The sequence below is a fragment of the Macrotis lagotis genome, chromosome 4, assembly GCF_037893015.1.
Source record: "Macrotis lagotis isolate mMagLag1 chromosome 4, bilby.v1.9.chrom.fasta, whole genome shotgun sequence".
Classification (NCBI taxonomy): Eukaryota; Metazoa; Chordata; class Mammalia; order Peramelemorphia; family Peramelidae; genus Macrotis; species Macrotis lagotis.
In genome coordinates, this window is record NC_133661.1 from 22,401,771 (window position 1) to 22,473,859 (window position 72,089).

At 39.1% G+C, this 72,089-nt stretch overlaps 1 protein-coding gene across 1 annotated transcript; it reads right to left on the reverse strand.

Moving 5' to 3' along the window:
• Window positions 1-7,091: 7,091 nt before the first annotated feature.
• Window positions 7,092-58,132, reverse strand: TMEM26 (transmembrane protein 26). Its single transcript, XM_074232333.1, has 6 exons — window positions 57,948-58,132; window positions 39,820-39,898; window positions 34,675-34,791; window positions 31,218-31,438; window positions 20,649-20,725; window positions 7,092-14,058 (listed from the first exon to the last, which is right to left on the reverse strand). Exons 1-6 carry the CDS (start codon window positions 58,130-58,132, stop codon window positions 13,634-13,636), a joined length of 1,104 nt encoding a protein of 367 aa, XP_074088434.1. The 3' UTR covers window positions 7,092-13,633.
• Between the last annotated feature and the right edge of the window lie 13,957 nt (window positions 58,133-72,089).

Genomic DNA, 72,089 nt, shown 5'->3' on the forward strand with positions numbered 1-72,089 from the left:
AATTGTTTGTCTTCTAACATTATTCAGATGATGTGATTTTTTCACTATATTACAGGCTATCTTCCTTTCTGTTCCTTCTCTTCCTTGTTGATATATTGGCTCCAGCCCAGTGCTTTTAAATGTTCTTTTTTCTTTTTGACATCATTGGAAATTAAAGGGGTTTTTTCCTCTTTCATTTCCCTCTTACTCACTTTCTGCGTCCTTATATTTTGATGGTTTACTCCCTAAGTGCTAAACCTCAAAGATGCCTCAAACTTCTCCCATGTTGGAAGATTGACTTTTCATTGACCCTAGTCCTTGCTCCAAATGCCTTCTGGTGGAAAGAATTGGTCCGAACTGAATGCAAAACCCCTTTTCTTCAGACCTGCTCCAGCCCCATTCACATAATGGAGCCTTTCTCCAGTTTTCGGGCTTGTTCCCTTCTCCAGCTGGACATTGCTGTCTCATGCCCCTGGATTAAGCAGAGTGAGCCTCTTTACCACAACTGACCCTTTATGGGGAGGTTCAATAGGGTTACGATCTGCTATTTGCTGCTACAGAATGGTAAGATAAGGACAAAGGAAGGGTATGGCAGAGACTTTGACAGCGCCAAGGAGATTATGAGTGAATTCCATGCTGGATGGCAATGATCTGTCAGAGAGTCAGGGAGTGGTTCTCTCAATTATAGAACAAGAATTTTGGGCTAAAAGGTCTCTTGATATTTCCATTTTAAATATATTATCCTATATTCCTCTTAAACTGGGTAGGAAATAATATTCTGTTTTCAAGTACCTTATTTCTTAAATTCAAGCCAATCCAAATTATGACTAAAATAAAAGCTTCAATATTGGAAGAATATTTCACAGCAGTTTTCTTATACCAAAAACAAATGGAAATTGCATGCAAGGAACTGCTTTAAATTTAAATATTTGGCATCATTTTGGTCAACAATTCTCTATGTGGTGTTTTCATCTACCATAAAACTAAAGGGGGGGGGGGAGGCAGCAACACTTTTTAATCCTCCTTTCTTCAGGAATTTCAGGTAGATTAAGGATCCCAGGGATAGATATTAGGACTAAGAGTGGAGGTCTGGCCAGTAGCCCTGGAAACTTCTCTCTTTGTTGAGAACAGGGCTTTTAAAGTATAGTTCATAAATGAAATCTAGACTCCATATTTTATAAATGGTCTTTTGCCTAGAGACCTCCATCATGTTGTATACAGTAGATGTTTAATAATTGTTAATGAATGAAGTCAATTTCTTCCATCTCAATGATTCTAAATTAGATGCATCTCTGTCTTCCCAACCATAGACATGGTTTTTTTTCTGAGTTTTTACCAAAAATACTCTAGATGAGTTTTACCAGTAATACTCTAGATGGCAAGGCCATTTTCAAACAGTAAATATAATAACTGACCTTTCTTTAGGGTGTTTTAGCTTATCCAGGGTGCTTTTGTAACAATGCAATCATATGGTTTTGGACACAGTGATATACAAGAGGTCATTTGGTCCACTCTCTAAGAACTCTCTTGGCTTCCTAATGATCAATGCATGTTTATTTTGTGTAGATATGGTTGTTTGCATGTTGTCTTCCCCCATTTGAATATGAGTTCCTTGAGACTTAAGAGTATGTGTTCATCCTCCTTTGTCTCTCCAGTCCTTAATATATAGTATAAATGTTTAACAAGGGTTTGCTAATTGACTGTAAGTCTATCTGACTGAGCTGAGTCTCTTAACACTTCCTATAGATAACCAGTCTTCACCATATAGAAAATTATCTGCCCTGGCCATCGGTTCCCAACCCATAATGCTCTATGAAATGGTTCCCTGCTCAATTCCTTTTTATCTATGATCTGTTCATATAGACAGTGACCATCCATTCCATGATGTAGTATGAAGCCTCCATTAATTCATCATGTAAAAATATCAAATAATAACGCTGATAATGTTAACAAAGGAGAATCATTACAGTGAAGTAAAGGCTGCACAGTTAGGTCATGACGTAGACAACTTTTAAGCAATTTCCTGTCAAGATGGCAGATTACGTCTAATGCTGGCATCCTCTACACATTTCAAGAAGTACTTGGATTCTCTCCTCTCTGGGGGTCTGGGTATTCTTTACTTGCTAAAGGGAAGAGAGATTATTCCTACAAGGTGCTCTATACTCATTCTTGGTTTTTGTTAGAAAAGACTGGCCCCATTTTGAAAAGGTATTCCACACTGGTGAATAGGATGCTGAGTGGGTGAGATAAGCCGTTGAGTGGACTTCAAAGGAGATATTAATGGATGGCTGCAGAACAATGGGCTAAAAGTGGCCCTGACCTCATCTCCTCTCCATATAAGCAGGGTAGAGGGGCAGAAGCACCGGCTTTCCCCACTGGGGAAGTGCTACATCCTTGGAAAGACAAGGTTCCGATAAGGTAAGGTCAGAGAATATGCAAGACAGGGCTATGGCCAAGGAAAGTTTGTGTAGAGTGGACCATCTTCATCATGGGGCACCGATGGTGCTGTGGTCAGATGGGGAGTAGGTATATGTCCATCTAGGAATGAGAGTCCAAGAGTAGAAGGAAGGAATTCATACCAAGAGCAAAAATATAGAGGAAAGAAACAGGAGGTTGGCAGCTAGGCTAGAGTCCTGCATCAGGAAAGGCCAGGGAGTGCTGAATAAGCAGGATCAAAGAGTAGATGGGCACCAGGTTCCAACTGAAATGTTGATGAGCAAACACTGCCAGAAATGGTGCCTTCAGTTCCTGGGCTTCCGTGTGGAGAGCAGAGCCATAAATAGCAGTTCCAGGATGTGGGGCAAGCAATTAAAGAAACATGACCCCCTGGGGCAAACTGTACAACAAATTCAGGTGCTGATGTGAGATAGCTCAGTACAAAAGGGACCAGAGGATACGGTAGGATGGGAAAGTGTCCTGGCAGAGAGGCAGAGACCCTGAGGTCCACTCAACAGCAGGGCTGCAAGGGCTGCTGCTGGATAGGGAGTGGTGGAATGTCCCAGTGGAAGAGGGTATAGCTGCTGCAGAGAGGAAACTTGCCATCTGGCAGCTTCCCATTTTAATTAATTCATCTTGCTAACTAGGTATGGAACTCAGCTATTTCTACCTGCTGGAAAAGTACAAATGTGGTCAACTATCTCTAAATATCAATGTCCTCTCTGGACTCAGTCCCAGTCACCCTGGCCTAGGTCCAGTATGGCTAATGGGGAGCTTCTGACGGAGGGGTGTAATACAAAGCAAACATAGGCTTAGGCTAATTGGGGGCTTTGGGGCACTATAACTTCTGGTGGTTGGGGTTTTGATGGTGATGGTGGTAGTGGTGGTAATGGGTTGACATTGGGAGAGACTTTTATTTCCCTATTTTGGTCAACCAGAGAAATTATAAGAATAGTTGGCATTCCTCCAAACATCACAAAATAACTATGCAATATGAAAGTGGGCACCCAGAGAGTTTAATTCTTAGTTCTCTTTTCTAAAATATTAGGTAGGGAAATAGAGATCAATTATCCTAATATCTATTTATAGATGAATAATTTGCCCCCTTTGCACATATTAATGAGCAAATATAGGAGTAGCAAGGAAAAGTGGTGAGTGTAGATTCTGAGCCTGCTGGTTTGTGAATATAAAGACCGTAACACATGGAAAGCGAGATCCTGGGCATGTGACCTTCTGGCATGGATAGATGTTGTTACTAAGGCAAGTTAAATATAGTGTAGAGAAAAAAAAAACTACTGCCTAGAAACTGAATGAGTAAAATAGACCAGGGACATGAATATGTATTTCCTTTTCATCCACAATCTCATTTTTCCAAATTTTCCACTGAAATTCCCTCACCTAGCCCTGGGCATATACTGATTCTTCCTTGAAATAAAAAGGGTACTGACCAGAAGCAGAATGGGTCAGAGGGAAAAGGACCCTTGTCCCAAAGTCTGGCACTTCTCTTGCCTACCTGGGTGATGCGAAATAAGTCACGCTGAGGTGAAAAGAAGAGTAGCCTCAGAATCAGAGGACCTTGAGTTCCAATCCTGAGTCCCTGATTCATTACCTGGGTGACCTTGGGCAAGCTTTGGATAAAGCATCATATAAAAACCCTGCTGAGGGGCAGCTATGTGGGGCAGGGGATACAGCACCAGCCCTGGAGTCAGGAGGACTTGAGTTCAAATCCTGCCTCAGACACTTAATACTGCCTTAGCTGTGTGACCTTGGGCAAGTCATTCAGCCCTATTGCCTTGCCCTCCTCCCCCCAAAAATAGCTTTATTGAAAGAATGGAGGGTGTAGACTTAGAGTTAATATAATTAGAGGTATCTGGAACTGATTGAATGACCAGACTCTAGAGAAGTTGTTAATACTTCATAGTGAAATGATAGGTCTCAAGGGATCTGTGAATGATTTTCTTGTGTTTGACATGTCTAAATCAATAACTTAGATAAAGGCAAAGATGGCATGCTCATCAGATCTGTAGATGACACAGAAATGGAAGGGATAGTAAATACACTAAACCACAGAATCGGGACCCAAAAAGCTAGGCCACCCCATTGAATTTAATAAGATGCCATTCAAAAGGACTCAATCTAACATTTTATACCTGGATTCAGAAATCAGCTTCCCAAGTACAGGGAGGAAGAGATGTGGTTAGAAAGCAGGCTATCTGGAAAAAAATCAAGAGGTATGAGTGGATTATCTGAGAAATGTGACCAACAAAATGATGTGGTGGCCAAAAAAAAAAAAAGCCAAAGTGATCTTGTCCAAGATTCTGGGAATAAGGAGCTATTAGTCCCATGCAGGCCATTTCTGGGCCTTTGTCTGGTTGTTCCCCATGCCTGGAATAGCTTCTCACCTTACTTCTGCCTCACAGAGTCCTGTCTTTCCTTCAAGTTGAAGGTTAAACTTCACCTTCTACATGAAGCATTTCCTGATGTCTTGTATTACAGCTGGCCCCCAAGGGTTTTTTGTTTTATTTGCATACACACATAATGAATTTGGATAAGTATATGTCTATACGTATATACTTACAAAACACAAATATATGCATCTATATGCATATAAGATGCATATGCATACACATATCAATGAATGTCAAATATGTTTATGTAAAAATACATGTATGTTTATGTAAAAATACATGCATATAGAATAAAGAGACAGAGATAGAAATCCAAGAATGAGAGACAGCCTAAGTATCTTGTTAAGGTCACTGGAACAAAGAATGCATATCATGGAGAAATGTCTAAAAAGACTAGAAAGGGAGGAAGGGGGTTGGGTTATAAACAGATTTAAACACCATTTTTGCTCCTGGAGGCCATAGCACAAGGAAAGGGGTTAGTTGGAAAATCACTTGGGAGGCCAAAGAAAGGATGGATTGGACTGGGGAGAGACTTAAGGCAGACCAGCCCCACCAGCAGCTGTAGCAGGAATCCAGGAATGAGGTCTGAGGGCCTGCACCCAAGTGGTGGTTATATCCAAGGAAAGAAAGGAGTTTATTTGAGAGATGTTACAAAAATACAGTCAACAGGCCATGGCAAAAGAAGCCATAGCAAAAGATGAGATACAGAGAGTGAGAGATAGTGAGGAATCAAGGCTCACCCTGGGCTAAGAGTTCGGGAAGATGATGTTGCCCCCTACAATAAAAGGGAAGGGAGGAGGGGAGAAGGTTTAGAGGAAAAAGATACTGAGTGTGGTCTGGGGCACATGGAGTTTAAGAATAGGCTTGACTTTGTCAGAAGCAGAGTAGAGAAAGCAGAATCTCATGACTACCATGACCCTGCTAAGAATTCTCTTCTCCAGGGTAACTATTCTATGTCCCTTCAATTGATCCTCATATGAAATTGAGGACCTTCATTCACCATTTAGTTGATCTCTTCTGAATATTCTCTAGAAGGTAGAAATGTTTTTCCTAAATCATGATGCCCATAATGAACTCAACACAGCTCTCCATGAGTGGTCCATCTTGGCCAGAGTAGAGCAAAGCTAATGCCCAAGTATGGATGCCATTCCTCTCTTGATCCAGAATGAGTGCCCATTGGCTGTCTTGACTTCTGGATGGTCCTGTTGACTTTCATTAGGCTTCCAGTCCGTGATCATCCTCACATCTTTGTTTTGTAACTGCTGACCATCTATGCTTCACCCATATTGTCCTTGCAGTGCTTTATTTTTTTCTAACACAAGACTAAGATTATATGTGCCCCTAGCAAATTTCATCTTATCATAAGGTTCTCAAGGTTCAAAGTTGTCGAGATATTTTCAGATCAGGACTTTAGTGTTCTCTCTTCCTCTCTCCCTCTCCTTCTGCTTCTCCCTCTCCCTCTCCCTCTCCTTCTCCTCCCTCTCCCTCTCCCCCACCCACAGTTTTCTATGATTTTCAAATTGAAGAAGCATGACTATTACCCAAATCATTGATAGTAATGTCACATATAATTCCCTGTATCCTTCATGGGGCAAATAAAAATGGAACCTGGCTATTTATAGTTAGGATTCATCTTAAGAACTAAAGTTGATTTAAAAGGGCTGGAGGACAAGAATTTTATCATTTTTCCTATGGAAAAAGAGGACAGAGAGGCATATATTTGTGTTTCTTCTAAATAATTTTAAGTAAATTCTACTTCTGTTGAAAACAGGCCTTAGATATCAACAGGGTCAAGGCCACAACAGAAAAAAATCCATCCGTTAATCAGGTGATTGTGTTACGGCTAACCAGAACTCAGACCTCACCCCCATCCCCACTGAAGCTCGATTATCCCATGGGTTAGAGGAACGAAGACAGACAGGAAATGTTTTATAAATAATTTATATAAAGTATTTAATGCATGTAGTAAACTACAAAAGTCAACTGGAGAAAGTTACATAAATAATTTGGGTGGACAATAATTTGAAGAGAAAAGAAAACTAAGTTTATGTGACTCTGACTTAGGAGTAGATTTGTTGGTTTTATCTTTTTTTTTTAAGATGTTCCAGAAAGAAAATATATCTCAGTACAAGAGAATCCCATGAAATTCCAGTCTTTATCAGTTCACTATTCAAATATTCACGGGAAATTTTCTTAGGATCCTTGTTGTAGAGAAGATATCTGTCCAAGATCCCAAATCATAACTCTCCCACCCCCCACCCCCCCAGTTGCCCAATTATAACCTTAGGTTGAATGACTCAGATAACAGAACTTGCAATGTTCCCAATGTGAAATAAAGCAGCCAGAAGTAAACAAGGGAGGTGACACAACATGGTCAAACAAGGACTGTCAGTCACAAAACCATTTTTAAACATTTTAACGGTAGGCACTATGCTAAGAATTGAACTATATTTGCAGTCCGAGAATCTGGCTTCAAATTCTGTCTTGCCATCGTCAACCTATGTAACTTTAGGTGATGTAGACCACCACCAGGGCCTCAGTTTAATCATCTGTAAAAAGAATGAGATTGAACTAGTTCCCTTCCAAACAACCCAGCTGTGGACCAGAATGGCACCTGAGATTCTAATTCTAACCCAAGATTCTTCATTTCTTGATGACTCAAAGCACTGAGTTCAAATTTTCAATTGTTTTCTGCATTCCAGGGACTGGAGGTTGTAGCCGTGAAAAGAGGAAACAATTTTTTTTAGCTAGGAGACAAAGAGAGAGACAGAGACAGACAGAAAGACGGGAGACAGACAGAGACAGAGAAACAGAAACAAAAACAGAGACAGAAAGAAACAGAGACAGAGAGAAAGAGACAAAGACAGGAAGAGGGAGTAAGACTGTTCTGCAATCAGGTTCTACCTCAAACTCTAGATGTGTGACCCCTCTCTGCGCCTCAGTTTTCTTACTATAAAGTCAGAGGATTGGACTGATGACTTCCAAGTCCTGTTCTTCTCTAAATCTATAACCCTATGATCCAGTGATTCAGTGATCTGTTTGATAATACTCCCAAATGGGAGCAAATAAGACATCTAGAAATGGAGAAGAAAAAAAAAAAGAAAGAGTTTTTAAAACCCTTTCCCAGAAATGGGCCCAAATATGAACTAGTGTTAGGACCCAACTGTAAGGGTGACATGGGAATTCTGAGTCCACCTGCCCACAAGAGTCTGCTCAATGGTTAGGAATGAATAGTAACAGAAGAAATATCTGAATCCCGAATTCTCCGTATATCAACCAAGTCTTGTGGGCGGCCAGCCCAGAGTCCTGAAAGGAGCTCTAGGAGTCTGATAACTTGAGTTCACATCCTGGTCCCAACAATTCCCAACTGTGCAACCCCAGACCAGTTGGTTTCCTTTCCCTCTGAGCCTCAGTTTCCTTCTAAGTCAAATAAGAATAATGCATGCACGACCTACCCTGGAGGGCCAGGGAAAGGATCAAATGAGCAAATATAAAACACTTTACAGCTCTAGAAGCTCTCTATAAATGCCAGCTGTTAATTTTTACAGAGCTGCCACCAGTCTGCAGTTAATCACAACCCCGAGCTGATGGGGAAAGCCCAAGAGCAGAGAAGACTTGATGCATAAAACTCCATTAAGGAGGATGATCCCAAAGTTATGGACCAATAAAAATCACTGCTCTGTTTATTCTGCATCCAGCAACAACTGAAATAAAAACAAACCCCAAAATTCTGATTGATGAGAACCTGCTATTTGGCCCCAATCTGGAATTTCACCCATGGGCTATATGCCCACTAATACAGATCAGCCAATGGCATGGCACAGTCTGGTCCTAGAGAGTTGCTCGGGGCACCGTGAAGTTAAATCATAGAGCAGCCTACTAGAAAAACCATCAGACTTTGAGCCCAGGACCTAAGTTGGAATACCACTTCCGCTATTTATTATCTATGTGATCATGGACAAGTCACTTGACTCCTGTGGACATCAGTTGCCTCATCTTTAAAATTAAGGGGCTGCACTAAGTAGCTTCTAAGGCTCTTCCAAGTTCTCTATCCCAGTCCTATGGATCAGTCAGTGAATGACCTTTTCATGATCCCATAGCTCAGAGACAAAACGTGAACCTGGTTTTTCCCAGAGCTTTTTTGTTCATCTTACTGTCTGCCAATATGGAAATACATTTACAAGAAGACAGAACAAAGCGAAATTATGAATTCAATATTGTCTTTGGGGGGCAAAATAAAAATAGGCATTATTATACTTTGAATTTGGCAAAGTAAAAAAATGCTTTTATTTAAAATTTATAAATATAAAATTTATTTTAAAAATGCTACAAATATTTTCACTCCTAAATCTTGCAACAGTTAACATGTAAGCTAAAAAATCACTGGCATTCCTGTTTCACAGGTAAGATAATAGAAACTTAAGGAAGAGAACAGCAAGCATCCAAATCAGGATTTGAACTCAGGTCTTCCTAATTCCAAATTCTCAACACTGTCCACTGAGCCATCCAGCCCTTCCAAGTGTATTTGTGCCCAATGGATACTGCTTATCCCTTTCCCATTATTCCTATTTCCATGTCCAAAGAAATACATATCCAATGCAAGTAGAAGTCTACTCATCCAAAAGTGATATTTCCTGTTTAGATTTTCCCAGCAGACACAATCATTGCAGAAATTTATCCAATCCTTTAAGCCACTGCTTTTGTTTTCTTTGTGTCTCGGCAAACAGTGAAGATAATCAATGCTTGTTGGTTGATTAATTAATTTACTTCAGTAAATTCTAAGACCCTGGAGGGTAGGAATTATTTGAGTTTCTTCCTTGATTCCCCAGTCTATAGCACAGGACAAACTAAGGGTTTCATAAATGCCTTTTGGTTCATTGATTCTACAGCACTTTATGTCAGTTATCTTCTTTGAGCTTCACAACAACCTTGTGAGCTAGGCACCATTATTAATCCCCTCCTTTTTGAATAGATGATGAAACTGAGGCTCAGGGAGGTTGCTAGTATTAATAGTTACAATTTATAGAGTGCTTTAAGATTTTACAAAAGGTTTTGCATCTATCACATAACAACCCTGTAAAATCAGATTGCCATTTTGTAGATAAGAAAGCTGAGGTGGAGAGTTTAAATAACACAAAAGGTAGTATGGGAAGCCGAGTCTTTCTAACTCCAAATCCAGGATCCCCTCTACTCTACCTTCCAGTTTCCTTGTGGATCTTGCACCAGATCTGAATCACTCTGCATTACCTGATTGATAATAGACACCACAACAATAACCACCACAAACGAAAGCGTATTTGGCAAAGACAAGAATTTGAGTGAACCCCTTGTAGAATTTCCAAAATGTTTTACCCACTTGATGTCATTTCCCCTCCTTCTCTGTCCTCCAGCCCTCCAGACAAATTGGCATCCTGGGCAACACCCTCTTCCCCCGGGCCTTAGAAACCCTCCAGAAGAGGACTGATGATCAGATGCCTTACTTAAGCTCTAAAAACCTATTCAGAAAGCCATGCCAAGTCTCCAATTGGGATCCATCTGAAAATATGCTTACACCAGTTATACCCTTCTTCATACTGAATCTATTTTTGGAGACTTGATGCTTGTTTTCCTGGAAGAAAATATTTAAATGTGAAAATAACGCCAGGAGCAAATCCACAATAACACCCAGCTTACAAGAGACGGAGGAAAATATGCAACGTGGAACCCTACTGCATAGAGACATTTTTAGAAAAGAGCTACTATTTGGCCTCAGTGATTAGTTAGTCATTGTAAATGCCTTGCTTTTTGAAGTTGACGGGCTCCTTACATTCACATAAATATTATATTCCCACTCTTAAAATCATTATGGAAAATTATAAATGCATCCATTGGTTTCAAGTGTAATTACATCCTCATGTTTAAATAAGAAAATAAAGAGAGAGGGAGAGAGCAAGAAGAGGAAGGGGAGAAAGAGAGGAGGGGAAGGAGGGAGGGAAGGAGGGAGGAAGGGGGAGAGAGAGAGAGAGAGAGAGAGAGAGAGAGGGAGAGGGAGGAGGGGGAGAGAGAGAGAAAAACATGTCTGAGAGCAAACAAGGGCTGAGGATGGAACTAAGTGAATTAGATAGTATTTCTTCTTTTTGAGAGCAGAGCATGTCTGCAAAACTGTTTTTCTAACATATCCACAAGATGTGATGTTGGTGGGAAAATTTCAAGAAAGTCCTCTGGCTCAGCTGTTCTTGGGTCACATACAATGCAAGGCCACCTCATGGTTTATCTTTAAAAACCAATTCAATCCCAGATTTTTAGCGAAAGGCTTTCAAAAGCACAACGTGGTTTAAAAATGTTATCACCACATTCATAGGAACAATGGTTTAGATTTGGAAGGGGCCTTAAGACTCATCTTGCCCAGACTTATCATTTTACCAAAGAGGAAACTAAGATCCATGAAAGTGAAACCACTTGATAAAAATCACCCAGGGAGTAAGTAGCAGAGCTAGGAAAGGTTTGGGGTGGGGGTTGTGTTTGGAATCGAATGACATGAGTTTGTTTCCCACCTCATAATTTGGGGTAATCCCTTCATCTCTCTTGGTCTCATTTCTGTTTCTGTCAAAGGAAGATGACCTCTGCCTCCACTTCTGCTCTCCATCTTTGGTTCTGTGAATCAGGGTCCATTGTCTACATTGGCAGAACATAACACAACCTAATAAAGGAACCTTCACCATCTATAAAAGCTGTAGCTTGAATCCTTCCAGGAACAGATAATTCACGATCCCTATAAGGTAAGCCATGCAGGTGGAGCACCTGTAATTGTTATAAAGCTAATGTTCAAATTGAACTAACATCTGTATTCATTGTGATTTCCTACCAATGGTAGAATTCAATATGTTAATATAGACACTAATTATTGGGAAAGACCAAATCAGCCAGGGCAAGAGGCAAGCAAGTTTATGAAAGAAATGAGGTAGATGTTTCTATGTCAGAGAAACCAAGGCCCATTTCTGGGGAGAAAAGAAATGAAATGAATATGAGGTCTTCCTTGCATATGATTCTGCCTGGTTTTTCCTAAATTCAGGCTGGTTCAGGGTTGCCCCAATCTACCATTACCACCAACCCAGGCACATGGTAGTTCAGAAGGAACATCAATGTTATTTTGATATTAGTTACATGCAAGACTAAAGGGGTTCAAAAAAGACAATGAAACCCAGTCAGCTAAGTGGAACAGTACATTTGGAGTTAGGAAGAACTGACTTCAGTCCTGCCTCAGATACCTTAGAAGCTGGATGATCCTGGGATAGAAAGGCAGACCTTTGCCTCAGTTTCTTTATAAAAGAGAGATTATTTCTAGCACCTACCTCATGGATCATTGAGGATCAACTAAGACAATATATAAAAATGATATATAAAAGCTAGCTATTGAATTCAACATTCTTTGTATCAGCACTTTTATGCTGACTTGTCTAGTGACTCAGCAAGGCTCTAGAAGCACAAAGGTCTAGTGTACTTGATCTTGAATCCAAAGACTTGGGTTTGAATCTAGACTCTGATGTTTATAGCTTGTGATCTTAGGATGTTAAGCTCTCTTGGCCTCCATTTACTCATTTTTGATGGTTGATTCCAAGGCCCCATGGAACTCTCCATTTATGATCTTAGGCTCTCTTGGGTCTCATTTCCTAATCTATAAAATTAAAGTTGGACTCAACTAATTGAGTTGTAAACCAACCATAATCTATAATTAGGAAACAGTGGCTGTATACTTCCAAGAATGTAGGAACAGAAACAGTCATTTTCGCCTGGTCAGAGCCAGTGCTTCTGATGCTAGAACTGGTATAACTACAGTCGAAGTAAGGTGACCCAAGGTTGTTTTACAATAATACTATCGATACTTTATAACCAAACTATGTCTTGAGAACTCCTGGGAACAGCACACTGACCAAACATCCATTCCTGATATTGTTGCTATAGATGTTGGCCCCTGTAATGTTGTTTCGACTAATTTGGCATTTTTGTAAAACTAAGAAATAACTTTGGGAAGAATAGGGCTGTACATATAAAAGAAAGGGCTCCCACTGAATTGTATCCAAGTGTCATAATATTTCTTGAGAGTCTCTATACCATTATGAAGGCATCTCTAGGCCCAAAAGCAAGATTATTCTTTTTTCTGGGATGACCTGTACATTTATCCTACAATGAGGTAATTTTTATGACATTTCTTTTCTTTGTTTCATCTGTTTTGCATTCATTGAATGTAACCTTTTATGTCACAAAGCCATAGGTAGAAATGGAAAAGGAGACTTTGTTGTTGGAGACATAGTTCAAGTCTGTATTAGAAGATGATTTTTTTCTTCTTTTTTTCCCTTTATTTTCTTCATCTTTCTATGCATTATTTTCCAAGGACATGTAACCAAAACTTTTGATGTATCATTCATATGAATTCAGAACACTTGGATCTCTGAACTGGTGTTTCCTGATTCCAGCAGATGAAATTTAAAATGACAGCAATCAGCCAAAGAGCCTTTAATCATCACAATCATTTTAAAAAAAATCTCTTGGTGATTCTTCAAAATCTTTCCTTCTTTTTTAAAAATGTTTAAACAAAGTTCTGTACTAAAATGGAAAAAAAGATCAAGTCAAAATGACTTATATTCAGATGCTTTATATAAAAAGACTCAAGTCATGAAAAGATGTAACTTTATAGAAGTTTACTTTCCGGTAAAATGTAAACTCTTTGTGGTCAGGGGATTTTTTTTTTTTTTTTTTGTTTCAGTCTGTTTCCCCTAGAGTGAGGCATAGTATAAACATTTAATAAAGGCTTGGCAGATTGTTGTGAAGACTTAATCTCTATATTCAGCCCACTCCACAGCCTCTGGGGGGTCCTCGAGGGTAAAAGGTCCTTCCTCTGGGTCCTGGCTGGCCCCCATACTGGGGGAAGGTTGGAGTTCCACAGGCTGACTTGGACAGCCGCCTTCTCCTTCCAAGCTTCGAGGCTGCTTCCTCAAGGAGTTCTGAACGTCCAACACCAGGACTACTAAGCGGTAAAGCTGCAACATCACCACAAGGAAGTTCTTGGCAGCAAAGAATACCAGCATCTGGTTGATCACTTGGAAATGGGTCATCAGAATGAGGCGGACAACCAGGAAGGGCCCATCCTGGATGAAGAGGCTGATTCCGATGTTCCAGAGGTCGGTGCTGTACTGGCAGAGGAAGAAACTGATGAAGCCCTTCGATGTCACCGATGAGGGGCAGACAAAATGTTGGACTGTAAACACAAAATTGATCCATTAGTACATTAGTACACTTTTGACAAGTATAGAATATAAGTATAGAATATACGACAGTTTCAGATTTGCCTTTGCCTTTGTAGCTTTGAAGACAAACACTCAACTGGGTGTGTTTCTTTCTCCTCTTGCTATTGTACCTTTAAAGACAAATGGAATTTTGTGAAAAGAGCATTTGGGGCTGGTGATTTGGGGTAACTTTTAACTGTCTTACATGAGGTGTTTTGAGTATGGAGAGAAGCACAATTATGATAATCAAGAAACTGAGGAACCTGTGGGAAAGATAGAAAGAACAAAGATTTTTAAAAAGTTGAATAATTCCATTTCTTCGTAAGTTATTCTATCTTATGTGCATTTCACTCATGTGAGCCTGACTCTGGGAAATAATGTTAACAACTGGGTCCTTTATATTTTGGGTAGTTAATTTTGTTTAATAGATAGCTAAAAACAATTATAATTAATAAATTAATAATAATTAATAATTTATTATGGACCAATCATTCCATACAACTAGCTAAATTACATTCAAAATGATACATTAACCTCTAAGTCAAATTACAACAAATAAAGTACACAGAAAAACATTTTTCTAATGTATTTCTGCTTCAGAGCATTACAGGAGTTTGCAAGGCATTGCTATTGGAGAGCTTATTTCATACAGAATACCTTGGACGGTGCAAAAGAAGCAGAGGGTATCATGCTGACTCTACTCTCAGAGATTTTTCAGTATAACTCTGCCCAGGAAATTTACATAAATATAGGAGTGCAAAGCAAAAATGAAACATCCTTTGCTTAAGAAGTGTACAATCTACAGGAAATGAGCCTAAGGCATGTGCCATAGGGAAGTTCTGGTGAAGACTTGGGAATCATCCATAGTTCATCAGCACTAGAAACGAGAAGTCAGTTAATGACAAAATGGGTGACAGGAGACAAAAGAGGAAAACCAAGGGTTTTGTAAAAAGGAAACTGGAGATGGAGTCTTAACAGAAAAGGTTAAAAGTGCTTGATGCAGGAGAATGCTTAATAGCCACCCATCCCCATCACTCCCCACCCCCAAATGCCATTGCAAAGCCTTACCAATTTGTATCTCGGGAACACTATTAGTTTAATGATGAAGATAAAAAGTTCTATTTCAATGAGTCACAAAATAATCAGAAAAGAACTAGATATTCTGGATGAGAATGAAACATCTCACTAGAGCTCTCTGAGTAGAGATTGACAGTGCCTTGCTTATGCTCTGGAAGGGAAGATTGTTCCAGAATAGGTCTAAATGGCCTCTGATCATTGTTCTAGAACTGGAAATGGTCTCTGAGGTCGTCTATCTCACCCAATTCATTTTAGAGATAAGGAAATTAAGGCCCAGAGAGGTTACATGACTCTCCATGATCTCCTAGGAGACATGTGCCAGACCTTTGATTTGCATGTGGCCCCTCTTTCCGCTAGACCATATCCTTTCCAACTCTTATAGTCTAGGATTTTGCAAGACCATAACTTTCTATTCATTTAAGAAGTCTAGCTCAGGGAATATGGTGATATGCAATAAATTTGCACCCATTTGATGAATCTTAATAATTATTACCCCCCAAAAAGTGCTTGGAAAGGAAGAGATAAGCCAATGATCATTAGCATGATGCCAATGACCTAATTTAGGGCACACAAAGAGACAGAAAGACTTGGAGTCTAGAGCTAATTCCAGACTGTTGATTAAGTAACGAGGTTCTGAGATGGCCTCAGGAGTTAACCAGGATCAAAACCTTGGCCAAGTCCAGAACCCTATTTTTATTATCCCCCTACCAGAGGTGGAGAGGATACTCAGCATCATTCAGTTAAAATAATGTAGGACCAGAAAGATATCTATTTATTATCAATGGAGAAAGGCTTTGGTATGGTAGAAATAACAATAACACTGACTTCTGGTGAGACTTAGTTTGAATTCTACCTCTGACAACATAGAAGTTTCTTCATTTTCTTGGGACTCAGTTTTGTCTATCTGTAAAACAGAAGGTAGGTAATATCTACAATGCCTACCTTCTGGGAAGGAAAAGGTGATGTGAGATAAAACTCTAGATGTGTTGGTATTTCAAAGTTCTGCATTTTCTAAGGTCTACACTCCAACAATGATCTAAAAGATGAGATATCCTGGTTTTGTTTTTGTTTTATTTTTGAAATAGTCTTTAATAAACCAACTGTGTGCTCATGATATTTTTCTAATGTAAAAAAAACTTCGCGATCAACACAATGGCTATTTTACTGTTTTTGTCTTCATTTCTTGTTGTGTTTCACTGTTTAAAGGGAAGATAGAAATAATTACCACACAAAAGGCAATTTAATCAACAGTTGAAACTTTTTATTTTAATTTCTCTACTGTAAACTGAATTCAGGGTCAAGGGTAATCCTTTCATAAGAGTTCTGGTTCTCATTTGGGCCTCCTGAACAAAGGGAGGGCCTCTTCCTAATAAAGTCTGCAGAGATTCTCTAGTGGCTTCGAGCAATGCCAAAAGAATGTGCCCTTTGCTGGGAGGACAATAGCAGCTGACTGTGAAGGCCCTTGCTACTTCTGGGGCCAAGATGGCAGAGTGAGGATAGACCCCTTTGAATACCTTCCAAGCAACTAGAAAATCACATCAGAATTGGTAGGAGCAGTTTTCTAGCCCAAAAGGAAAGATTTGTCTCACTTGGTGTGGTCCAAGACAATTTGGAACTCAAAACTTTAAATAAAAATATTAAAAAATTTTTAAAAAGAATTATTGTAATTATTATTACTATTATCAAAGTGTGCTCCAAGGTCTTAAGGAAATTGTAATGCACTTCTAATGACCTCTGACTTTCCTTTGAATTAAACGTTCATATTTTTAATACAAAAAAAAAGGCCCACTCTTCTTCATGACTCTGACAGCTGCAGGACATTATCGTCTCTGAAAGTTTACAGAATCTGCTTCTGAAATAAGAGTTTTTTTCAGTGAATCTACAAACCACAAGAAGTGACAAAGAGCAGGATAAGCTCTTGTGGGCAGTCCAGCTGGGGCTTGGCATTGGCTCTTCCTGAGAACCAGTTGGGCAATGGTCACTTGAAGATATCTGGAGATGATGGGGCCTGACTTCTAAAGCAGAAGAGTCCCAGTTTGGTGGGGGACACATCCACTGCCCATGCCTTGACACATGTGTGGAATGTGTACTTAATCCTTTGTTTTTTCTTGTTCCTAGAATGAACTTGCCATTAACTTAAAGCATGGGGGGGGGGTTGCTGTCATCAAAGGGAACGATGACCTGAAAACAATGTTAAGTCTATCAAAATAGCAGGCATGACCTCTTTGACCTTTGAGACTCCTACTTGAAAACCCTGGTCAGCTGGCCTGACCTATACAATCAGGAACCCAAGTGGTCTACTCTTCTTAACTTTTTTTTTTTTACCGTCTCTCTTATGTATTGTAACTTCTTTTAATAAATCTCTTATTTTCTTTCCAAAAATAATTAGCAGGCATGAGTTAAAATGAATGGACAGTCCATGAGATTCACTGGTATCACAACCTATAAGCATTCATTAAGTCCCTACTATGATTATTGTATAAGTGCTAGTGATGTAAAGACAGCCCTTGGAGAAGTTCACATTCTAATAGGAAGAGATAACATACAAATAATTATGTACATATAAGATCTACACATGTAAATGGAAAAGGGCCCAAAAGGCTTCCTACAGAAGGTTGGCTTTGAAATTGGTCTTCAGAGAAGTCAGGGAAGGCAGGAGACAGAAGTGAAGAAGAGGATTACCACCCAGAGGACAGCCAGAGAAAAAGCTATTGTTGCTATTGTTCGTTTGTTGTTTTTGTTGTCAATCCTTTGTTTTTTGAAGGTGACCCATGGCCAGAATTAGGGAGATATAGAGTTATGTGCAAAGAGTCCAGGACGCAGAGGCAGAGTATAGAAGTATAAAAGTATAAAAAGAAGCCAAAGGTAGGAAGGTCCCAGGGTGTGAAGAAATGTATAATTAATAGAATTTTATATTTGATGCTAGATGTAAAGGGAGACAACGGTGACATCGTTAGACCTGAGCTTTAGGAAGATCACTTTGGCAGAAAAATAGAGGATGAGTCATTATAGAAGAGGCTTGAGTCAGGAAGACCAAACGCTGAGCTCCATATTTAGTGCAGTATTGCAATAACACCTGCAGTAAGGAAAACCTGCTTCATGGTGGGAGCTGTGTGATTAGAGAAAGGCAGGTAAAGGTAGAAAGGATGAGACTTGGCAGACTTGAGAAGGACCTTCATGTTGTTGGAGGAGGTGGATGAGAGTGACACAGGATACGAGAGTACATAAAAAACAACAAGCCCTAGCTCTAAAACCGGAACAATACCGCCATTTCAGAGACGCGGAAACTGGGCAGAATGGGGTCTACCCCTGAGCATGGCGGAAAGTGTCTAGACTTCTATTCATGAGACTTTGGGCAAAGAGCCCCCCCCTTTATGTTTTAGGTTCTTCAACTAGAGGTAATTGAAGATGGATTGCAAGGTCTCTTCCAGCTTTAAATGTACGTCGCTATGTTCAGGCCAATTAACTTGCTCATAGTCCGGAAAGGAGTAAGCAACAGAGGTGACATTTGAACTAAGGTCCCAAGCTATATTGTGAGTTGTAGTGTTAGAAGGAGACATCTCCTTGTTGAGATGACTAACTTATCCATTTCATTGACTTTCCAACAAAAGCACTATCATCATCTCATTAATTCTGACAAGAGTGTGTATGCACAGAATTACATAGAAGTATTTTTTCTTTTCCAGGAGGCCTTTCTTGGAGCCTCAAGTTACTACTGCATCTCTTCTAAAGCTAGCTTTTATCTACTCTGTATATAACTTGAATGTTCTGATTTTTATATATTGTTATCCCCAAGAGAATATAAACTCTTAGAGGATGGGGGGGGTGTTTTTGTTTTTTTTCTATTTATTCTGGAAACTTACAATGTGTCTGTTATATTGTAGGCACTTAAATGCTTTCTTGATTGATTGATTTTTAGCAAATAGGAGTTGGTATGAGATGAATTTGGGGAATTATTCAGGGCTTTTCATCCAAGAATACAATCACAAGATTTTTCTTTTGAAAGTTGGAAGAAATTGTGAAGAACATCTAGACTAATCCATACATAAAAGGAATCCCCACTATAACATGCCTGATAACAGATTGGCATCTGAACTCTGATTGAAAAACCTTCAATGAATGCCAAGTCTCTCTTCCTCAAATGGAGTGTGTGTGTGTGTGTGTGTGTGTGTGTGTGTGTGTGTGTGTGTGTTTGTGTGTGTGTCTGTGTGAGTGTGTGTGTGTGTGTGTGTGTGTGTGAGAGAGAGAGAGAGAGAGAATGAGAGAGAGAGAGAGTTTGTCTTGGAGACATAAGATCAGCTGCTTTAAAATTAGAATGAAAGGAATTTTAGTAATGAAGAAAATGGAATGAATGAGGAAAAGGAAATGCAGCAAACAGAAGCTGGGGCCAGACATCAGTGAAGTGAAGATTCAGGCAGACCCAGAGAGATGACCACAGTAGAATAGAGGGGCCTTGATCATTATGGATCAGCCCTGGGTCATCAGCACAGAGGAACAGAAATGGCTTTGGGATCAGAGAAACCACATTCAAATTCTGGCTTTATCCCCTTCAGCAGCATTCCTTTTCAGTATCCTCATTTGTAAAATGTGGGGGTGGAACAAGATAATCAGATTTTTTATGGCTCATTATCTATTAAGGGAGGAAGCTTAGATCATTTTAGGCTCAGGGCTGGCAGCCTAGATCCATTCTAAAACAGATCCAACTGGGTGCTGAGGTTCATTAAAAAAGAAACACTAAAATTCTTAGTATGGATCCTAGATTATCTTCATCTCTCTGCAGTTGAAAAATGGCCTTAACTTGCCAAGAATTCCTAGATTGTGGACAAATCCAGGGTCCTCCCTGGTCACATGAAATCCTTATCTACTTTCCCTCTTGAAATCACTAAAAATCAAGACAGATATGAAAATTATTTATTTTCAATTTCTAAAGGTTTAATGGTTGAATTCTATAATGGCTGTTTTGCTAACTCTGGTAAACCTACCTAAGTAATAGTAATGAATGAATAGGGGATCCCATGCTATGCTCAGGGTTGTGGCAACCTTTTATTTCTTTGGGCCCCTGGCCATTTCCATTAAAGCAATACTAAGTGCCTACTATGTGCCAAGGATTATGCTAGTTACTAGGGAACCAAAGGCAAAAATAACCCCTGATGTGGGGCTTTTCATTGAAAGAGAGACAGAGAGACAGAAATGGGCATGGGAATGGGGGGAGAGACAGATAGATTCAGAGACAGAAGAGAAAGCAAAGGAGGAGAAAGGAAGAGGGAGAAGGAAAAGATGTTTACGATAAAGTATATGCAAACCTTATACAAACTAAAGAAAACAATTTCAAAGGGAGGGAATATTCATAATGAGGTTTGTGACAACAGAGCTGGGCTTTGACCAAAGCAAGAGTAAAGATGGGCATGCCAGGCAGGGCAGTCCATTCAGGCAAAGGCAGGTAGGAAAGAGATAATATCATTTATAGAGCAAAACAAACACTAACCTGCAAGGTCAAGTGGAAACTGTAGCATGCTCCAGGTCCAAATGGTAAGAATTGCGTAAACAAGTGCAGAATTATTTCTGGGAGAAACACAACATTCGATAATGTTCATAAAAGCATTGAAGAAGTGGACAGTCTTCCCCAAGCCTCCACTCAATAGGTTTTCTTGTGGGGTGGGGGATCAGGGGTGGAGATTTACTCATTTGAAGCTACAAGTCACATGGCAGTATGCTGAAGATATGGATAAATTGAAGAAATGATGGTGTCCTGCCTCATTGCTTCAAGGATTCAATTCATCACAATTTATCAAGTTTGGCCGGTGAATTTTTTCTCCTCCTGATTTCTGCTCCCTCCCCTATGAAATAAGGGAGCACATCTAGATGATAGGTGATCCAGATCTCCTGACATGTTTAATAAAGCAACCAATAAGTATATTTTATATGGATGACAACTGTGGATCAGAGTTGGCTTCAAGGTCAGAAGGACTCAAGTTTAAACCATGCCTTTGCCACATACTACAGGACCCTGGATAAGCCACCTCATCTCTAAGAACCCCACCCAGGAAGCTCTCTAAGATGAGAATTTGCAGAGGGAGATCTCACCCATGATATCAAAAATTTGGTTGGAAAAAAAAATGGAAGGCACTGGGGTTAAAAAAGACAAAAAAGCAAATAATTCTATTCATACAGGGAAAAAATGCATTCATTCACAATGCAATTTTGCAATGGGGGTGGGGGGGAGGTAAGAAAATCCTCACATAAAAAACAGCCAATTTAGCTGTGTGGCCTTGGGCAAGCCGCATAACCCCATTTGCCTTGCAAAAAAAAAAAACCTAAAAAAAAACAAAACAAAACAAACAGCCAATCGAATTTCATTAAGGTGGGTTTTCCTTCTTATCAATATAGATCACAAGTTCTTTATATTCCAGCAGATGGACTTTGAAGAGCCAGGGTGGGGTGGTTCAATAGCTCAATACCCTTTAGTCAGTCTTGGGATGAGCTCTCTCTGAAGTTGGTTGTTGTATATTCCTTTCAGTCCTGTCTCCCTCCCCATTTGGGATTTTCTTGGCAAAAATGCCAAAATCATTTGTCATTTCCTTTTCCAGTTCATTGTACAGATGAAGCAACTGAGGCCAAGAGAGTTAAGTGATGTGCCCAGGGTCTTACAGCTAATCAGTATCTGTGGCTGAATTTGAACCCAGATCTTCCTGCCTCCACGTCCTGCACTCTGCCTGCTGCATCACCTAGCTAGCCCAATGACACCAATTTTAATTACAAGTAAGAAAACTGAGGCTCTAGGATTTGCCTAGATTGAGGGATCCCCTCCCTCTTCTTTTCCCCCACCCCCAAATCTTCAGATTCTTTAAGCAAATATCCTCACTCAAGGGTAAAGCAAAGTACAAGCCTTCTCTTCTTGCCCTGGCATTGTAGTCAATGGCCGCAACTGTATTTCTTAGCATCAACATGCTGCATTAACAGGTTGGGATAGTTTTTAAAGAGCTGATTCTATCTGTACCTACAATTAAAGATGCATCCCTTTGTATGTACCAATGACACGGGAACACATCCAAAATATGAGAAGAGAGGGGGTTGGGAAATTATGAAACAATTTTTAAAAAGATATTTGACTTCCCAGGATGTTTGAGGTAGACAGATTGAAGTCATTAGGCCAGAGAGGGGCCAGATAAATCTAAACCAATGGAGATGAATAGGATAGAAATAAATCACCAAGATCAGATGGCATCTACCCAAAAGTTCTGATAAAAAGAAAGAAAGAAAGAAAAAGTTTTGATGGAACTTCAGATGGAAATTGTCCAATACAGATGGGGTGTTGATGTATCTCCATTAAATGTGTACTATTGCCTCCATATTGGAAAAGATGAAAGAATACTTGGATTGAATGACAGATCCAGGTACAAATGCCCAAATATGGGCATCTTCTTCCTCTCTCACCCAATTTTCATCCATTGGTCAAACAATGTCATAGTTTTTTTGTTTTTTTTTCAAGGCAAATGGAGTTAAGTTGCTTGCCCAAGGCCACACAGTGTCTGAGGCCGGATTTGAACTCAAGTACTCCTGACTTTAGGGCCGGTGCTCTATCCACTGCACCACCTAGCCGCCCCAATGTCATAATTTTTACAGAGAAAATAAAGTCCAATGAATGGGTTTACTTTATAAGTGCATAAATAAAAACAGTTCACTTTTCTTTAGCATATTAAAATTTGTTTTATAGATCTTATCTCATCTGAATCTCACAAAAAAGTTCTGAAAATTAGATTTTATCTGTTCCTCCACTTTACAAATAAGGAAGCTGAGTTTGGGGGCATTATGAGTCTCAACTATTTAACCAAGATCATATCATACTATAGTTATATTTATTTAGTAATATTAGTTCTATTCATTATTGTCTGACCTGGACAACTCAGGGTGCCATAGTGGAAGATGCGAAGGAAGATCTAAGATCAGCCAGCCATAGAAAAGGCAAGGTTTCGAAATCCAAAGAAAATCAAGGGCAGAGCTAGGAGGGGATAAAAGCAACTGAGGCTGTAAGAGAAGATGGCCAAAAAAAATGAGGGGGGGGAGTGGTTTGGGGTAAAGATAACAAAAATGTCACAGATATTTAATTCTCCGACCTATTTACTTGGACTATTTTCTCACTGGTTGGGAGTTGGATTCTAAAGAAAGCTGAGAGATACTCTTTGAAATTGTGTTACTTGAGGAAATTTTTGAGAGTCCCTTGGACAGCAAGGAGACCAAACTAGTGGATACTTAAAGAAGTTAATTCATACTATTTACTGGAAAATCAAAAACTGAAGTTGAAGCTTAGGTAATATGACTACATAATGAGAAGGGACTCATTAGAAAAGACCTTGATGGACTAGTTTACTACTCAGATCTATGGAAAGGGAAGCAGTTTATGACCAAGAAAGAGGTGGAGAACATCAGTATAAACAAACTAGATGATTTCAATTACATTAAATTAAAAAAACTTTTGCACAGACAAAACCACTGTAACCAAGATCAAAACAAATGTAGTAAACTGGGAAACCATCTTTACAACTAATGTTTCTGACAAAGGACTCATTTCTAAAATATACAGAGAACTGAGTCAAATTTTAAAAAAAAGTCATTCCCCAATTGACAAATGGTCAAAGGATATGCAAAGGCAATTTACAGATGAGGAGATCAAAGCAATCCATAGTCATATGAAAAATTGATCCAAATCATTACTTATTAGAGAATGCAAATTAAAGCTTCTTTGAGATACCATCTCACACCTCTCAGACTGGCCAATATGACCAGAAAGGATAATGATCATTTTTGGAAGGGTTGTGGGAAATCTGAGACACTATTACACTGTTGGTGGAGCTGTGAACTCATCCAACCTTTCTGGAGATCAATTTGGAATTACTCCCAAAGGGCAACAAAAATGTGCACGCCCTTTGATTCATCAATACCACTCACTACTGGGTCTATACGCTGAAGAGATGATGGAAAAGGGTAAAAACATCACTTGTACAAAAATATTCATAGCAGCCCTATTTGTGGTGGCAAAGAATTGGAAATCAAGTAAATGTCCTTCAATTGGGGAATGGTTTAGCAAACTGTGGTCTACATATGTCATGGAACACTATTGTTCTATTAGAAACCAGGAGGGATGGGAATTCAGGGAAGCCTGGAGGGATTTGCATGAACTGATGCTGAGAGAGATGAACAGAATCAGAAACATTATACACCTTGACAGCAACATGGGGGCGATGATCAACCTTGATGGACTCACTCATTCCATCAGTGCCACAATCAGGGAAAATTTGGAGCTGTCTGCAATGGAGAATACCATCTGTTTTCAGAGAAAGAACTGTGGAGTTTGAACAAAGACCAAGGACTATTACATTTAATTTAGAAAAAAAACTGATATCTTATTGTCTGATCTTTTTTTATCTCTTAAACTTTGTTTTTTTCCTTAAGGATATGATTTCTCTCTCATTACATTCAATTTGGATCAATGTATATCATGGAAATAATGTAAAGACTGGCAGACTGCCTTCTGTGGAGGGTGGGGGAGGGAATAAGATTAGGGGAAAAATTGTAAAACTCAAATTAAATAAAATCTTTAAAAAAGAGCTTGATGTTGGGAAAGATTGAAGGCAAAAGGAAAATGCGATGACAGCAAATGAGATGGATAGATGGTGACATGGAAAGAACATGAATGTGGACAGAGATAATGGAGAGATAATGGAGATAGTGGGGTCACAAAGAGTCAGTCCCAACTGAATGACTTAACTACCACAATTTTCTTCTAGATTTAACATGAGGAACATGAGGAAGTGTTGTTCTACTCAGGCTTGTAATTTCACAGGTATGGGGAGAGTCCTTGTGTGGAAAGTCCCTCTCCTGAGTCAGATTAGGAAATCCTTTGTAACTTCTACTTCTAGGGAGTAGCTGGGGCAGGGAGACGTTCAGTGTCATATCCAAAGAACAGGGAAATGGGCTACATATTGTACAAGAGGAAATGAGTAATTACTGGTATGGGAATCAGCAGAATTAACTGTCTGTGTGAGTCCAGACCTCTCCAAGTCTCCAAGAAGAGAAAGATGATCAACGATGTGAAGAGACTGAAGGACTTTTGTTAATCTCAGAAAAGTAAAATTATTGGAGGAAGATTTCTTCAAACTTGAAAGATAAAGTTTCAGCACAAGTAGGATGAAAGCACAACGGACAGAGCAAACACCCAGTTAACAAATGAAGATGAAACTCAACAGATAAATGAGACAATTATATAAATGCATAGAGGATAAAGGAGTTGGAGAGGTTTCCATAATATGTATACATATATATATATATATATATATATATATATAATATGTAATATATGTTAATGGAATAGAATTATTATAGCCTAGACTTTAGAAAACACACTGCCCAGTGAGTCAGAGGGGTTTGGACTCAATGACCTATAAAGATTCTAAGAAATAATTATATAGATTTAGAGGCAAAAATCATCTACTCTAACACACCCATTGTATTTATTAGAAAAATGAATTCCACAGAAGTGAAAAGAATTGCTCCAAATTTCATAGGCAGTAAGTGGAACAAGCAGTGATTAAATCCAGAATCAATGATTCAAAGTGGAGTGCTCTTTTTCCTTTACCACTTAGAATCTGGTGGAGGGTTACTTTAATTCTTATATCATGAAGTATGTTCAGGCGTCCCCTTGTGATTTCCTCTGCTTGGTCAATGGCATGAGTGACTCCTTTCTTGTCCCAGCTGTGCCCATCCCAATTCCCTACATGGATACCTATGCCCTAGCAGAGTTGGGTTTTCGTGGCCAGATTTTATCACTGGTATTTTCATCCAGCCATATGCCTCATTCTGGGGCACATGAGCTACAACTGAATGAACACTAGATCTGGATTTAGAAAAAACTGGCTTCACATTCTGCTTCCTCCTCCCATGACCCGAGTGACCTTGGTCTAAGTCAATTCATCGTGCTGACCCTCAGTTTCAAAGTAGCATAGAATTAGAAATGGAAGAAGCTTTAGAGGTCATTGAGTCCAACCCCCTCATTTTACAGCCAGAGAACACAAAGTCCAGGGAAGTGACTTATCTGGGGATAAGTATCAGATACCCAGTATCTGAGACACGAAGTCTTCCTGATTTCTGAGTCTAGTTCCCTATCCATCATGCTGCCTCTCAAATGTGAAAAAGAGGGTGTATCTCTTGATGATGTCTAAGAGCCAGTTCAGCCCTAAGTCATGTCCCCATGAGCTTTGGTCTTGTCTCATTAATTTGTTTATTTGTCCTCTTACTTCCATTTCACATCATAGACTATATCTTTCAATTCCCTATAACTATTATATCTATCTATTATAGGATCATAAAGATTATTTAATCTATGTCAATATACCAATTAATCTGTCATTTCATTAATATGGGGATTTCCTCCAATGATAGAGACTACAAGCCATTCATTCCTACCTAAAACTTGTGACACTTGTGTAGCCCCCTCCTTGTCAACCATAGGGGGTCATCCAATAAATCATGGATCTTCTTATTTTCTCCTGAACTTTAAGGATAATGATGGCTCAAACAAGATAATACTGATAAAGTGATTCACAAAGTTTTAAATGTGTATATGTGTATATATATATATATATATATATATACATTTAAACATATATAAATGGGTGTGTAAATGTGATATTTATATTAATTATTATTATTGCTGTTGTTATTATCACAAAGTTGAAACAGGACCGACCCATTTTCCTTTATTTCTTAACTAGACATTTCTTTGATTAATCCATTATTCAGCTATACTAGGAATTTCTTGTTTGTAAAATCTGCTAATAGTCTGCTTGTGCCTACCAGGAACTTCTCCACTGCCCTTTGGGTGGTCCTTGATTCCATCCCTTCAGAGATTAACATGTTCAAGACTTCACAATTAAACATAGGTATTTAACAGACGGGCCTTTGCCTCAAGGGAACACTTGAGATCATTAATGGAAGTCTTAACTCAATAAATGTACTACAGTCTATTCTCCACCTGAACAATTCTGAACTCAACCCATTGTCTATTCACAGAGTCTATCAAGATATAAATGGTGATGAATGACCTTTATGGATTATCCATTTAATTATACGAGATTATTTGGACAACAGGCCTCCTTCATCTACTTAGTTTTTCCTGGGTGAATGGCCCAACATTTTGAGTGACTATAACCCTCATTTGGTAGTGTTCCAGGATTTAACAGAATCAGCACAATATCACTTACAAACCAAAGCATCTAGATGCCTTTATCAACTATAGAAGGATTCTTATTTTGGGATTTTTTTTTTTTTTTGTTATGGACCCATGGTCCAGCCTGCTGAAGCCTTGTCAGAACAATTTTTTAATGTGAAATAAAATATATATAAGACTACAAAGAGAACCAATTAAATTATAGCACAGTTAACAAAGTAGCAAATAAAATTCATGGACTCTATTTTAAGATCCTCTGATTTGTAAAAAATGTCCTCTTCATATAGGATTGTTCACTGGAACGCCATGATAATGGGGACTGTCTTCACCAAAAATAGTCTACTCATTTGAGGCAATGTTGGATATTAATGACCAAAAGGTTGTCAAACTAGTTACATCAATTATGATATCTCAATAGAAATATTGCATGATTGTAATACATGAATGAATTTTGGAGGGGGAGGTAGGCTTTGCTGGAGAAGAAGTGTAAGAAAGAGTTTGCTCTACAGACTCAGTGTCCACCAAACATAAACGAGGTGGAATCTTGCTGCCAACTGTGTGATGACAAAGATGGTGCCAACAGTGAACTTGCAATTGTGAAACCTGTCTTGTTCATGTCTAATATACTCATGCAGGTTGTTCATTTATGCAAGCATTCCTCTCATTGAAAAATTCATACAAGTGGCGGATTAGGCTTCCAAGTCAGCGGTTATCAATGTTCTCTTGGGAGTATCAAGTTTTATTTTTGTTAATGAAAAGGGTGAGATTTTTCTGTCTTTACTCTCTCTTTCTGGTCCTCCCTCTCTCCTTTTCTCTTTACTTTCTCTTCCCCCCTCCCCTCCTCTTTCTTTCCCCCTCTCTCCTCCTCCCCCTCCCCCCTCCCCCTTCTCCTCCCCCACTCCCCCTTCTCTCCCTTCCTTTCTCTCTCCCCCACTCTTTCTCTTCCCTCTCTCTCTCCCCACTCTCTCCCCACCCCACCCCTCTCTTTTCTCTCTTCCCCCACTCCCTCTCTTCCCCTTCAAGATTGTCATCATTCAGCATGGACCTTATCTGTGCAAATTCCATCCAATCTATTTTATCTTTGACATCTTTGTTTTGACATTTCCACTTTCATGTAATCTCATTAGAATATTAGCTTCTTGGGGAAAGGGACCATGTTTTTTACTTCAGAGTTATTTATTTCTTGGTAATAGTAATGCTGATCATAGTGCCTGGGATGGGAGTAAGTTGTTCCTTTCTTTTTTTTAAGCTTGTTGCATGATTGACTGAAAACAGAACTGTACCCTCTGGCCCAACCTCTTTATCTCATAGAAGAGGAAACTGAGTCCCAAAGAGAATAAACCCTTTCTCCAAGGTCTCACAGCTAGTGAAAGTGAGAGTTAGGACTAAAAGTAAGGACTCACAACTACCATTCCAATGATCTTTTCCTTCACACAACTAAAGAATTCAGTGTTAATTAAGTGATTGAACACCATTTTCATGGTTTAGAGAACAGTATCCTGGACTTGGCGTGAGAAGATCTAGGTTCTTCTCCACTAGTTATTCGACCTTAAGCAAGCTGCTTGACCTCTCTGGATAGAATTAGAGAGCTGGATTGAATTATGGAAGTTAGAACAAAAAGGAACCTTGGAGACATTCTAGATCTCAAGTTCATGATTGTCACTGACCCCCTTGGACTACCATGGAGTCTTTGTATCAACCATGTTTCAATGCATAAAATGAAATGTAGAAAGTTACAAAGAAAACACTATATTAAAACAGTAATCAACATTTTTTTAAAAACCAAGTTTATGGACCCCAGGTGATAAACCCAGATTTAAAGCAATCTTCCCATTTTATAGATATGGAAAGTTTGTCTCACTTCAAATCCAATACTCTGCCCTCTAACCTAACTAAAAGATAGCTAATGCCTATGCCACTTACAACATTCTCCATTTCGGATCTATTGTACACCCATGACAGCTAAGAGAAAACTGGATGGGCCTACAGCAACAAAACTAAAATGAACACTTTCAGGCCAAAATATCATCCATGATTCAGGATTTTTATTTCTTTCTTTTTTGTAAAAAAATCAATTTAATGAGCTGTAGAAAAACTTCATGAAAATAAAAAAAAATGTTTCTCAAGCAGATGAGCCAAAGTGGCTTTTTATTATAATTGGGATAATATCGTTTTCCTGATAAATTAAAATATAAAGGCTATTTTACATTTTTTTTTCAAAAAGCAGAGCACACAATAAGAATGTACTTAGAAAACAGCCTCATTCCAATTTAATTTTATAGCATTGTGGAAAATAACCCAAGCCCAAAGTGTAGAAATTCAAGAACTGAGACTTAAATCCTAATGGTAGGAAAATGGTTCCAAAAACAGATACGACCATGGGTTCTAAGTTTATTTTCTAGTGACACAAAGAAAGAAATCTATTACTCTGACAACTTGGTATATTTTAATTTATAAGCATCTATACCAAAAAAGTCTTTGAGCACTTTGAAAGAAACTGACTAAAAACAAAATTTACTATTATGAAATGTTACTCTAAACAAATGATTAAAACCAAAGTTTATCTGTCCCCTTCTCCCGGGGTAGTGGGGAATATTTGGTGCTCAAATATGGAGAAATGTTTCCTCCCTCCATGGAACCTCAAGACTCTGACCTAAAATTGGAGAGATACCCAGCTTTAGGTAGGGCCATAATTTACATGCTGGCTAATTTAATCTCTCTCTCTCTCTCTCTCTCTCTCTCTCTCTCTCACACACACACACACACACACACACACACACACATACATACACACAAACATTCTTTTATTCTCTCTCTACATATATATGCATTTATAATCATATAATTATTTTATGTAATATAGAGAGAGACTGCAAGATGTGTTCATAGAAATGTTTGCATGTAAGTGAATTTGATATATCATTTAAAATTATCTAAGGACTATACCTATGATTTCATTAGAATAAGAAGTCTCAGGTGAGAAAACTCCCTCCCATCAATGCAGTTCAGCACCTTTCCTGCAACTTAGAGTCTTAATGAATTGCCTAGAACACTACATATCTTAATGAGTTGCTCAAGGTCACCCAGTCACAATAGGTGAGAAGACATGAGCCTGGATTTTTATGAGCCTGGGCTTATCATCAAAAGTAAATATAAATGCTGTATATTATTAAAAAAACATATTATGTAGATACAAATGCTACTTATTACAAGTTTTATTTTTAACATTTAGTTTTTATTTCATTTTTGATCAATTGTGACTCCTTTCAATCACATAACAGATAAGAATATGCTAAGTGTCTTTCATGTACTCAGCAACATTCTTGCTGCATAGGACATTAAAAAAAATTAATCCTTACTCATGAGCATAGAGTTTAGAGGGGAGAGACAAGATGCACACACACACACACACACACACACACACACACACACACACACACAGTTCAATATAAATGGATAAATAATGAATGGATTTAAATATATGCTTAATTTAAATAAACAAAAATATGTTATTTAAAGATAAAACAAATGCCAGATAATCTTGGTGAGAAAAGAGAAGGCCCTAGCAGCTGGGCAGAGAAGGGAACATTGATCATGAAAATGCAAAAAGTGGCTCTTGCAAATGCAAAAAGTGAGCTCTGATGGAAACCTGCATTCTAAGAGGTAGCTGTAAGGACAGCACTGGGATCAGCCTGGGCAAAAACAAGGAGATGGGAAATGGAGTGAGGACCAGAAATAACAATCATGGCATGGTTACATGTCTGTTTGATATAAATATGATTTTCCTCTTTTAACTACCCCCAAGTTTTCCCAAGAATCCTTCCTTCTTACCTCACATTCTGCTCTTCTAGGGTCTCGCTGGTAAACTCAAGAATGTCAGCTGCGGTCCCCACAAACATGAGAAGAAGCTGGGAGAGCTGGTCCCGTGTGATTCCACCACCAATGGGGAGTAGCCATCTTCCAATGATCAGCATCAACAGGAAGGTTTGATGGAGGCCCAGAGTCCAAACTTTCTCACACACAGTTGATAAATTATTGACAAAATCTTTGGCCTAGTCAACAGAAACACCACACAGACAGGAGGGTCACCAACAATGCACAGGAAGCAGCCATCATCCACCCAAGGGGGCTCTCTGCCAAGGCTCTCCATCAACATTTCACCCTAAAACTGAATTAAAATTATACTTCTAAGGGGTTCATTCTTTAATTTCCATCTACTCAGTGAAAAGTCATCACTTCCACATTTAAATCCATTCTATTTCTCACTTCAGAAGACACTCATGACTAGCACTAGTTTAAAAAAAAAAGTTGAGAACAAAGTCAAAGGTACCTCTTCTAACTCGTACTAACAAGTCACTGAAATCCCTCATTTGCTGGTTGGCTCCTTCCATCAGAGTGTTGTCTAACCAATTATATAATCATACATTTAAATTCTGCTTAAGACTCATCTATCTTTTGTGGTCAACAGATAAAGTAAACAAAATCTCCCAACAGCCCAAATTCCAAGTGAGAGATGCTGTGGAAAACTGAATGTAATTTTCTTTCTAGGTTTAATAAGCACCCAATCGGAACTTTAGCAAACTGGGGACATTTTTGGTGTGGTAAAATTCCCCAAGATCTGGTCTCCCTCGTTTCCCATTTCCACAGTGGCAGAGGACAGGCCAAGCACCCAGAGAGAGAAGGGCCGCGGGCTGTACAATAAAGACCATAGTGGAAGGGGGACCTCAGAAGTCCACTAGCCCAGGGGATCCTCACCTTATGTGTCCTAGACAAACCCTTGGAGTCCTCTGAGGAAGGTTTAAATGAAGAAAAACCAAATCAATAGCACACAGATGGTAAAGGGAAGATAGGTCTAAAGTCAAGAACTGAGTTTAAATCTGGCCTAAGCTAGTCTGTGTGATCCTGGACAAGTCATTTAACCTCTGATTGCCCAAGTTTCCCAGTCTGTACAATGGGTACAAAATTAGCATCTACTCCCACAGTTATGGTGAGGATCAAGTGAGATAATTTTAATGTGGTTGACACACTGTAAAGCTACATTAATATTAGATAGTCTGGTTATCATCATTAGCAGGGCCAAGCTTTGATCCTATACACCAAGCCCTCAAACCTGTGCTGTATCCACCTACACTGGTGACTCAGGTCCCACAGTTATTGGATGAAGCTCACAAACTTCTTCACCTTTTTGAGTCTTGGTTTTCTCATTTGTACAATAAGTATGACACTTGCTTTTGTGATTCATCATGACCCCATTTGGGGGTTTCATGGCAAAGATACTAGAGTTCTTTGCCATTTCTTCTTCAGCTCATTTTACAGACGAGGAAACTGAGATGAACAGGGTGAAGTGACTTGTCCAGGATCACACAATTAATGTCTGAGGTCAGTTTTGAACTGAAAAAAGATGAGATTTCTTGAGACTCTGCCCCTGGAAGAACACTACTCATAATGGCCCCACCTAGCTGTATTACCTACCCCAGGGGTTGGCACTGTCAGATCTATGCTTTAGAAAAGAATCTTCAGCATCTGAGTGAAGGGGGGATGGGAGTGAGGAGAGGCTTAAAGCAGTGAAGTCAACCAGAAGGGACTGCAATAATCCAGGTGTGTAGTGCAGGGTCAGTCCCAGGATGGTGGCTGTGTGAGTTCAGAAAATGGGACATAAAAAATGTTGCAGGCATTAACAAGAAGCCAATCTCAGATTCTACCTATGGGGTGAGTGCAAAAGAAGAGTCAAGGTTGAGAGTCCGGGTGCCCTTGGCAGAAGAAGGTATGTAAGCTGGTGGGAATGGCTTGAGAAGAAAGACCATTGGTTCTGTTCTGGAAAAGCCAGGTTTAAGATCCCTACTGGATAGATAGGTTCAAGATCTCTCCAGTGCAGTATGATGACCTGGGGAACAACTGCAGAAGTGGGTATTTGGAGATCATGGGGAGGGTGAAGAAGAACATTAGGGTTGTAAGGCATGAGGAAAGGTGGGATAATAAGATCATAATGAGATGCAGAAATTTTAGAATTAATGAGCATTTAAAGTGGAGTGGAATATTTATGGTGTCCTGGTCATTGTAAGGACAAGGGCTATGTCTCATCTAAATTCTCTCTTCCCATACCTAGCATCAAGCCCTGCACACTTACATAGACACACTTGTGCTTCATACATATTTACAGAGTGGGATTCAGAACAAGAGGAATGGATGCAAATTTTCACTGGCTGGTTACATGGAAGTATGAGAATAAAATTCTTAATTAACTGGTCAGTAAATTTCTGTTTTATAGGTTCTGCCATCATAGAATCCATTCTTCCAGTAAGCAGAATTTTCTCTGTTCAGCACAGTGGGTGAACTATAGTGATGAAGTTATGGGAGGACATGGGTAAGGGTCACCTAGGATGGGCAGGTAGGGATGGATCATGATCTCCATCATCGGAACAAGCATCCATCCATCTAGCTGATTTGTTGTGACATCTTCCCAGTTCTAATTTCACATCATCTCTAACATGATCCCTTGTCTCCTCTCCCACACTCTCATCACCTCTCACTTAGATAATTATAACGACCTCCATAACTAATCTTCTTGCCTCAATTTTCTTCCCACATCAGTCCATCTTACACATTTCTACCAAGTACTATTCTTTATATGCAACTCTGATGAGGTGATTCCCATACTCACCTAACTCCAGAGGCATCCTCATGCGTCTAGAATCAACTGTTCAGCTTTTAATGCCCTACCCCACCTCTCCTTCTGGTTCATTGTGATCTGGCAAACTGGCCTCCTCTATATTTCTCCACATGAGCCTCCATCTCCCATCTTCTTCTCTTCAGCCCCTGACATACCTAGAGTTATGTCTTACTTCTGCCTCAATAGAACCCTTCTCTTTCCTTTGAGAAGCAGTTGGACCCCATCTTTTACATGAAGCCTTTTCTCATCTACACAACTAGTCCTCACCCTCGCAAGGCTCCCTTGCATTAAATTGCTTTGGATATTAACTTTATAGTTCTTATTTATTCAACAATTAGTCCTCACCCTCTCAGATTTCTTGTATTAAGCTGCTTTGAATATTAATTTCATATTTATATTATTTATATTTTTCCATGTCCTTATCGGTTCACTGAAAGTAGGAATTACTTCAACATTCATACTGGTGTCTCCATCAGCCAGAAGAGTGTTAGACACAAAATAGGGGCTGAATAAACACTTTTGAATTTTTTAATTCTATCAGAAATTCATTTGCTTATTATATACAAATATAACTTACCACTTAGCCCTAGAGCTTTCAAAAAGAGAAAAGACCCTTACCATCTGAAGAAGAGCCTCGGTACCCTCTGTTTTGGGGCTCTTCATCAGTTGAGTTTGATTGATGTCCCCTTTGCTACTGGTATTCAGACCCATTTCTCCAGGCTGGTTACTACAAAACTTAAAAAGTAGATACACATATATATATAGAAAACACACACACACACACACACACACACACACATCTACACACAGCTATATATAAAACAAACACATATGTAACTATACATGCATATTTATATACAATATGCATAAATACATATATATTCATATATGAATTATCACAATATAAACATGTGTGCATGTATGCATATATAAAATAAACTTAAAAATTAAGCAAACAAATGTGACCCGACGCCCCCTTCACTAAATTACTGCAATGACCTCCCAACTCGGGTGCATAAGTCAGATTTTATGTAAGATGTTTGGATCTAATAGTTCTATGATATCCTGAGCTTCTCCATGAAAGTCCTGGATCGTAAGGCTACCTTCCCATTAACCAGCATATCTTGGGCAATATCATATTCAATCCAAAAAACAGTGTAAGATCTTGTTTTTAGGTATGATGCATTAGAGAGAGAAATCACAAGTTTAAGATGAGAAAAAGCCTATTTTAGTCATTGAAAGGGGGCAGGAAGAGTATTAGAAAGACTGGAAATTTTTACATGAACCAATCACATACAGGCTTTGTGCCATTGGGCAAGGCACACATTCTCAGTGCTCTGGTAAATCTTCCAAAAACCTAAATGGCAGAGCAAGTCTTGATCTGTGTTGTTTGAGGAAATTTTCTTATCAGAAAATTCTCCAAACTAATGAAATCACAGCTCAAGGAAAAACATAGACATACGTGAAGTCCCTGGTGAGAGGTTGGCCACTCTCCAAGGACCAGCTGAGCCACCCAGGGATCAACTCCCACTGGTGGATCTCCAGAGTCCTGAGGTTATAGACTTAGCATGGTAAGGGACCTTCCTGAAACCATCTATTCCAACTCATTTTGCAGGATGAGAAAACTGAGACCTGAACAGATAACTTGCTTGCTCAAGATCACCCAAGAAGCAGAGAGCTGAGCAAGTACTAGAGCTTAGGCCTCTGACACCTCCCCACAGGACCACACTTTAGCCATCGCAGCCCCTGACACCCACGGTCATGAAAAGGGAGTGATGGGAGTAGTCCTTCCAAATGGTGTTTAAGTCATCTATCAATGTTCATTTAACACTGGTACTCTCCATGTGCACTCTTTATTCAACAACTAATGAGTTAAAATGTTATTGAAGGGAATGAGCCATATCAATACAAACATTCTCTCTATAATTAAAACCAGAAAATATAAATGAATGAAGAGAAAAGTCTGGGGGAGGCAATGAGAGTGCAGCAAAATCAGGGATAACAAATGGTCTGGGTCTTAACCCACAAAATCCTGTTTTCCATTGTTCATTGGAAAGAACAAGGGAGTATTCTTAAGTCCAGATGGATCATTGTTCTACTAAAGTTGGAAACTGGTTAGAGCAACAGTTAGGAGCATCTGATCCCATTTGGGTTAGTAATGAATTCTCATGATGTCCTTTTCCTCATCTGCAAGATGGGGGGCGGGGTAAGCTGCACCTGCACAGTTCCCTTTTTGAATTAGCATTACAACAAGGAGACCAATTTTCAGTCCTGTGAAGCAGGAGGTCACCATGTTGTACAGATCACCTGTGACCATTATATGGAAGAGTATGGACAAGAGGAGCTTGAGATGAGAACATCTGGATAGGCTGCATCTGAACAATCATCACTCAGGAAAGGCTCTGGCTTTGTCTCGGGCACACCCTGGCTCTGTGAACTGGGCCAGTCAAGGAACCTCAGTTCTCCAGGCAAATCTCTAAGACTAGAAGTTGCTAAATTGGACTAGAAGTTGTCAGAAGTTGGAATTTCCTCATGGAATATGTTGGAGCCAGTTCATACCAGCTCACAAAAGTCCATTGTCAAACTTTAAGTATGTGTTTTATTTTTCAGAAATTGATAAATGTAAATAAATCATAGTTTAATTTGGTTGAGTTACTAGAATTTTTGCTTGGGTTATTTTGATGGTCTAGAATGAGAAAATGATGGAGATAATGTTAATGAAGCAGATTAGACTCAAAAGTATGTTGTGCAGTTTTTTTTTCTCCCCAGAGAACCAGTCATTAAACATTTACCAATGCACCAACTCTTTAATTTTCCTGTCTATATAGAAATATACATCTAGATAGAGATATATCTATATATCTATATATTTAATTACATTTCCCACCACCCTTGCAACCATTACTAGAAAAAACACTCCTTGAAGAGACAAACAAATTTTATATTTTCTTATTATCTGTAGAGCCAAGAATATCTTGGATGTTTAATAGTGCTTGTTGAATTGAATGGAACTAAATTCCAATCCAATTGAACTAAATCTAAGTCAACCATTGTGTCTGATCTCACTTGGAAAGCCCATTATAATGTCCCTGGGGCTGAAGACAGCATTACAGCAAATTGGACAGATTAAATGTGATGGTCTCATGTCCGGTGACATTTCTTATTAGGAAAATTCTTCTTCTTAAAAAATAAAAAGGGGGAATGTTTTAAGATTTGAATACTCAATCCAATGTGTTGTTCATTTTTCTCCTGCCTAGAAAACTTGTACCCCATCCGTCATTTGGTCGGAAGCCAAAATTTACTCTACCAGAAGTACAGTGAAATCATATTTGGGTTTCTATTTTCACAGGAATTTGTATTTGTGAGAGAACGTGTGTGTGTGTGTGTGTGTGTGTGTGTGTGTGTGTGTGTGTGTGTGTTTAATCTAGGCAGATGCTCAGGATGGAGGGGGCAGAAAGAAAAGAGAAGCGTGGGTCCAAGACGCAGAGCATCGGCCCAACGCTCCAGAGCAATGTTGCAGCCAATGCAAATTTAACAAGCTGGTGAAAAAAGAAAAGGAAAAAGAAAAAAAGAACAACAGCTTTTGTGGGTTTGAGGAACTTAAAAATTCCTCTGCAAAGTTAACCTATATGTGACATATACACATCCCTGCACGCTTTCACACATTTAGAAATCTTGGAATTATAGGCAGAATTAAATTGAAAAGAAAACAACCCTCATCCTGAAGTTGCTCAAAGTACAGATTTCTTAGTTATTTGGCTATTTTTCTATTCCTTTTCCCCACAAGGTTTTCTCTGAGGGCTGACAAAGAAAAGCAGTAAAGACTATTTATCCCCCCCCCCCCCCAATAGAACTTCAGGTTTTAATAGGTGAAATGTCCGGAATAATTAAGAATTATGGATGAGAGCTCCCCATCCCTCTGAAGGAGAGTGCAGCTGTTGGAATCAATTCTGAACCCCAAATGAAGCCCAGAAATGGAGGAATGTCGATAAACAGTGATTCTCTACCCTGACTGTTCTGATGAGCCTCTCTGCCCCAGGGTTGGTAAAGCCCCCTATACCAAGTCCTGTACTGACTTTGCTTGATTTCTGGACCCTGAAGTGAGTTGTGCTTAGAAATAGAGAACCTAGTGGGATTTAGAAATCTCTATCAATAACAAGGTCTAAGCACCTCATTTTCTCCCTTTCTTTCCATCCCAAATACAAGTAAACTGGGGAAGCACAAAGCTTTGTATTGATAGATCTTATAGCCGGATGTAGGCTATTAGCTTGTTACCCAGTCTGCTCTCCGCCAAAGTCGGTCTATTTTGAACAAAATTCATGCAAATCAGTTTCAAACTGAAGACAAATAAGGATTTAAAAGAACAATATTTTTGACCTCTAAAATGGATTTATCACCATTTTAAAATTTTATTTGATTTTATTTATTACGTTATGTTATATTATATTATGTTTTGTATTTTGTTGAATCCTAGCCATTTCTGGGAGAAAAACAACGATGTCCTCCCAACTGGCCTCCCACCACTGGAATACAATTAAACGAATTGGTGTACAATTAAGCAGAAATACCTGTCTGTGACTTCATCTTATAATGCATCCACACTCTGCTGGGATGGCATGGGATTAAGTCATGATTACTAAGACCTGAGTTCATATTCGATCCTAGATACTTGTTAGCTGTGTATCGCAGAGGGAGACCTTTCACTCTCTCAGATTCACTTTCATCGTCTGTATAGGTGGTACAACTATATCCCAAGCATGTTGTTAGAAGAAAAATGAAATAACATATGGAAAACTCTTTGCAAACTTACTATATAAATGCTAATTATGATTTTATCTCACTTTCCTAATTTTGTCACAATTCTTAGAGGTAGAAATTTAGAATTAGTTCTATTAAACAAATTATTATTTCATAAGCTATAGGAACAAGACTCAAATTTTGATTCAAAAGTGTTTTATGCCACCTAAGCCCAATTATAACCGTGTGTGTGTGTGTGTGTGTGTGTGTGTGTGTGTATTATGTGTGCGTTTATTTTTTTCCTTTAGTCTGGAATCTTCTGTTTTATTCTGCCTTCATGCAGCCATATCTGAGAAATTACATGCAGTTTGGGACCCAGCATTTTAGGAAAAATGGCTAGATTCAAAAATATGCAGAAGATAATAGGATCTTAGATGTTTCTAGACCACTCTCTGTATTTTAAACATGAGAAATAGCAGCTAAGAGGGGTTAAGAAAGCTACCCAAGGTCGCACAGGTAGTACATTTGAGAGGTGGGATTGAACCCAGGACATCTCTTGACTGACTCTTTTTTGTTTTTGTTTTTTGTAAGGCATTGGGGTTAAGTGACTTGCCCAAGGTCACCCAGCTCAGTAATTATTAAGTGTCTGAAGTCAAATTTGAACTCAGGTCCTCCTGACTCCAGGGTTGGTGCTCTATCCACCGTGCCATCTAGCTGCCCCTTGACTAACTCTTGAGACAATACTCTTTCTACTACAAAGGCAAAGAACTGGAGAAATTGTAAATGTGTTGCCAGAAGTGAAATGTGATAATCTTCTAGACTGAGATTCTTAATGGGATGACTTGCTTTCATTGACTGCCATTGAGTTATTAAATATTTGACTACCATTGAGTTATTACCAATCATTATGACCAGGGTCTCCAAGACAAGTTTATTTTTCCTGGTACTCTGATTGAGTTGGTCTGAGAGATTTGACTGATAAAGGCTGTATTTCTATTTACTCTCTTAATTAGCTAAAGAAATTACCTGGGTCTCATGATGCATTTCCAGGAGCCATAATGATGGTACAATGCTAATCAGATAGAAAAATATGGCGGGCGAAAACCTGTGGAGGCAAAGAGAAACACATCATTTTTTGCAAATCTGCCTATAGGAATGGTCCTTGTTCTGGGGGAAAGTGTGTTATGTGATATCTGCCATATGGATTGCAGAGAAACAATGCAACTGCAAAAGACACTCGCAGCTGCCACTCTCGCTGAATTTCTAATCAAACTAAGAAATGTTCACTTTGATATGGTGTCATGGGACACTGCCAACGAGCTATAGGAACAAGACTCAGATTTTGATTCAAAAGTGTTTTGTGCCACCTATGCCCAATTATAACCATCTTTGCTTGATTAAAAAAAAACAAAACCCAACAGCCTGCAACACAAAGCTTCATAATTGATGTTAGTTCCCTTATCTATGCTGTAAAGCTATAAGCCTAAATAGCACCATGTCAATAAGATTATTCCAATATATACACACACACAAGTAGAGATGTATAGAAAACACACAGAATCCATATATAAATATATAAATATATATATGGGTATGCATATGCATATAAGTAGATGTGTGTAGACTTATACATATGCATTTTTAGTATATCTTTGTATATTTGTGCATATATTATATGTATATATATATATATAAATATAAAGTAGAGAGGAAAAGTATATGACTGATTTATTTTCATGAGTCACTAATACTTTTGCATAAAATGTTTATATATATATATAATTGACCTGTACAAATACACACACATATGCACTTCACACCCATGATATTTTTGGTAGAGAGTTCCTTAACTACCTAAAGAAGATTTGCAAAAGTTCAAATAGTCAGAATGCGCCAGGAAGAGGACTTGACGCCAGGTCTTCGTGCCTTCTGGGCTGACCCTGAATCAAGTAGGCCATGTCTGTTTTCATGCATTTAGATATCTTTAGTGGGCACCATGTAAAATATGTATTAAATATGTATGTGTGTGTTTATACATTCAATTCAATATTTGTTTAAAACCGTTTCCATTCATAATTTTAGGCCTGAAACGTCCCCAGAAGCATGAGTTAAAAACCAAAGAAGGTGAAATGACAAAATGGTATATTAGGAAGTTTCATTATTTTTAACTTTTGCTTAAAAATTTAAAGAATATTTTTATTCCCAGATTCTAAAAAAATCTATAATGTATGTATTGGTTAGGTTTAACATTATAAATGAATGACAAAGGAAAAGAGGAGGGGGAACTAAATCTTTCAATTGCTATTAGTCATTTATATTTTATTTATGCAGGTTTGAAAAATGCAAACCAAACAGATGAATTCATATAGGTCTTTACAAACATAAACATCTGCCTATATAGATAGGCACACATAAATATAAGTCTATATCTACAGATGGGACAGCTAGGTGACACCGTGGATAGAGTGGTACACTTGGAGTCAGAAGATTCATCTTCCCGAGTTCAAAAATGGCCTCAGAACTTAGAAGTAACTCTGGACAAGTTCCTTAACCGTATCTGTTTCAGTTTCCTCATTTGTAAAATGAGCTGGAGAAAGAAATAGCAAGACCACCCCAGTATCTTTGCAAAAGTATCCTCAATAGGGTCACAAGGCGTTGGACGCAACTGAAAATGTCTAAATAACATGTATACAGAAATTTATATGGACATATGCTGTATTTGTAAGGAAATACATGTATACAAATCTGCATGTATATACAATCTTATACAGAAAACACATATATGTAATGTAATCTTTCTATATCTAGATATATCCATCCATCTATCAAATCTAATAGAAGAGAGCCACACACATATATACTTGCTTGTGATGCCATTCGGTATATATGGCCTGTCCGAGTTTCAAACTTCTTCCATTCACATAAATTTGCAATTGATCGATAACATGGGATCTTAGGAGTGTTACACTATGAGGTTGCCCAGGAGTACCCAGTCATGGGCATCATGGACAGGATTGAACTCACCTTTTCCTGTCCTCAAGGGTGGTCTGCTAACCACTGAATCATAATGCCTTTCAGGTATTTAGTGAATTAAGATACTTTGTATCTTATTCACAAAATTACTTTTTTAAAGTCAGACATATGGGGGGATGGCTAGGTGGCGCAGTGGATAGAGCACCGGCCCTGGAGTCAGGAGTACCTGGGCTCAAATCCAACTTCAGACACTTAATAATTACCTAGCTGTGTGGCCTTGGGCAAGCCATTTAACCCCATTTGCCATGCAGAAACCTAAAAAAAAAAAATCAGACATACAAAAATAACCTTTGAGCTGGTTTGGAAATAAAAATGGTTATGAACACAAACTATTGTCCTTTCATGGGGGAGGTGGGGGTGCGATTAACCATGGTAGCAAAATGGTGCCTGAAGCATCAGCTACTATGACTAAGGAGGCTTATTCTATCTCACTATTTTATTTGCAGTGGTGGGGCTAGAAATAACTTCGATGTAAAAACCAAATGTGTCAATACAGTTTAATAAAAAAAAAAAGGTAAAATGGGCTGAGTCCTTCTAATCCATCCCTGATAGGCAGCTTCTAGGAATTTTAGTTCAGTTTGTAGGCATCTTTAAAATGTAAGAATCCAAACTCCACCCACCGACATCTTCCACTATTAAAAGACTGTGTTCCTTCTATCTCTCCTTGGACAAATAAACATTGTACTGTAATAGCTCCAGCATTTAATCTCTTGGAATCACTAAGTTGAAATAAAATATGAGGTTATGATTTGTAATGACTGCTGAAAGCCTCCACGGGGCATGCCCATCTTCTGGGGGGGGGGGACATCAAAGCCCCCTGTTTCAGAGGCTTCATATAACACATCAAGAAGAAAAGGAGCTGGTATTACGGGTTCTGTGACCTCAGGGATCAAGGGAAACATAAGGAGAAACTGTTTCCCTTGTGCTAATGGGAAAGGAAGTGAAATTTAAGTGTAAGGGACAGTTGGGATGTGAATCTTTGTTTGAAGATTCCAGCTGTTGGCTGACCTACAACTCGACAGCTTCTCTTGGGGATGGCCAGCAAAAATATGTCATCGAATCTCAGAGCTGGAAGGAACCCTCAGACTCCATCCGGAATAGCCAGTACCTGAGCAAGAAAGGCCTCTAGAAACGTTCCCAACTGGGGTCACCCCCTCCTGGCTTGGAGTGCACAGCTGTGTATATTGAGTGGGGGGATGGGAGGATGGAAGGGTTCTCACTAGTAGACACTTACTAAAGGCTGATTTTATTTTGAATTTTACTTTTTTGATATTGTTCTGTCATTTTTTAATTGTGTCCAACTCTTTGTGAAACTCCATTTGGGGTTTTCTTAGCAAAGACAATTGAGTGCTTTGGCATTTCCTTCTCCAGCCCATTTTACAGATAAGGAAACTGAGGCAAATGGGGTGAAGTGGTTTGCCCAGGGCTACATGGATAGAGTAGTTGAGGTCAGATTTGAACTCAAGTAGCTAAGTAAGACTTACTGACTTCAGGTGCCACATTCTCTCCACTGCCCACCTAGTTGCCCATCTTCCTTTTATGAGTGTTTGTATTACATTTTCTGATATCAAATAAAGCCCATTGATCATTTCAAAATTCAGACAAACAACTATCTAATCATGAGTTTCCCCATCAGATACATGTAACATTGATTTAAAAAAAACAACTTTGTCATGGGGTCCTGTTGATATTTCTATCAATTATGATCCATAACAATGAAAGGTCGAAAAGTCTTGTTTTTGATGTGGCACGTGTGTGGGGAGGGAAGGAGTTTGCCAGGAGGTCATTTTTAATGTATATACTACATAGTATAAAGAATACCAGATTTGGAGTCAGAGGTACAGGCTTTGTAGCCAGGTCCTGCCTCTTACTGGATGGATGACCTTGGACAAGTCATTGGTTCATCAATCTAGACTTGGGGGGATGGTGCTCAGAGGTCATGAAGTCTAAGAGATGAGAACTGCAGAGGCCACCTTAATTCTGGAAGCTTCATGTTTCTGCTCTATACATTAGGATGTGAGTAGGTGTGGCCTACATGTTCTATAAAGAGTCCTGAAATTCCAAGTACCATGGTAGTAGGAAATATTTTCTTTTAGTATATGTGACCATCACTGGTATTTTAATCCCACTTCTAATCACCTGATTACAATGGGAAAGCCATTTAATATTTGTACATTAGGTAGTCTGTCACAGTAGCAATATGACCTAACACAGATTTTTTTTCTCAGTTTATAGGCAATAATTTAGATATGCCCCTCTTGTTCAAAGACATTCTCTTGATTATACCAATTGAACATTGGTACAAGCTGCTGCCAGTCTATGGTTTCTCTCTAAAGGGTCCCCGGTTGGTCACAAACTGAATGAAGGAAAGTGAGCATATGGGAATTAGTTTAGATTATGGCTATGCCCAAATGCAAAAATGTATTTATAACATAAAACAACATCTCAGTAAGTTGCAATTGAGCCAACACAATCTCGTGATACTCAATAAACAATCCTTAGGTGTATGTTACCCTTCTGTCCCTTAAGACAAGGTAAGCATTTGTATAATATGTTTGCGAATTTTTAATCCTCATAGACACATTATTTCTTTTTTCCTTCACTAAAAATGTTTCTATTCTAAGTCTAGCAACCATCAATCAGACAGCTGCATCAAATACAAAGGTTAATACATAAAATGTGAAACTCCAGATGATTCACCATTTGCTTTTTTTCTTGATTTTTAAAAAAATGGTCTATTAGCAAAATGATTTTTTAAATCAACTATTTTTCTCTCTCCCATCTCTGCCTTTTCTTTCTTCTGTGAATATGTTTATGTGGGTTATGACCCTCTGCACTCAGAAGTACTTTGACACAATGATCAGAAGTTGAGTCTCATAAAGGAAGACCCAGGTTCAAGTCCCACCTCTGAGACTTGGTGGCTACAAGAGAAAATTGTCCAATGTTCCTGGGGGGGACTCTCAAGTCTCTAAGTTGTAGAAAAGGGGCAGATCTGTATTGGTGAAGGGAGTTTCTCATACCACTGAAAATACAGGTCTGAGAAAAGTAAATCATTCTTGCATTTTGTACTACTGTTGCTGATGTTGTTGAAGCCAGGCAAGCCAATTAACCATAATAATAGTAATCCTCTAGAACGTAAGATTTTTTTGGTAAGGCAATTAAGGATTAAGTGACTTGCCCAGGGTCACACAGTTGGCACGTGTCAAATATCTGAAGCTAGATTTGAACTCAGATTCTGAATCTATCCACTAGTAATCCTCTTTAACCTCTTAGCCGTATTTAGGCATTTTCAGAGGTTTTACGAAGCATCCTGTAATGTTATAGAATACATAAAATACATAGGACTGCAAAGGAAACCAATTATATTCAAATAGTTATCTATATATAAGCAGAGTATATGTACCTATATGCATAGCTATGTGCACATAGATATATAGCATGCATGTATATATATATATATATATATATATACATATATGTGGAGAGAGAGAGAGAGAGAGAGAGAGAGAGAGAGAGAGAGAGTATGTGTGTGTATTCCTGAAGTTTAGGAACTCCCATTCTAGAATTGTTCTACTACCCAAAGACTAGCTGCTTTCTCTACTGTGGATGGAGGTCTTCATATAAGAAAATCACAGTTTGCTTTTGTATCATGATTTTAATGATAATTATAATCAATGTGAAAGCTTTTTTGATTTTGCTCTTGTCAGCAATGCTTTAGATGAGTCTTCCCATGTTTCTTTATATTTGCCCTTTCTGACAATAATTCACAATACTAGAGGCAAACCAGAAGAACAAGGAATACAGTACTTGTCATATTTATGGAAAGAGGAGGAGTTTATGGCCAAGGAAGAGAAAGGGAACATCATAAAAAACAAACTAGCTAATTTTGATTACATTAAATTAAAAAGCTTTTGCACGAACAAAACCACTCTAATCAACATCAAAAGAAATGTAGCAAATTGGGAAAAACAATTTACAACTTGTGTTTGTGACAAAGGGCTCATTCCTAAAATATACAGAGAACTGAGTCAATTTTATAAATAAAACAAGTCATTTCCCAATTTTCCCAATTGACAAATGGTCAAACAACATGCAAAGGCAATTTACAGATGAGGAAATAAAAGCAATCCATAGTCATATGAAAAACTGCTCTAAATCAATACTGATTAAAGAAATGCAAATTAAAGAATCTCTGAGATACCACCTCACACCTCTCAGATTGGCCAATATGACCAGAAAGACAATGATCTATATTGGAAGGGCTGTGGGAAAACTGGGACACTCATGCATTGTTGGTGGAGCTATGAACCCATTCAACCTTTCTGGAGAGCAATTTGGAATTATGCCTAAAGGACAATAAAAATGTATATCTCCTTTGATCCAGCAATATCATTATTGGGTCTATATCCCAAAGAGATCATGAAAAAGGGTAAAAATCCCACATGAACAAGCATATTTATAGCAGCTGCTTGTGGTGGCAAAGAATTGGAAATTGAGGGGATGTTCATCAACTGGAGAATAGCCAAAGAAATTGTGGTATATGTATGTGATGGAACACTATTTTTTTTAGGTTTTTGCAAGGCAATGGGGTTAAGTGGCTTGCCCAAGGCCACACAGCTAGGCAATCATTAAGTGTCTGAGGCCAGATTTGAACTCAGGTACTCCTGACTCCTGGGCCAGTGCTGTATCCACTGTGCCACCTAGCTGCCCCTAAACAGTATTTTTCTACTAGAAATCAGGAGGGATGGGAATTCAGGGAAGCCTGGAAAGACTTACATGAACTGATGCTGAGTTCAATGAGCAGAACCAGAAGAACACTGTACACTCTAACAGTAAGGTTGACGATCAACCTTAATGGACTTGCTCATTCCAACTGTGCAATAATCAGGGACAATTTTAGTGGATTTGTGATGGAGAATACCATCTGTATCCAAATAAGGAACTGTGGAGTCTAAATGAAGACCAAAGCTTATTATCTTCAATTAAAAAAAAAGATGTCTTATGTACTACATACTTTTGCTCTCTCTAATGTTTTATTTCTTCCTCAAGGATATTTTTTCTCTCAATACATTCAATTTTGATAAATGCATAGCATGGAAACAGTGTAAAGATTATTAGACTGCCTTCTTTTGGGGAGAGTGGGAAGGAAGGGAGGGGGGAAAATTGTAAAATTTAAAACCTTACCCAAAAGTGATTGGAAGAAATAACGTCTTTCATTCATGCAACTAGTATTTGCACAACACAACAATGGACCCTTAACTTCAACCATATTTCTGCTATATTTGATCATTATTGAGTTTTTTTACCACCACCTGGAAATTGGTGACAGTTCCCCCAGTTTTTATTGATCCCCAAAAAAGGAGCTAGCTTAAGGGTCCATCTCTGGCTAGGCAATAATCATGGACCTAAGTGAAGTTTACAATACTTTTTCTGCCCTTTGAGTTTTATTTTTGATAATTTGCATGACTGAATGGTTTCTTTGCCTCTATATGTTGGCATCAAAACCAACAGGCTAATTATGGGCAGAATTTTTAATAGCATTTTATTTTTCCTAATTACATTTAAGAGAATTTTTAACATTCATTTTTACAAGATTTTGAGTTCCAGTTTTTACTACATTCCTCCCCTTCCCTCTTCTTAAAATAGTAGGCAATTATGATATAGTTTATGCATATACTATCAAGTAAAACATATTTCCATATTAGTCTCAGTTGTGAAAGAAGAAACAAATCAAAAGGAAAAAAACATGAAAAAGAATAAAGAGAACAAATATGCTTTGCTCTGCCTTCAGAGCTCTCTTTAGTCCTTTAACTTTCCTTCATGAGTCCTCAGTACTCATCTTGGAACATCATGCTGCTGAGAAGAACTGAGTTATTCATAGATGATTATCACAGTATTCAGTTTTTCTGATTCTGCTCATTTACCTTTGCATCAGTTCATCCAAGTCTTTCTAGGATTTTGTGAAGTCTGCCTATTCATCATTTCTTCCTGCACAATAGTATTCCATTACATTTATGGGTAGAAATCCTAAAGGTCCAGTAAAAATCATCATTTGACTGATGAGGAAACTGGCATACACTGGTAGGTTTTGTTACTAAATACATCATCATGGAATGACTGAAGGAAGAGGGACCATGTAGAAGGACTACATCAACAGACTAGGCAAGAGTCCATGGAGGGCCAAAGGTGACATCAATTGTGACTTGCTTAAGGAGAATGCCTATGTAATTTTTCTATTTTACCATGATTTCTCCAGAAATTTGGAACATAACAACTCAAATGCAAGGTTAAACTGATTTGAAGAGTCTACCTACATTAGTAGGTGTGTGAATCCATGTCTAATCGTTAATTTAAAATGATGGCATTCAATAAAAAGAATTTTCAAAAGAAAACTGTACCTGATGATTTTTTCTGCTTTTAAAAAACTCAAATAACAGATATAGAAAGAAGTTAACAAATACTGTAATCAAGGACACCAAAATAACAACAGAGAGATTATTACTAGATGTCTTTCTAAATGCACACAAGACAAGGATGAAAGCATCAGTCAAATAGAGAAACAGTCATGGAATATTATGGATGATAATATTTCACTACACAGATGAATCGATGCCTTTGAAGTGCTTAAATTACAGAATGAGAATAAATGCAAAATGGGAGAGAGGAGGGGAAAAAAAAGCTATGAATAAGTCTTAATGAAGTTAAAGGTTCATAATTAAGGTAAAATAACTCTTGTAGTCTCTCAGGAACAAGAGAGCCTAAAGGAGGCAAATGTAGGAACTGCAACAGGGGCGAAGAAATGGGGAGATCTATAAATGGGTTTGGGGATACCACTGATGAGCGCTCCCATGGAAGAGGAGAGCTATTCTATAAAGAGGGATGTGGACTTAAAATAGGTATTGTCTGCAGGTATTGACATCTGGCCTAATAGAAGGTGAGTTCTTGGAGGAAACTGAGGCCACAAAAAAGGTGAAAGATGTCTCACATTCTAATGGTGGAGACAAGAAACAAGAAATAACAGAGGGAAGGCATTCCATTTAAGATTGCATTTGGAAAGCTTTCTGAAGAAAGTAGGATTTTAGCTGGGACATGACGAAAGCCAGGATGCCAGAAGTCCCATATTCCTTGATTTTTAAGTAGAGGAAACTGTTTTTGCCTTGTGTAACTAAAAATAAACATCATAAACTAAGCTTTCCTTTCTTTTTCACCTTCCTACTTCACATCCTGTTTTCATATATCAAGGTCAAATCTTTGTCCCATTATTTATGTCAGTGTGCCAGATCCATGGACTTCTGCTATTACAGAGAGCCCCTCCCTCTTCAACTCCAAATCTCAGAATCCTTATATTTCTTCAAGGCTTAGCTCAGATGCCACCACCACCTCTGTGCCCCCCCCCCACCCCACCCCACTGCCTCTAGGAAGTCTTATTTGCTCTTGCTTTAGTATTAACTTGTTGCCTATTTACAGGCTCTGTGAATTCCTTGTGTATGGATGTTTGGATATGGATATGAATACACAGACATACCTGTGTATGAGGAGATATATACATGCATATACATATATGTATGTATGCATGTTGTTTAGTCATTCCAGTCACTTCTGACTCTGTGACCCCACTTGGGATTTCCTTGGGAAAGACACCAGAGTGGCTTGTCATTTGTTTCTTCAGTTCACTTTACAGAAGAAGAAATTGAGGTATACAGGGTAAAGTGACTTGCCCAAGGTCACACAGCTAGTGAGTGGCTGAGGTCAAATTTAAGATTGAGTCTTCCTGATTCCAAGCCCAATGTTCTAACCACTGCACAACCTGGATGGTGTGTGTCTGTGTTTTAGATTTTCTTCATCTGTAAAATGAGATGGATAAAGAAATGGCAAACCACTCCTGTATCTTTGCAAGAAAATTCCAAATGTAGTCATGGAGAGTCAAACATGCCTGAAAAGGACTGAATACCCACTCACAGATAGAAAAATAGTTTTATATAAATATATATATATACATGTATATGTATTTAAATATTCACAAATAAACATATATACATATATGTCTATTTAAATCTTGAGCACCTAATATGTTTTTTTCCATGGTAAGTGCTTTTAAGATTATTGTTGAATTGAATTGTGTCAACTGCTTTCATTCATTTCCCATGTTCCTAGAATCTAGACTACTAACTCCTGATACTGGATCACTTAAGAGACTCCTTTCTCACTGAATATAAGTCTCATATCAATAAGGAAGCTTGGTAGGTTAGAGGACAGTGGGTCAGGAGAGTAAAAATGAAATGAAAAATACAAGCTATGAACAAAGTGTTAAACTTTCTGTCCAAAAAATTCAGGAAGCCTACTCAGAGGGTTGTTTTGTATAGCAGAGAAACAGAAGAGGAAAGACACAGAAACAAAAGTGGGGGGGGGGAGGGAGAGAGAGAGACAGACAGACAGAGAGAGAGAGAGAGAGAGAAATCTGAGATGAGGTGAGAGAACAGGGCGGGCCTTGCTGCAATTTCACTCATTCCATGGTTTTAAGGTCCTGAAAGTTCTGGGGTGTGAAGAAGGCTCCAGGGCCCCCCAGTTCTGTCATCTTGCCAGGAAAGTCAGGTTAGATTATTGCATCTCCTTCATTCCCACATACTTTCAAGAGAACACGCTTCAAACTTGTCAAAATCTTGGTAATTTTTCTATCCCCCAAGGAATATTTTACCACTGTTGGCTGTGAAACAACTGAAATATTGTCTTCTATTTGACTTTACTCAAATGGTATGTCACAGATCCATTGGATTTTTGCCCAGAGAAGAGAAAGGAAAAACAAGAAAAATATGGGAGGGAGATAACAACTTCCAGCTCATAAATGTGAGGGTCCATGAACAAGAACTGCCAGAGCAAAAGGAAGATTCCCTGGCATAAATTTCATCAGCTTAGCCAGGTAATGTGTTGACTCAGAATCTATCTAACTTCTGGGATCCCAGTATGTTAAATCTCCACCATCTGGCAAGTAAGTGGGGTTGATGTAATACGGCCTGTCGCTGGTCAGCTGAGCTCAGCATCTTTAGTTCCATCTTTTCTTTCCAAAGAAAAGTAGGAGGAACTCTTTTTGGAGGACTAGAAATATATTTGGTGAGTTTCAAGGGATTTCAGTAAGACTTTTGTCTCTGGTTCTCTTGTCTGGTCCTCTATGCTTGCTTGGTCTATGGCCCAGGAGCAGCAGTGACAGAACCCTGTCTGTCTTTATCCAAACTGAGCAGTCCTGGGACTTCATGGCAAGTTAAGAAGCCCTTAGTTAATGCTTACTATGTGGAGAAAGCCAGTGGACTCTGAGGTCAAAGGAGAGGGATGGAAAGGGCTCTTTGAAATCCAGATTAATGCAAGTTAGATATATCTTGTAAAAGATGGTAAATGAGGGTGGAATAAAGGTAGGGAGAAATAGTATTGAGTATAGAAAAGTTAAGAATTAAACCACTTTCATTTTGTAGTACACCAAAATTCTTTTCTTCTAAGACTGATGAATAAACTTTTTGGCCTTGAAAAACTGAAAGAGGTACATTTTTGTAACTGGTCAGAGGAATTAGTGATTCTTCTTATATACACCTGTATTTGGTCACATACTTCATAGTTGTGGAGATGGAAGAAACCTCAGAGGCTGTTCACAGTTCAATCCCTTCATTTGAGAGATGAGAATACTGAAACTGAAGACAATCAAATGACTTTCCTAACATTATGTCAGATCCCAGATTCAAACCCAACACCTGACTTCAAATTCTACAGTCTTTCCAGTGTATATTTTACCTTACTTAAAACCACTTATGTATTCTCTTTGGTTTATAGATGGCTTTCATTCATTTAGATTTTTTTCAAAAGAAAACGGCAAAACATCTTTTTACAAGCCATATATAGAAAAGATGCTCTGTTTTCCTGGGATACATTCTTTACTTATAGATCAATAGAGTCATAGATTCTTAGACTATATGAGTTGGAATGGATATTAATAACAATGTAGTCCAATTCAAACATCAAAGACAACTCCCTATAATAAGTCCAAAAGGGACTTGCATTTTGGAATAACTTAAATCATTAAAATGACTTCCCCACATCAAACTCCTTTTTGAGAACTTCTGCCTGTTGTTACTGGCTCTACCCTCTGAATTCAAATTTTTGTTGTTGTTTCACTGTGATTAGGTCACATTCTTTGAGACTCCGTGGAGTTTTCTTGACCAAGATACTAGAGGGTTTTAGGATTTCTTTTTGCCATTTCCTTTTCCAGTTCATTTTACAGTTGAGGAAACTGAAGCAAACAAGGTAAAATGACTTGCCCAGAGTCACACAGCCAGCAAGTATCTGAAGCCATATTTGAACTCAGGTCTTCTTGTCTCCAGACCTGAGGCTTTTTTTAATTTCAATTCAGGGGACAGCTAAATGACTCAATGAATAAAAACAGTAGACCTGGAGTCAGGACTGATAGTCACTGGATAATCATGTCTACAACAAATCCCTCCTCCATAAGACAATCCATCAAATACTTGAAGAAAGTTACCATTATTCTCCTGAAGCATGTTTTCTCCAATACTAAACCAATCCTCACATGTCACAGACTCAAGCCCCTTCTCCATCCTCATTACCTTCCTCTGACCACTCTCCAATTTCTCAATGGCCTTCCCATACTGTGGAATGCAGAACTGAACCCCAAACTCTAGATAAAGTCTTGTGAGGGCAGAGTGTGGTGGGGATCTCCATGTCCCTATCCCAGCCCCTCCTTGTAGAGTTCACTGTTCACCACCACTGAACGACTGACTCATATGGAGCTTGCAGCCCATTCAAACCCTCAGATCTATTTGCTTTTTCCCACATCCACTATCTCTCCATACCTCTTCCATATTATACTTGTCAAGACGGGTGGTGGGTTTTCTTTTTCTTTTTTTTTATCCAAGTGCAAGACTTTATATTTATCTCTACCGAATTTCATCTTAATAGATTCAGCTCATTACTTGAGCCTGTCAAGACTGTTTTAGATAGTGACACTGCCATGTCCCATGTTAGCTAACCCTCCCAACTCTTTGTCATCTGCAGATTTGATAAGCACCCCCTCTATGCCTTTATCCAAGACACTGATTAAAAAAATAATGTTAAAATACGCATGAGGCGATGCAATAACAGAACCTTGGGGAAACTCACTGGAGACCCCTGGATGTGTTGACATGGAATCATTAACAACTACCACTTCTGGAATATATCTGATTGGACCCTCATCTCATCTATCTTTCAGCAACTTCAACATATGAATCATATGAGAGAAAAGCTTCGCTGAAATCTAGGTAAACTTAATCCACAAGAGATTCCTTTACTTGGTACATTACTAATCTTGTCAAAAAAAAAAAACCAGAAATGAATTTAGTCTGGAATAATCCTTTCTCGATAAAGAGGGAGGTGATATTCTCACTATTTTCTGCCTCATAAAATAGCACTCCTTTTAATGATCCATTTTAGGATTTTCTCGGGGATCCAAAGCAAAGTCACTTAGTTTCCAGACTTTGTTCTATCTGCCTTTTTTTTTTTTAGGCTTTGAAAACTGATAAATTCATTCCTCTAGAATCTGGAATTTCATTATTGTGGATTGTCTTTTCAAAGGTTCAAATCTCAACTCTTCCAGAGAGTCAACAAGAATTTATATTCTGGGGATATCAAGAAAGACCAAGGAGTTCATTTATTTTTGTGCTGTATCTCCGTTTGACAATCCAGTAAACCCTATCTCAGGATAATGTTTTTAGATACAATAAAATACAGATGACTACAAAAGAAACTATACTGAAATCAAGATCAAAATATTACAGAATAATATATCTAATGGCAGGTAAAATAACTACAGTTGTTTCAACCTAGTAAATGCGCATAAATCTTATTTTGAGTTAGCTACAATAAGTGTAATATAATATGAAAATATCTGTGATTTCTATTGATTAAAATAAAAGGACCAAGTACTGCTTATAATTGGGCCAAATGCTAAATTTCAAGTTAGGGAAAATAAAGATGGAAATTTTCCCATCAAAATTCACAGTCCTCTTGATCCATATCCATGGAACTTTTGGAGCTCTCTGAAACTTAGGTTCAGAACCCAATCTTAGCATGACTTTTTATTGATTGAGATTAGGTTGACTGAAAAGACAAGCCACAGTAATGACCTTAGGAGAAAATCTTCATGAATTGCCCCCACATTTCACCAATTGCTTGTCTTCCAGTCAAGTCTTTAGACAGTTAATGAAGTGGGTCCAAGAATTCATCAAAGAATACATAATTGATGTCTTCCCAACTTAAAAAGAACATCTGCTGGCATGGACTTCAAAAACTCAGAATGACTTCCAAATTATCAGAAGGCATTGAAATAGGATATGAATAGGTTTATGTAATGTAAAAGAAACTAAATAAATGTGACAAGACAATTAAAATAATCTTGGATATGGCTTTTGTCAAAGCTTTTCAAAATTTTTGCAACATGTCCTCAGGTATACTTCTCTCCCCTTATCATGATTTTTAATAAGCACTGTGAGCTAAAATTCCCATTTACAAAGGACTGTTTTTGCTGACTCAGTTGTACTTAGCAAAATGAGTAGAACTGGGAGATACTAAACAGGCCATTTTAAAAACATTTCTAAGTCTTTCTCCATTAGCCTGAAGGCCATAATATGTCACCAGTACTATATAATGCAAACAAAAAAGGCATTGAAACGTGTTTGAACTCAAATGAATTGCAACTACCAATCTCGGATCCAGAGAAAGAAGAAATCTATTCTTCTTAAGGGTGTAGAATGGGAGGAAAATTTTGGTCATTCTACCCCCCTCATTTTACAGATGAGATGAAGAAAACGAAAATTGGGAAGTTGTGACTTGACCAATGTCACGTAGCAGGATGGGAAGTGATAGGACTGAGATCTAAGTCTTGACTGAATAACATCCCTGTCCCATTGGCAGTTTTGCTTCACTTTTTAAATTCTTTTTTATTTTATTTTTTTAACGTTTTTTGCAAGGCAAATGGGGTTAAGTGACTTTCCCAAGGCCATACAGCTAGGTCATTATTAAGTGTCTGAGACCAGATTTGAACCCAGGTCCTCCTGACTCCAGGGCTGGTGCTTTATCCACTGCACCACCTAGCTGCCCCTATTCTTTTTTAAAAGGAAGGAGTTCTATGTGTTTCTCGGGGGGGGGGGAGGGGGGGGGAAATAGTGTTATATCAGTCAGAAATAATCAAGGATAAAAAAAGAAAACATATCCATAAAACCTTCAATTTTAAAGAAAAACTTTAAAAGAGTCTTAAAACCTGCATATCTATGCTAACTCAATCAGTTTGTTTTGCTTGGTCACTCTGAATGATTAGACTGGATGCTCCCCAAGACAAGAAAATTATACTCTTTATTTCTGTAATATAAAACCCTGCTACATAAACCCTTCTTCTGAAGTGAAAGTGACTGGTTTCATTTTCTGACTTGATTCCAGTTTATGATTCTAGATGTTTCTAGGAGGTTTTTCTCCTTGCTTCAAAGGACAGTATGTTCTACTGATATTTTTTTAAATGGGATATTAAAACAGAAAGTAAAGAGGACTTACTTACTGACACATGATGGGGGGGGGGCACAAGCTTCCTCCAAGGATACCCTGGATGATAGCCAGCAACTTGGTCTCCACCTTTGTCTCCCACCATTGGCTTTTTGGTTGAGTGTGAATGGGGACTTTAGTCATAACCAGCTATTAATGTTGACAAGATGGATGGAAGGTTCTGAAAGACTACTGAACCATTCGATTTTTGATAGAGCTGAGATAAGAACACAGCACCCTCGATCACAGATTTAGGAAGGGCCTCAGACCTCAACTAGTCCAACCTCAAGATTTTTACAGAAAGGGAAACTGAGGTCTAGAAAGCTGTGGTAACTTGCCTTTGGTCTATAAGTAATATCAGTTAACTTTCAAGTTCTCCCTGGAAGAGCCACCAAGTGGTTTAGCACATGCTCCCCACTTCTTCCTAAATCAACTGATTATGATTAGTAGGCCAACTCCACAAGTATATTACTACTACTAAATCCTTAATTCACCTACAGTTGCAAATGTTCTTCTCTACTCTTGAAAAATACTTTATAAAAACAAAATCAATGTTATAGGATGTAAGAGAGAAAATACACACTTTCTTGAAAACACACACACACACACACACACACACACACTCTTACACCTGCTCCTTTTCATTTGTTTCTTCAACTCTCCAACTTGTTTATGCAGGAAACTATTTCTCTGAGGATTCCAAAGTCAGTTCTACAATGTTTGGGATTGTAGCGGAAGCTTGACGTTAGAATCAGAAGACCTGCTACCTGTGTGACTTTGGAAAAATCAGTTAACCTCTCTGGGTTCTCATCTGTAAAATGGGGCAGATACAGTAGTTACTCTAAGAACTGGCCCAGTCAGCTCTAAATCTATGAGTTTGAGAAGATTTTATGATAAGTCCCTTTTTGGTGTTGGGGGCCCTTGGTTCCTTACTGATCAAAGGAGAAGGTTGAATGGGTTGAACTCTCTTGAGATATGTGCCCACGATCCTGAACTCCCTTCCCATCAGCCAGGGTCAACCCCAAGATACTGACATTAGAAAGGATAAACTGCCCCGGATTAAGTCAAGTTTAAGCCTTGAAACTGGGCTGAGATGGTACTTCCTTGTTAGAAATAAGATCAAGTGGCAAAGACTTAGACATTATCCAGTCCAGTTCCCTTCCTTGTACATGAGGGAAGAAAAGGCCCAGATGAGCCAGTGACCTATTCAAGGAGACCCAGTGGCAGAAATAGAATCCCAACCCAGGCTGTTACACATTTTATATCATGCCACATGGGTCATCGCAATGAATCAAATAAACAAAGCTCCTGTCATTCTCTTTTTATCTTTTATCATTTGGAATGGCTTTTAAATTTTGAGGGTTTTAAGTTTAAAAAAATTTCAAAATGTAAAAAGGCCAGATGGGCTCTCTGAAGATTCCCAGAACTGGGGCTTTATTTCCCTAGTTTTTATTTTTCCTTATTCTTAAACATTAAATCTATTACAGGTATATGATTAAATATTTTTTTCTAATTTGAATGTATAAATACAAATTCTTGAAATGGCACTTTAAGCCCCTGAAAAGGTTTAGGAGGAAAATACATAAGGGGCAAGGATCATGCAAATAGTCCCAGAATTCCCTCCTAGCCCGTTCGCTGCCATTCAAACACTTTGGTCAGGTTGGAAGAAGCAGAATAGAGGGTGGAATGAACTTAGGGGTACATCAGGAGCCCCCCCCCCCCCAACCCCAGAGGAGAGTAAGGCCCAGACCCTGAGTTACTGGGCCATGACTGACCTGGAAGATGCCAAGTCAAAGTCCCGGGACGGGCAGTGCCCAGCCAGGGAACCCGCTTCCTTCCCCTAGCCCGGTCCTCAAAGTGCAGGTCTTCCTTGGGGGTTTCCTGAAGCCAAGCAGGAGTTCAAGGGGGAAGGGGGGGGGAGGAAGGAGAGGGGGTGCAAGAGAGAGAGTCTGAGGAGAATGGAAAAGAAATAAGAGAGAGAGAGAGATTGGGGAAAAGAAAGGAGAGGAGGGAAGGGGAGAAAGAAAAAGAGGAGGATGAAGAGAGAGGGAGAAAGCAGAGGGAAATCAGGAAGAGAGAGGTGAGATAAGAGGGAGAAAGGAAAGAGAAGCAAAGAGAAAGGGGAGAAGGAGGAAGGAAGGAACGATGGATGGAAAGGGAGAGAGGGAAGAAAAAGGGTGGAAGGAGAGAGACAGACATGGAGAGAAAGGCAGGAACAGACGGAGAGAGAGACACACACACACAGAGACAGAAATAGGGAAACAGAGAGAGAGAGAGAGAGAGAGAGAGAGACAGACAGACAGAGAGAGAGAGAGAGAGGAGAGAGAGAGAGAGAGAGAGAGAGCCCCCGGGAGAGCCAGGCAGCCGCCTCCCTCCCGGCCCCTCGGCGCCCCCCCTCACCCAGGGGCGCACTCCCCACCCGGGGGCGCCCCCCTCGCCCCTCGCCCGGGGGCGCACTCCCCACCCGGGGGCGCCCCCTCGCCCCTCGCCCGGGGGCGCACTCCCCACCCGGGGGCGCCCCCTCGCCCCTCGCCCGGGGGCGCACTCACCCGGGGGCGCTGCGGCCGCGGCGCCGGTGCAGCGTGAGCGCCGTCTCCAGGCCGAGCGGCAGCAGCAGCAGTGCCAGTGCCCACAGCTCGCGGCGCGCCCGGCTCGCCCTCCAGACGGCCAGCAGCGCGTGCAGCGCGAACAGCAGCCGCGTGCCCAGCGCGCTCAGCAGCACCCGCGGCTCCATGGCCCGACGGCGCCCTCCCCGGCCCCCGCGGCCCCGGCCCGGCCCGGCCCGAGCCGCCGCTGCCGCGCTGTGGCCGCCCTGCGCCCCGCCCCGGGCCTTTATCTCTGGGGGGCGGGGGGGGGCCCGAGCGCGGCCCCTCGGCTCCCCCCCTCTCGGGGGCCGGGGCCCCCCTCGGCCCCACCCCCTCCGGCCCCGGCTCCGCCTCGGAGAACGCAGACCCCCCCCCCCCGGCCACCGCTGGCACCCGCGCACGGCCCGGCAGGACGGACGGACGGACGGACGGAGGGCCAGGGCGCGGGCAGACGCGGGGAGGGAGCCCCTCCGCAGGCGCTGCCCGACGGGGCCGTCCTCCGGGGCGGCGCCCCCACGGGAGCCCAAAGGCCCGGGGGAGGCCGGAGAGCGGAGCGGGGCCGGCCGCCAGGACCCCCAGCTGGCGCTCGGGGGCTCCCCCAGCCACGAGCGCTCGTGTGCCACAGGATGCCAGCCGGACACACAGAGCCAGGCAGTCATGCCCCGCCCTGTCCGAGCGCTGGGGGAGCGCTGGGTTTCATGGGCCCCCCCATTCCCCGGGGCTCACGGGGCTGTGCGGGGGGGCCCTCGAGGCATCGCGCCTCCCCCGAGCTCCCTTCCCCGAGGGGCAGCAGCCGGCTGTCCCCTGCTGCGGCGATGGAGAGGGAGGGAGGGAGTCTGGGCAAAGGGGGCCTCGTGCGCTGGGGAAAGGGGGTCCCTCCGTCTGCTCCCCGTGGACGTGGTTCCGATGGGCTTCGCTTGGCCTCTGGCAGGCCCTGGCAGGCCCCGGCCGAGAGCCCAAGGAGGCAGAGCTGCACACGGGAAAGGCTTGCTCTGGCTTCACACGGGTGGCATCAGGGCGGGGAGCTCCTTGCCTGAACACTGCCCCCACCAATGCACATGCACGGCCCCTCGGAGGCCCCCGGGGCGCAGAGCGGGAGGGGGCCTTGCACACGGGTGCAGCGGGAGCGACTTGACCCTCCTTGGCCATTTTGTCTCTCAATAATGGAAAAGTTTGGAAAGCAAACGACCAACGTTGGACTTGGTGTGTGGTGCCCTGCGGTTTGAGCCTGGGCAGCTAGAGGGTTGTGTGGAGAAAGCGGGAGCCGCGGCAGTCCCATTAGCTTCCTTCCCTCAGTTTCTTCACCTGTAAAAAGAACTGGAGAAGGAAATGACGAACCACTCCGAGCTCTCTGCCAAGAGATGGATCCCCAAATGATTGAACAACAATACGTTTGGGGAGGCCCTGCCCCCCGGGCTGCCCCCCCATGCCCGCTCCCATGGATAGAGCAATTCCCAGCTGGTGCATAATGCTCTTCCTCCACAATTCTAGAGTGCTCCCGAGTGCCAGTGGCTTTCTGCTGCCATTGTTCACAAGCCCCACCAATGGGCCTCCAGACTTCAGTGGCTTTTCCAAAGGATATTGACTTGCTACCGTAGTAATTCCTCCATTTCACCTCTACCCCCAAACAGTGAAATAACCAGGAGCTACAAGGACTATGGGAGAGCGGGCTTAGATTTATTGTAAAGTTATATTGAAGCCCTTATGGAAGGAGCTATTGTGACAAAGACAAACCCTCCTAGGAACCTGGAGTTCTTTTTCCCCCTTCACAGAGTCCTCATGAAATTCCTCCTAAGTATAGCTCTCTATTGGGGTCCGGGGTTTGTTGCCTTCCTGGGCTCTACTCATGGCCACGAGACATATCACTCTCTGAACTGCCACTATCCATCTTCAGACACTTCTCTTTATGACCTCTGTGCCTCTGATGGCCGCTGTTACTCTTTCTAGCCCCTGGTAGGACCTCTGATGATTTTGTCGAGTGTTCCAGAAGCACAATCTCTCCTCCTTCCAAGGACTTCTCTCCCAGGGCTTGGCTGGATCTCTTCCAACAGTAAAACATCTTGTCATGTCTAAAAAGACACCGAGGTGTGTCTGATTCTTTCAACCAATCATAATATTTCCTATGTACCATTATCTATCTTTATTTCATGATCAAAACATTTATTCTTTTCAATTTTATTGAAGACATGCTTTGTTTATACTCTTGATTAACTAATTGATTTAATTTAGTCCCCTAGGTCTTCCAATTAACAGACCCATCCACCCTTCCCCCCCCAAAAAGGACTCATTCATTCAAGTAAATCCCTGAAAATCAAACTTAATTTCATCAAACAGAAATGATGACTTTCACCTACCCATATTTTTAACACAAATATCCATATTTTGCATGGAATCAGTTGAAGAAGCTTGGGCTACTTGATTTTTTCAGATTCGTCAAACTACTAATGCCTTCACCCCATCACTGTGTATTTTGCATTGATTTTCCTATTCCTGCACTGGCATAGGACTGTCCATATCAGTGTAGGGGCTGTGCTGTATGAGCAAAGCAGAAGTGTAGTAGCTGAAAAGAAACTCAAGATGGGCAGATTTAGAGAACCTAGCCCAAATGTTCAGTTGCCTATTTGTGGGAGAGCATTGTGAGATTTTGTTGGTCTGAGCAGCCACAGTTGGACACACCGTAACTTTTCTCTAACATAGTGATGCCATTTTGGTCCTTTTTGAGAACAAAGGATAACCACCATCATGTTTCTGGCCTCCTCTGATCAATTGTAAATGTCTTGGGGGCACCTAGGAGGCACAGTGGAGCAGAAAGACCTGAGTTCAAATTCAGACCTTGGGCAAGTCATTTAACCCCATGGTCCCACAAAAAAAAATGTGCCATAGGAAAGAGGTTGTTTGACTTTTTCTTGGTCTTCTAATTCCCTGGCATGAAGAGTCTTATGTAATAAGTATTTAATAAATGGTTTATGGTGGAAAATAAAGAAGGAAAGAAGTCTTTATATAGCACCAATTATACTCCAGACACTGTACCAAGGGCTTTATAAATATGTCTTTTGCTGACAACTCTAGGAGGTAGGGGCTATTAGGATGTTCTTCATTTTACAGTTAAGGGAACTGAGACTGAGAGAGGTTAAGTGACTTTCCCAGGGTCTCAAATAGTAAATGTCAAAAATCAGAGTTAAGCTCATCTTCCTGATAACAGATTCAGGGCTCCATCCACTGCATGCCCTCATTGCTTCTAGAAGGCTTTTACCATTTAATTGTAGCATGCAGCTATGTGATTTATGAAAACTTCGTCTCTTAAAAAGCACGTGAAGTGAATGCTAAACATGCTGCTCCACCCATTCTGAAGATTAAAAAGAAAAAAAATCTGAGGTTAAGTGATGCATCCATGCTCAGTAGTATGGGAAAGTACATTAGATTTAGAGCCAGAGACTGTAGGCTCAACTTTTGATTCTGCTCTGGGAAAGTTGCTTCCCCTTTCAAAGACTTGGTTTCCTCATCTATAAAATGATGAGATTGGACTAGATGACTTTTAAAGGATCTTTTGGTGTTCATTTTATGATCCACTAAGGGACTAGAGATAGAATCTGAACCCAGGTCTCTGGACTCAAGTTCAGCACCATTTCTACCTCAAATGGTAATGATAAAATTCTAATCATATGAATGTTTAATAATGAAAACATGTCTCTAGGAAAGCCTCCTAATGTTAATTTTATAAATGTTCCCTTTATATAATTCAAAGATGGTAAACATCCCCGCCAGTTATTGTCCTCTATCTCTCCTCCCCTTTGTGGCTAAACTCCTTGAGTTTATTTTTAGTTGATGCCTTCACTTCCTCTCCTCACCCTGTCTTCTAAACCCTCTGCTATCTGGCCACCACCTTCATCGTTCAACTGAAATTACTCTCTAAATTACCAGGAATCTTTAAATTGCCAGTCAATGGATTTTTCTCCAGGTTTATCTGTTTTAATCTCTCTGTAACCTTCAACATTGCTGATGATCCTCCAGGTTTTTGTGATAATGTTCTCTGCTGTTTCTCTCCCTACCTGTCCAACTGTTCTTTCTCAGTCTTCTTTTTTATATCTTCATTCAAGATGTTCAAAAGTCTGTCCTGTGGTTCTTGGTCTCTTCTCTTTTCCTTCCATACATACCAACATCTCTTAACCTGAGGATCTGGGAACACATTCTTGACATATCTTGCGATAACTCTATTTTGATATAGTTTCTTTTCTTTGTCCTCTTATGTATTTTATTTTATGCATTTAAAAATTTGACTCAGAAAATATATTCCGAGACTTCACCAGACTGTCAAAGGTTCAGAATCTCTGTTATTTTCTAACTAGCTCTCTCAATAATTCTATCAGCTCACAAGTTAAATTATCATTTCTATTCAGAATGATGCAGATATATTCACCAGCCCTGTTCTTTTTCCCTGAGCTGCAGGCTCATATCATCATTTATCTTTTGGACATCTCAACTTGAATGTCCTGGAGGCATTCTAACGCACCATATCTAAAACAGAATTCATTTTCTTTCCTTCCAAATTCTTCCCTCATCCCAACTTGCTTAGTATTGCCCCGGATACCCCCACATTCTCAGTCACTCAGCATTAGAGTTTAAGAATCATCCTTAACTGCTCACTTTCACTCATCCAACATGGTCTGACAATTGTTGTCTGTTCTGCCTCCACAACAACTCTCGCATAAGGCTTTCTCTGATCTTTCCTCTGATCCGGATCCCCAGCACCTTATCCCTGTTGTACTAGCCTACTAATTGGTCTTCCTGCCTTAAGTTATTTTTTATAGGTTTTTCCTTTAGTTCAATACACAATTCCTCTTTCAATGATCAAGGGAAAAGAGGCCATATATAAAAAAAAGTCAAGTTTGTTGTCATAATCTTTATTATATATGGAATTCTTTTCAACATAAGTTACATCCTGATTAAATCTGAGATCAGACATTTTAAAAAAAAAATCTATTTTCAGGTCTCTTTAAGTCCTCCCTTCTCCAGTCCAAGCTTCCCTTACCACCAATTTCCTGAAGCACAGGTCCAACCATGTCACTTTCCTCCTCAATAATTGCTTTGGATTCCCTGTAGCCTCCAAGATTGCCATTTAAGGCTCTTCTGATAGTGACTCCTTCCTAGCTTTCTAGTCTTCTTACACCACAACACCCTCCAGGTACTCTGATATCCAATGACATCAGCCTCATGGCAGTTCCTTGCCCAGGATATTTTATCTGCCAGTTCTGTACAATTTCACAAATGGTTCTTTATGCCTGGAATTATCTCCCTTCTCACTTTCTCCTTCTCTTGGCTTCCTTTAAGATAGCAAAAATCCTATCTTCTCCAGGGGACATTTCCCCATCTTACCTACCACTAATGCCCTTCTTCTGAGAATAATTGACAGATTGTATATAATGTCTTTTTGTACATGTTGTTGTATAATTTGATTCTTTATCACCGTATTTGGGATTTTCTTGTCAGAGAAACTGGAGAGGTTTATAATTTTCATTTCTAGATCATTTTACAAATGAGGAAACTGAGGTAAACAGGGTTAAATGACTTGCCCTGGGTCACACAGCTAGTAAGTGTCTGAGGCAGGATTTGAATTCATTTGAATTCAGATCTTTCTGACTCCAGGTTGAGTCACCTAGATGCTAGCATCTTTATGTCCATAGTTTTTCTCCCCCCAATAGAATGTTCCTATCTATAGTCATATGAAAAATTATTCTAACCATTATTGATTAGAGTAATGCAAATTAAAACATTTCTGAGATACCACCCCACGCCTCTCAGATTGGCCAACATAACTAGAAAGGAAAATGATCAATATGGAGGGAATCTGGGAAAGCTGGAACACTAATACTTTGTTGATGGATTGGTAAATTGATCCAATCTTTCTGGAGAGCAATTTGGAATTATGCCCAAAAGGGTAATAAAATAGAGCATGCCCTTTGATCCATGAAAAAGGGTAAAAATCCCACATGTACAAAAAATATCCATCGCAGCTCTTTTGGTAGTGGCAAAGAATTAGAAATTGAGGGGATGCCCATCAATTAAGGAATGACTGAACAAATTGCAGCATATATATGTGATGGAACACTATTGTTCTATAGAAAATCATGAAGGATTGGACCTCAGAAAAGCCTGGGAAAACTTGCATGAATTGATGCTGAGTGAGATGAGCAGAACCAAAAGAACATTCTACACACTACCAATAACATGGGGTAATGATCAATAATGATGGACTTGTTCATTTCAGCAGTATAATAATCAAAGATAATTTTAAGTCTCGTGATGGACAATACTATCTATATCCAATATAGAAGGAACTGTGGAATTTAAGTGAAGACCACAGCTTATTATCTTCAATTTTTAAAAGTTGTCTTTTGTATTATTATGTCTTTTTTTCCTCTCTCTCTAATGATTTTTTCCTTCCATTTGGATCTAATTCTTCTTCTCTCACAGCATGCACAATATGGATTTAAAAAAAATGAATGTGGAGCATGTTGAGCTCAGGGATCTTTTCCCCCCCTTTCTTTGTAATCCTAGGACTTAGCAGAGTCCATGGTAACATTGTTCCATTGGTTATTATTAACTGAGGATACAAGCAGAAAGAGAAGCAGTTTGGTGTTGTCTTATTTTTTCCCCCCAGTGGAGAAGTGATCAAAGGATGAGCAAACAGTTCTCAAAGGAGGACTTCTAATTTATGGAGCTTCAGATGTTCCAAAATCAACATAGTTAAGTGAAATGCAAATAGTTTCCTAAGAAACCTAGAAAATTAGTAAAGATAGGAAGAGTCAGGGCAGCTAGGGGGTGCAGTGAATAGAGCACTGGCCCTGGAGTCAAGAGGAACTGAGTTCAAATTTGAACTCAGACACTTAATAATTACCTAGCTGTGTGAACTTGGGCAAGCCACTTAAACCCATTGCCTTGTAAAAAAACTAAAAAACAAACAAACAAACCAAAATAAAAACAACAATACAAAAGCAATCAAACAAACAAAAAAAAAAGGTAGGAACAATCAATGTTGGAGGAACTGTGGAAAGACAAACTCCATAGTGTACTCTTGGTGGAGCTATAGGTTGGTTCAACCATTCTGGAAAACAGTTTGGAATTTGGGGAAAAGAGTGAACAAAATTAAATCTTATTTTGACATCTACACACAGGTATGCCACAAGGAGGTCAAATATAGAAAGGGGGAAAACAGGTCCCATATGTGCCAAAAAATTCACAGTAGCACTTATTGTAGTAGGAAATAACTGCAAATAAAATAGATGTCCACTAAGGAAAGGTCAAATTGAGGATATAAATAGATAGAATAGATTAAATAAACATTTATTAAAAGCTTACTGTGTATCAGAGTGTACTAAGTCCTTGATAAATATTATTTCATGCAATCCTCACAACAACCCTCCAAGGTAGGTGCTATTAATATGCCTATTTTATAGTTGAGGAAACTAAAGCAGACAGAAGTTAAATGATTTGCCCAGGGACACATAGCTAGAAAGTATTTGAGACTGAATTTGAACTCAAATTTTCCTGACTCCAGTGCCATCTAGCTGAATGTGACAAAATATTGCTAGGATATAAAAAAAATGATGAATGTTAAAAATACAGAGGAAACTGGAAAGATATGTAAGCTGACACAGACTAATGTAAAAAATGGCAGGAAAGCAATGTACACAATTATAAAAATGTAAATATAAAAAAAAGAACAAACTGAATATTTGTCCCATCTGTCACTAAGAAAAGAAAAGAAAATTTATTCTTTCACTTTTTTTTAAACATGGAGGAGGGATTTGAATTTGGATTAATACAAATACTATTACACTCAATTGATGAGTTAGGTGGTTTTACTGGTTCTCCTCTTCTTTTTTATTTATTATATGGAATAGCTGTTTAGCAAAGGGAAGAGGTATGCATATTTTTAAATGAAAAATATAAAAGTAAAATATAAAAATAAAATAAAATAATATATATTAAAACAATGCAAAGTGATATAAATGAAATGAATTAATATATATTATATTATACTATAAGATAACATGATATGATAAACTATAGTATGAATTGATACTCTATAATATAATATATTATTGTTCAATTATACATAAAAATGAGATGACATGAAATGAGGTGATGCAATAAAATGATCTCAGCATCAGTGGCTGTCATTTATTCCTGCAGAGATGACGTTCTTTCATATGAATCCCTCCTTGGCTGAGCAAGAAGGAGAAAGGAACTTCTTCCAGTCTAGGCAAGTGTAGCTTCCTCAGTTGTTCTCAAGCAAGTATCTAGTCTTGATGATATCATTTGCAAAAGGGCTTGTTGGGTCTCTCCACTTTCTATTTTATTGCTTCTTTAATGCTTTATTTTTATCTTTTAATTTTGCATTCCTTTCATTTCTAAATGCATCCCCTTCATATCCCCTACCCAGCCAGCTATTCTTTATATGAGGGAGAGAGAGACACACAGAGAGAAACAGAGAGAGACAGAGACAGAGACAAAATAGACAGGGAGACAGATATATATATATAGAGAGAGACAGAAAGACAGAAAGAGAGGCACTTTAGTAAAACTGAACAATATATGAACCACATTAGAAATTCTATGCAGTATTCCATATCCACTGCCCTTCATCTCTGCAAAGAAGAATCCTTTCACCTTTATTCCCCCACCCCAACTACATAAAAACCTAACTCTGGCACTTATTTCTTCCTTATGTTAGGTTCCAGAGTGGGAGCCTGGATTTGGTTTGAGGGAATTCAGAGGAAAACAAGAAGAGTGGATAGTGGGAAAAAAGAATATTTAATGTAAGAAAGGAAAATGAATGAACAAGAAGCTTGTGGGAGCTCCTTGTCTTTGATAGAAAACGTCTTGCCTCATCATTTCATCCTTGAGTTTGTTCTTTAGAAGGAGCTGGGATTTTATATTGAAATGATCCTTCTGAAGGGTAGAGATTCTGATGCTGAGACTGGAACCAATGAACACCTTAAGATTAGAAACAAGGTAAATTCCCATTCAATGGAGAATGACATAAGTAATTGTGGTACATCAATGTAATGGCATAGTTCCATATTACAAGAAGCAGAAACAATAGTGAAAAATTCAGAAAACCATGAAAAGACTTATACGAACAGATAGAGAGGGAAGAAGGCAGAATCAGGAAAATAAAATTCACAACTATATCAATATACCTCGAAGTCACAAGGATGACAACAATTAAAAGCCTAAAAACTATAATTATAATGACTAAAGTTGTTTCCAAAGAACAGATGGGAAAATGTAATTCTTTGCAGAGGTGGGATGAATGCAAGTGGTGGATGACTACATGTCCTATCATTCTAAAAAAGATGAATTTGGCTGATTTTTCTTTTTTTAATTCTTCATAAAAATTGATGGCACTCTGAGTAGGCAAAGGAGGGATCTGGAAATAGAGGTGATATAAAATAGGAAAATATTAAATAAAATTCTGAGATTCAAGTATTGGGTTTTCTTTCTTTTTTTTTTAAATGTCTGTGTGTGGTGACTTTCTCTCGGTGAAGGTGAGGGTTAGGAAGGGCAAACCTAACTTCTCAGAGATAGCTAACCTCTGCAAAGCCCCTCAAGAAAAGAATAATAGAAAGAGCATGGGATTTAGCATTAGAGACTCTAGGTTGGAGTCCTTCCTTTTTCTCTTGTGTAGTCTCCCCATTGGGAAGATATTTCACTTGGCTAACTTTTTTCCACCTTAAAAGAATGTAAGTCCCTCGAGGGTAGGAAATATTTCTCATTGTTTTTGCTCTAGAACCTTGCAGGGTTACACATCTTTAGTGAATGTTGGACTGGATTCAGTGGAGACGGAACAAAAATGAAAGAAAAGAGTAATGCATTATTCTGCCTCCAAAAAGGTTAAGACAGATGTGAATGGGGTCATAATGGAGTGTGCCTAGTCAACATCTGGTAACTCCTAGTTTATTTCACCATCCAGCTGTGAATATTCCCAATTCTGAATTTCAACAGCCATTCAGAGGCTTGCTGACATTCACAGAGAATAAAATTTATAAATACCAGAGAAAAAGCCAGAAAATTACTGTGTTCCTGGCAGCTTTCCTTCCTGGGCAAGGTTTGCACTTTCTCCTGGTGTCAATGTTGTATTTAATAAAGTTCTGGATTGGTTGGTTGGATTTCTTTTTAGCTGAATGCTAGGATTTGGGGTTTGGGGTTGTTTGTTTTGTTTTTTTTAACATGATTCATGACACATAAGCCTTAGTAGACAATTCTGTTTTCTTCTGCATTGTCCTATTGAAAAGAGAACTTTGAGAGGAAGATTTCCCAGAGTTAGGTACGCTCATACTAAAGTGTGTGAGTGAAACATTTTTTCCCATGGAGTTTCTTTCTTGAGACACAGACTGCTTGATTCATCTTTCCCTTCACACAGATCTCTCCTGAATAATATTATAACTGGCATTTCTATAGTGCTTCAATGTTTGCAGCATACTTTATAGGTAATCATTCATTCATCTGAACAAAATTCTGTCTCATTTGAGCCTCAGAAGAAATCTATATGTTTTGATGTCCCCATTTTACAGATGACAAAATTGGGATATTCGATGACTTGCCTTGGGTCACACAGCTAGAACATATCAGAGCTGGGATTTGAAGCCAGTTTTTCCTGACCTAAAGTTTAAGACTCTCTCAACTCACTCTCTCTCTCTCTCTCTCTCTCTCTTCACCAACTGCTAAATACAAAGGAAATTTCAGGAAGGATAAAAATATGACCAGAACAATTTATTCTTTGCATTTACTGGAAATATATTTGGCTACACTGTGCAAAAAGACCCCAGAATCAGTATTCTCCCTTTGCTCAGAGGAAAAACAGATTAGAATTCACTGTGAATCATTGCTTTTCTCAATGGCCCATACTCCCCTTCATCGTTAATTAAGCAATCAATAAGCATTTATAAAGAAGTCACTATATGCTATACACTGGGTTATGTACAAGGTAAATGGGAAATGATTAACAGAAGGAAGGAACTGGTGTTTAAGAAGGATAGGAGAATGTTTTTTGATGGAAGGGTTTTTAATATAAATATTTTATTTGTTTTCCAATTCTATACAATAGTACTTTCTACCAATCAGTTTTGCAAGGTTTTGAGTTTTACAATTTTTTCCCCTTCCCTCCCTCCTCCCCCCAACAGGAAACAGTTTGATTGTCCTTACATTTGTTTCAATGATATGCATAAATCAAAATTGAATGTGTTGAGAGAAAAATCATGTCCTTAAGAAAGAAAATATTAGAGATAGCAAAATAAGACAACTTTTTTTTTAAGAAGATAAACTTTGGTCTTCATTTAAACTCCACAGTTCTTTCTCTGGACACAGATGGCATTCTCCATCAGAGATCCCCTAAAATTGTCCCTGAATATTGCACTGATGGAGTGATCATCACCCCCATGTTGCTGTTAGGGTGTATAAGGTTCTTCTGGTTTTGCTCATCACACTCAGCATCAGTTCATGCAAGTCTTTCCAGGCTTCTCTGAAATCCTGTCCCTCATGAGCTCTAATAGAACAATAGTGTTCTATCATATACATATACCACAATTTGTTTAGTCATTCCCCAATGGATGGGCATCCCCTCAACTTCTAATTCTTTGCTACCACAAACAGAGCTGCTATGAATACTTTTGTACATGTGGGGTTTTTACATTTTTTTCATGATTTCTTCAGGATGCAGACCCAGTAGTGGTATTGCTGAATCGAAGGGTATGCACATTTCTATTATGCTGTGGGAATAACTCCAAACTACTCTTCAGAAAAGTTGGATAGGTTCTCAGCCCTGCCAGCAATGCATTATTGATCCAGATTTCCCTCATCTCCAATATTGATCATTATCCTTTCTGGTCATATTGGCCAATCTGAGAGGTGTGAGGTGGTACTGCAGAGATGCTCTAATTTGCATTTATTTAATCAGTAATGATTTAGAGCAATTTTTCATATGACTATAGATAAGTTTGATTTCCTCATCTGAAAATTGCCTTTGCATATCCTTTGACTATTTGTCAATTGGGGGATGGTTTGGTTCTTTTTTTAAAATTTGATTGAGTTTTCTATGTATTTTATAAATGAGTCCTTTAGGGGCAGCTAGGTGGTGCAGTGGATAGAGCTAGGAGTACCTGAATTCAAATTCGGCCCCAGACACTTAAAATTACCTAGCTGTGTGGCCTTGGGCAAGCCACTTAACCCCATTGCCTTGCAAGAACTAAAAAAAAGAAAGAGTCCTTTGTCAGAAATACCAGTTGTAAAAATTGTTTCCCAATTTACTACATTTCTTTTGCTCTTTGTTAGAGTGGTTTTGTTTGTGCAAAGGATTTTTAATTTAAAGTATTCAAAATTATTCAGTTTGTTGTTTTACAATGTTCTCTATCTCTTCCTTGGTCACAAACTACTCCCCTTTCCATAGATCTGGCAGATAAACTAAGCCTTGTTCTCCAGTTTGCTTATAATATTGTCTTTTATGTCTAAATCCTGCACCCATTTTGATCTTATCTTGGAATAGGGTATGAGATATTGGTCTAAATTCTGCCATACTATCTTCCAGTTTTCCCAGAAGTTTTTATCAAAGTGAGAATTCTTATCCCAGAAACTGGACTCTTTGGGTTTATCAGAGAGCAGATTACTATCATCATTTCCTGCTCTCTCTTTTGCATCTAATACCACTACATTTCTTAGCTAGTTCCACACAGTTTTGATAACTGATGCTTAATAATATAATTTTAGACCTGCTAAGGCTAAGCTTCCTTATTTTGCATTTTATATTAAATCCCTTGATATTTTTGACTTTTTGTTTCTACATATGAATTAAGTTATATTTTTTCTAACTCTTTAAATAAATTTTGATTGTATAGCACTAAATAAGTAGTTTAAATTAGATAGAATTATCCTTTTTAATTATGTTAGCAAGGCTATCCATGAGCAATTGATATTTGCCCACTTATTTAGTCTGATTTTATTTGTGTGAAAGTGTTTTATAATTGTTTTTATAGCATTTCTGAGTCTGTCTTGGCAGGAAGACTACCAAGTATTTTATGTTGTCTGATGTTATTTTAATAGGTATTTCTCTTTCTAACTCTTGCTGCTGAATCTTGTTAGTAATATATATATATATATATATATATATATATATATGTATATATATACATATATATATATATATATGAATCCTTAGCATGTATATGCTAAGGATTTATGTGGGTTTGTTTTATATCCTGTAACTTTATTAAAGTTGCTAATTGTTCCCAGTGGTTTTTAAGATGATTTTTTAGTGTTCTCTAGGTATACCATCATGTCATCTGCAAAGAGTGAGAGTTTTATTTCTTCCTTCCCAATTCTAATTCTTTCATTTTCTTTTTCTTCTCTTATCACTGAAGATAATATTTCTAGTATGATATTGAATAGTAGTGGTGATAACAGGCATCCTTGTTTCATCCCTGATTTTATTGGGAATATCTCTAGCTTATACCCATCATATATAATGTTTGCTGATGATTTCAGATAGATACTGCTTATCATTTTAAGGAACAATTTTTTATTCTTATTCTCTCTAGTGTGTTTAGTAGGAATGGGTGTTGTATTTTGTCAAAGGCTTTTTCAGCATTTATTGAGATAATCATATGTTTTCTATTAGGTTTGTTATTGATATAGTCAATTATGCTGACAGATTTTCTAATATTGAACCAACTTTGCATTCCTGGAATAAATCCTGTTTGGTCATAGTGCATTGTACTACTGATAACTTGTAAGTACTTTGCTTATATTTTATTTAAGACTTTTGCATCCATATTCATTAGAGAAATTGGTCCATAACTTTCTTCCTCTTTTTTGACTCTTCCTGATTTAGGTATCAGCACCATATTGTTGTCATAGAAAGAATTTGGCAGAGTTCTATCTTCACCTATTTTTTCAAATAGTTTCCATAAAATTGGAAAAATATTCCTTGAATGTTTGATAGAATCCTCTAGTGAGTCCATCTGGGGAGATTTTTTCTCAGAGAGTTCATTGATGGCTTGTTGAATTCTTTTTCTGAGATAGGGTTATTTAAATATTTAATTTCCTCTTCAT

Bases quoted from the DNA above. Each gene is read 5' to 3' on its own strand.
- TMEM26 (XM_074232333.1), bottom strand. From the start codon at position 58,132: ATGGAGCCGCGGGTGCTGCTGAGCGCGCTGGGCACGCGGCTGCTGTTC. The intron at 34,792-39,819 runs GTAATTTCTTTA...CTACTTTTTAAG, and splicing joins AAATGCATCATGAGACCCAG to TTTTGTAGTAACCAGCCTGG. The intron at 31,439-34,674 runs GTAAGGGTCTTT...TCTGTTGACTAG, and splicing joins CCGAGGCTCTTCTTCAGATG to GCCAAAGATTTTGTCAATAA.